Source organism: Mya arenaria, chromosome 12, assembly GCF_026914265.1.
Source record: "Mya arenaria isolate MELC-2E11 chromosome 12, ASM2691426v1".
Taxonomy (NCBI): domain Eukaryota; kingdom Metazoa; phylum Mollusca; class Bivalvia; order Myida; family Myidae; genus Mya; species Mya arenaria.
In genome coordinates this window covers 45749274-45821362 of record NC_069133.1, presented here as the reverse complement: position 1 = coordinate 45821362, position 72089 = coordinate 45749274, and the positions used below count along the sequence as shown (strand labels likewise).

At 33.4% G+C, this 72089-nt stretch overlaps 2 protein-coding genes and 1 pseudogene across 6 annotated transcripts; 2 read left to right on the top strand and 1 right to left on the bottom strand.

Annotated features, from left to right (window-relative positions):
• Positions 1-22854: 22854 nt before the first annotated feature.
• Positions 22855-49971, bottom strand: LOC128211149 (uncharacterized). Of its 5 annotated transcripts, none has more exons than XM_052915596.1 (14): positions 49845-49971; positions 46535-47137; positions 44551-44628; positions 41934-42059; positions 41598-41687; positions 41189-41413; positions 40244-40480; positions 39939-40005; positions 39601-39696; positions 32682-32765; positions 31209-31301; positions 30080-30154; positions 28205-28637; positions 22855-25202 (listed from the first exon to the last, which is right to left on the bottom strand). In XM_052915596.1, exons 2-14 carry the CDS (start codon positions 47121-47123, stop codon positions 24813-24815), a joined length of 2583 nt encoding a protein of 860 aa, XP_052771556.1. In that variant the 5' UTR covers positions 47124-47137; positions 49845-49971; the 3' UTR covers positions 22855-24812. The 5 variants fall into 5 exon arrangements, with proteins under 5 accessions (XP_052771556.1, XP_052771558.1, XP_052771559.1 ...); XM_052915598.1 differs by having other exon boundaries at positions 22855-25199; XM_052915599.1 differs by having other exon boundaries at positions 31209-31286.
• Positions 49972-53081: 3110 nt separating this feature from the next.
• On the top strand, positions 53082-54763 carry LOC128210734 (putative nuclease HARBI1; annotated as a pseudogene).
• Positions 54764-58679: 3916 nt separating this feature from the next.
• Positions 58680-59252, top strand: LOC128210732 (protein GVQW3-like). The gene has a single exon (XM_052915086.1). It carries the CDS (start codon positions 58680-58682, stop codon positions 59250-59252), a length of 573 nt encoding a protein of 190 aa, XP_052771046.1.
• Positions 59253-72089: the final 12837 nt, after the last annotated feature.

Sequence of the window (72089 nt, the reverse complement as noted above, 5' to 3'; positions counted from 1 at the left end):
TAGCGGATACCTCGAATATGCCGGCATGTTTGGGATCCTCGTGCACTATATCTTACTGTTGTTCGTATCGAAGTCCAAGGTAAGAACACCTTTTAAAGTATGGCATGTTTATTTTTAGTTTCTAACAAAAGCAAAATTGCGTGACGACCCCGAGTTTAAGCAAATTTAGCAAAGTCTTAGGACGACTAACTTGCTTAAATTTTAGTAAATACTTATATTTATCAATTAACATTGTGAACAACGTTTATAACTTCATATATAATGATTTTACACGAGCATTACTTTATTTTCTTATTTGATGCGGAAGAAGATATTCTTGTGCTCGAGAAATGCTATTTGTCTACACTGACAACTCGGAGCAAAATTACAAACATAAAACACCATGCACGTTAACTAATGATTGATATGCATCACACATGTCTTGAAATTTACACCATTGCCATTCATTTATGTTGTAGCATAGTTTCTTTCACACTGTATGTCCATCAGTATTTTTATCAAAAAATATTGTAATCTTACATTTTGTAATCTATTAGATTTACTTAGAAACTAGACGGACAACATGGGTTTCAAAAATCCACACCACCATACATATGTAGACTCTGTTTAGAATCTAATGATAAAATTATAGTATCTACATAAGTGTGTTTCAGGAATTAAAGTCACTGTGAAGATTTTGTTTTTCAACGAGTTTCCGTAGTTAAACATCGCTTTAATTACTGGTTTAGGATTTCCACATTAGTATCGTTCATTCCTTATGATAAAATGGCTTTTCAAAAAATCAAATACTTTTCCTTCCCGCTATCATTTAACTTCGAGGTAGCAAACTGCCTCATTTTATTCTCTCTTTATGACATCTACCATTAACACAGCATTGACTTGTAACTTTATATTATAAGTATTAGGATTTCAGTATCTCAAGTTCAAGTAATTCCAAAGACCAATCCTCGAACATGACAGCTCCACATTTTTTTTTTCTAGATCCATCAAAACGGTTCATAGGGCAGTCTTGAGTATTCTCTCATAACAGTTGCGTTGTCTTATGTATAATGTGTCAAGCTTTCTGATCACGAAATATTTCTTTACAGCCACGCCCAAGCACACTTAAAAGTTATACTCATATTAAAAATCAATACATACACATGTATAACAAACATAAACTTTCAGTGATAAACCTTTAACTACTTGCAAAATAATGCCTTTATGGAAAATATAAAATACTGATAACAAGACTGTAACCGTGTAATCAGCAACTCAAAACGCAAAATTATTAAATGACTGGTGGGTCCTAAAAGATTATACTAACGTCAGGTTAGGTAGAAATACCGTGTTTCTTTCAAATTAAACACGGTATCCTTCATTAGACCCATTTTTTTCGATATTTAATCATCCTTTTCGGTTAATAAAGTAAATTGTGTTAATTGTGGTAAATCTTATTTGGGAGAAACAGTGCATCTTTAACCTAGAGCGAACAACTCAAACAGAATGTGTCCTTTATACGCTTCAAGGTCGTTTAAATTCTTTTTAGGTCGTTTTTACAAACGTCTTCAGATCTTCATCTAGAAATGAAATGAATTCAATAGCTTACATGTTTTGCAATTGACACATGGGTACAACTGATACTGGTACGACACGGTGCGTTACAATGCTGATAAATTCAAATCACTTCGAAACATAATTAGAATCGCACACGTGTCATTTTCATGTTATGGTAAAACAACGCTAAAATAAAAATGAACCCATTACACATTCAGCGCAAATCATAGTTCCAACACGAATCACTTGTATAAAATTGTGCCATCTTCAATCAACCCAATTCTTGAATACAAAATTTTATTAAATAGGTATAAAGAACTCTTCTGTAAGTGTTTGTATAAAGACGTTTTATTACCAAGCATTTCTTTGTATCATTGGCTTTTCCAATTACAATTTAATATAGTTTCAATGTCCTTAATTTAGAAAGGAACGTTATCAGACATCTCCTAAACTACTGTTCTCATAACCTACCAGAATCGTTTCACATTACTTTTTTAATATAGAAAGTGGGAAAAAAATAATGGTTCTCTTTAAATATCACTACAGGAAAGCGAAAAATCGAAAAATAATAAAATTATGAGTGTTTTAAATTTTTAAGGTACTGGCCGGAAAAATTGCAAACTAGTGTTTACTAGTTTTACAATTATAGAATGGAAATTTCAAAAGACGAACAATCTACAATATCCTTGTTAAAAGTCATAAGATCAAGCACAAAATATACTTAATGACAGACACAGACCGTACAGAACATCACAGACAATGATGGGTTTTTTTCCTTGGAACTGTCAGTGGATATGTGTTGAAGCTAGTTTCAATCTGATTTCAAGCTAATGCTTTAAGATATTGAACATTTCTAAAACATATTTGACCAGACATATGTTGACGTGAAATAATGTTGATAGACATTCTAGCGAATGAGGGCAAGACTGATTCAATAGAAATGTCACAGACTAATAAGTCAGTCGTTAGATTCTAATGATAAAGTCGAGGAAAATAAATACACGAATAATTAGTCCGGAAAGTGAAAGTCGATTTGCTTTTGCTAGAATATGTCTTTAAACAGATGTGTGTGAATGTTAATTGTTCTTTAACCCAGCAATTTTTGTCTTGTAATTAACACTATTTACAGAGAATTTAATTAAGATGATCACCTTTCCGGAGCAGGGTTATTTTCATCTACAATATTCATGGAACTGACAGGGGGTGCCCCGTTATATATAACAAATGCTAAAAGTCCTTCGCAAAAGTCATTAAAGGGAATGTTTTTTCTTGTTTAAATATATTACGGGTTTCGTTTAAAACAATATTCACATGCGACAGTTTAATGAACTTTAATACATCTTTAGTCATCTTAAAAATAACAAGTCACATAGTCTAAGTAGCTATCTCAATGCGAAACAAGACCATTGCTATTGAACAAAATTCCAAAGGAATACATCTATTGTGTTACTGATAAAGGCTATCAAGATATCAGTATTGTTGATTCATTTTGTCTCGTTAATGAGTTTCCTGGAAACCGATTGAGAGTACATTTCTTCTCTTTCAGAGGAGCATAATGCCGCATTTAATATTCTCTATACGACATTTAACATAAACAAAGTCTTGGCTTCTGTTCTAAATAGAATAAGTATTCGGGGAATTTATATGAATATTAGTATGCAATATACCATTAAGATGCCAAGAAAAATATCATAAAATCCCGAAAATTGCATAATACGTTTTTAAATAATCTATTTATCACGACTTTGCAAATAGCATCATATTATTCATTGCAAATACTGTAACATATCCAAGAGGGTCTTTTGGCAGAAATAAATTCTTAACATTAGGGGCATGATTTTTAAGAAAAACAGATGGTAACTAGTGTAGTCAAGTAAAGTATTTTAGGTCTTGATAATATAGTTTAAGACACTTTTATTTGAACCTTTATCTAAAAATAATCCTTTGCAATCAAAAGACAACATATGCGAACATAATTTGATCCTTGCTGCAAAGACAATGAATACAAGGAAAACCTATTAAAACTAAGAAATTACTGATATAAAGAACAAAATATCTTGTATTTATAATGTTTTATTAAAAATACCTATTTTTAAATGATAGTGTTTCTCAATATGTTAATTTAAAAGAATTCACAATCCACCTTGCCATCCATACAAAGTTTGGCCGATGGGTTTGTTCCCTGTATTTTCCGTTGTACTACTAGAAAGGTTTGCCTCATGGTCAATACTTAGGGTAATTGAAGTCGTATTTGTACAGAAAAATATCAAACCTATCTCTGTTTTAAATCTAATAAACAAAGACTTCAAGTTAGATGCATTGCGTGTACATTCTACATGAATCAAGTTAATGAACAATCGCAATGTTTCCAATGAATAATACTTAAAACGTTAACGCGACTTATATTGAAAGCACTTTGATTAAACCCCTCTGTAAAATGTGTGCTAATAATTGTTTGTCTTCTGTACTATAGTGTTAATCTCTCAAACCAAAAATCTAGCTTCACATGTATTTTATTTGCAAATGAATTGTAGCCGTGTTTTCAACAAAATTCCCCTGGAAAATCCCCTTACTACCTTGAGTCATAATTAATGTTCTTGTAATTAATTTTCTGTTCAATAATTGGTCTAAACGATCCATAAGCCATTCTCTTCAATTGTTTCTTGTCTTGTGGCCCATACATCAAATATTCTTGTATCAATGTATCATGCCATAGGAACCATGAAACTGCGACCTCATGGGGATATGTAATTTGTTATTTCGTTCCTCCAAGGATTTTCTTAAAATGTGAACATACCTATAGTAATTCCGAAATCTGTGAAAACAAAAAAAAACACCCTTGATATGTTTTTAATAGCTCAGTTGGCAGTTCCTATGGCGATAATTTTCAATCTGACAGATACTTAAAAAGTTCACTTTTTCCTAAAGAAATTCATGAAAATAAAGTGAAATATAAAACTTAAGTTAAAGTGGGTTTTAATTTAAAATCGTGAATCATTTATTATGTGTTCGACTTGATTTATAATCGCAAGATTATTTTTCATACTTTCGTTTGCTAATCCAAAGTAAGACTGGCAGAAGAGACAAAGGGCCAAATGCGATTTCTTTTAATTTGACAAGCTTGGTCTGCCGATAAAATTACGATCAAATTTATTTGTTTCAATGATTGCCCCAATTCTCGTGAATATTATGTAATAGCTTAAATTTTAGATTTAATTTGTGTAGATTAATTACCAAGGCCAATCGTATGGTTTATGTATAATTGGGTATTGATTCTGTTTACTTACAAGAAGTAAAATATTGAGTTTCTTGTTTGTAATGCCAGGTTGTTTAATTCAAAAAGGGACCAAATAAGTACATATATTTTATTACACTTCTTATTATGAACATTTTTATGATATTCTATTTTTTTCATGGATCACTTTTGTTATAATTACATTACAAAGTTTTGATATTTCGTAACAGTGTAGAAAGTATTCATATATTAAGGACTATTATAGATACAGATTTTATCATGGTGGAAGAGTACTGTAGATGTTTCTCCAGCATATTTTGTGTGTTTAAGTGTAAAGTTTTGGCTACTGAGCTTGTTTCTGTAACTTTTCAAATAAATATTAATCTTATATATTAAGGGTATCATATTATACAGCATATTATTTTAAAGATTATTTACATTGACAGTTAACTTAAGTAAGCTGCTATGAATCATTACATATTAAAGGGGAAAGGGTCGCTATTTTGGCATCGAACGAAATGCGTAGTCTACATACTGCATACATGCATGTAGAAATATACTGATTCCTAACTAGTCTTCATGATTTAAAGAGCTGTTAAATAAATATTAAAGCTATTCATATTCTGCAGAGTATCCATTATTTTAATAACTTGATATATGCATAAACCCAAGCGAATTTTATACGTATTGCAACCAAAAGCTGCAAATCTATTTTGCATACTTTCTATTTTATATGATTTGTAGTCATTTGACAACATATGAGATAATGGTTCATAATGAATTTTAGGTTTTGTAAGATCCTGCTTTCTCATTACTTTTTGTTAACACATTCATAGCATATGTTCATATATGAATACAATTGCAAAGGACACATATTTAAGTACTTACGCATCTAGTGGAAGCCTCGTGTATTCCGCCATGTTTGACATCCTCGTTCACTTTATCTGCTTTTGGTATTGAAGTCCAAGGTTGAAGCACGTTTACATGTGCGGCACGTCTACGTTAAGTTTCTAAGAAAAGCTAAATCGCCTGATGATCCCGATTTTAAGCAAATTTAGCGCTGATTTTGGACATCTCATTTACGTTAAGTTTAGTTAATACTTATTTTAACAATTAACAATATCAATTAGGCAAATCTACATTACATGGAAAAACATTATAATCGCACAAATAACAATTACATGTCATGGTAATTCAACGCTAAAATAAAGATGAAATCATTGAATATTTAGCGCGTATCATAGTTCTATCACAAATTCCTTGTATAAAATTGTGTCTTCTTCAATCCACACATTTCTTGAATACATGCTTTCAGTAGATACGGAGCTTTTCTATGTATCATTGGCTTTTCCAATTACAATTTGAAATAGTTGCAATGTTTTCGGTGTAGTAATTAGCCCTATCAGACATCTCATAAACTACAGCTCTTATAACCACTCTGTTCATTGACATGTCTCGTGCTCAGGATAGTTCAAATACATTATAGCGAATGAGAGCAAGACTGATTCAATAGAATTGTCAGAGACTAAAATAATTCGGGTTTGTTTGGTTCAAATGACAAAGTCGAAATGAATAAATACACGAATAATAATCAGGGAAGCGAAAGTCGATTTGCTATTGCTAGAATATATCTATAAAACAGATGCTGGTGAAGGTTAGTGGTTCCCTAAACCAGCTATTTTCGTCTTGAAAGTAACACCATTTTCAGAGAATTTAATTAAGATGATCACCTTTCCGGAGCAGGGTTATGTTCATTTACAATATTCATGGAATTGACAGGAGCTGCCCCGTTTACATATAACAAATGCTACAAGTTCTTTGCCATAGTCATTCAAGTGAATGTTTTTCATGTTTTAACAAATAATTTAAACTCATGAGGTCTTCGTTTTTGAAAAAAGCACATCCAGAAATTGCCCAAAAGTAACCATCGGTCAAACATGACAATATAACTACAAGTTCTGTTGATTAACAGCTCTCAGATGAAACCAGAATATAGGAAACCAAGAATATTTAGTGGTGTTTAGGTTGTAGTCGAATCTTAACGTTTATTGAATAACCTGTTTCCTTTTGTCTGTATCAGAAACCTTGTCTTCTAAATAAATGTTACCTATTACCTACTTTCTAGAGCCGTGAAAACACATGTATCATTCTGCCTCTGCTCTTCTTTTTTTTAATATGTGATGCTGTTGTCATGCCTCAAAGTACAAAAATGAACTTCGCTTTATCATCTTAGTCCAAAACGGATTTATTCATGTTGATTAAAGAACAATAATAAAAACATAGTATAACAAAAACACTGGTTGGGGCCGGTATCAAAATGTCTTCCTTTTAGTTATAAATTACTTATAAAACACTGAGCTAATGCGGTTAATTGTATTTCAACCTTTCATGTCCAGAGAAAAAATATTGAAGGTACCGATTATGCACCGAAGATAAATATATTTAGTACACTGACCATGCAGTTATTTACATGCGACAGTTTTTAGAAAATAAACATTAATACATGTTCAGTCATTTTTGAAAGAACAAGTCACATATTCTAAGTAGTTCTCCCAATACCAAACATAGAAACTAGACCATTGTTATTGAACTAGATTCCAAAGGAAAACATGTATTGTGTTACTGATAAAGGTTTTTAAGATACCAGTATCGCTGATTCCTTATTGTCTCACAAAAGACTTTTCCTGAAACCGATTTAGAGTACATATCTTCTCTTTCAGTGAAGCATAATGCCGCATTTAATATTTCCTAGACGTCAATTAACAGAAACACAGTCTTAACTTATATTCTAAATAGTATAAGTATAAAGCGAATTTTAATTTGAATATAATAATGCTATATTATTTAGATGCCAAGAAAACGTCAGAACTTTTCGAGAATTGCATGATACGTTTTTAAATAATATACTTATATCTAAAACGAATTATTTCTTGGCGGATAGCATCATATTTTTCATTGCAAACACTTAAACATATCCGAGAGAGTCTTTTGGCAGAAATAGATTCATCACATTAGCAGCATGATTTGTAAAAGAACAAACCTTGAGAGAGGATAATTGGTGAAATCAAGCCAAATGTTTTAGGTTTTGGCAATTTAGTTTCCGACAATATCATTTAAACACTTATTTCAACATTATCACTTGCAAACAGAAAAGCACACATGTAAACATAACTTGCGAAGAAATTGAATAAAGCAAAAATCTATTAATTCTAAGAAATTATTTCTTTAAAGAACAAAATATCTTGCATTAATAATATGTTATTAAAAATACCTATTTTTAAATGATATTGTTTCTTAATATGTTCATTACAATGAATTCGTAATCAATCTTGTGATTCATACGAAGTTCGGCCCATGGGTTTGTTCCCTGTAGTTTTCATAGTACTATTAGAAAAGCTTGTCTCATTTACAATACTTTTATATTATAATTTAGTCGTATTTAGAACAGAATAAAATCAAACCAGTATCTATTTTAAATACTCTAATAGAAAAAGACTAAAAAATAGATGCATTGCGTGTAAATTCTACATGAATTTAATATCAATTTAATGAACATTCGCAATGTTTGAAATGAATAAGAATTTATAGGTTACCGCGATCTGTACTGATAGCACTTTGATTAAATCCTCTATATAGATATGGGGTAGTAATTGTTTACTTCTGTACTGTAGTGGTAACCTCTAAAACCAAGAATCCATTATTACTTGTATTTTATTTGCAAATGAATTGTAGCCGCGTTTTTGACATGATTTCCTCGGAAATTCCCATTACTAGCTTTTGTAATGACGGTCAAAATTCCCACGGAAAATCCCCTTATACGTTGTTGCATAGACGGACACAGTCTCCTCCACATGCTTTAAACCAATAGTTTATTTTAGTTGCGAGCTGAAGTGTTAAAATATGCGCTCAGATGTACTTCACAATGGCATTTGCCATAAAACAGTTGCAATGGTAGAATCTGATAATGTTTCATTTAGATGAAAATAAAACTCGATTTTAATCGTTAATGACTCAACTGGCATTCTGCAATAGGTAAACACAATATATATAGTTTTTATTTTTATTTATAGGCAATCCTTATAAGTGTCTGCCTGTATCTGCATGCTTTTAAGATTGATTCGAAGAATAATAATGTACAAAGGATAAATTTAAAAAGTAATACCCTTAAACAAAGATAAAACATCTTTGTTGACATAATTTGTTATTCTCAAATAGGATACTTTTGTTGATAATTGAATGATTTCTAAGTGATAAAAATGCATGTAAACCGTGATTGGTATATAAAGCTTCCTTTCGTTTTTTTTAAGATACAATAAATTAAATATATTTGTTAATATTACAAACATTAATTATTTACGTTCATATCAATCCAATTTCTTTTTGTTACTAGAAGAAAGAATCGAATATATTTTTATCATAAGATAAATATTTATCAATAACGTTTGAAATAATCCAAATAAATTCAGTTGCAGTTCAAAAATGATATCGAGGAAATGTTCTGAATGTTTTGCTAACATGAACAAGGCAATACTAGAGTCATAATTGATGTTCTTGTAATTAATTTTCTGTTCAACAATACCGGTGGTCTAAGATATATTAGCCCTTCTCTTCCATTATTTCTTGTGAACCATACATCAAATATTCTAAACAATCAATTTATCATGACAAAGGAACCATGAAACTGCCACTGCATTGGGAGATGTAATTTCTTATTTCGTTCCTCTACGGATTTTCTTAAACTGTGAACATAACCACAATAATTCCGCATTTGACAGACAAAGAGCCAAATGCGTTTTTAGAAATTTTAAAAGCTTGGTCTGCCAGTATAAATACGATCATATCTATTTGATTTAATGATTGCCCCAGTTCTCATGTGTGGAATTCTAAGTTTGGGTTTGTTTTTTAATTGAATATTATGTTATAGTTTTAAAGTTAAATTTAGATATTTGGTCTAGAATCATCAAGCCCAATCGTACGTTTTATGTAGCGTTGGTTAATGATTACATTTACTTACAAGTATAATATTGACAAAATAAGTGTTTATAATTTTACACTGCTAACTATGAACATTTTCATGATATTCTTATTTCTTCGCGGATCACTTTTGTTACAACTACATTACATACAATAACTAGATATACGCATAAACCCAGATTGAATTTCGTACGTATGACAACAGAAGCTTCAAATCTATATTGTATACTCTCTATTGACAAAAAATGAGATAATTGTTCATAATGAGTTTTAACTTTGTAAAGTATTGCTTTGATTGTCTGTTATATTACTTTTTAAACCTTTTGTTAGCACATGCATAGCACATGTTCTAATATAAATACAAGTTCGAAGGACAAATATCTAAGTACTTACGCATCTAGTGCAAGCCTCGAATATTTCGCCATGTTTGAGTTTGTTGGTATTGAAATCAAAGGTTGAAGCACGTTTATATGTGCGACACGTCTACATTAAGTTCCTTTCAAACGCCAAATCGAGTTATGATCCCGATTTTAAGTCAATTTAGCAATGTATTTGGACGTCTAATTTAGGTTGTTTTAGTAAATACTTATTTTAACAATTAACATTGTGAACATCGTTAATCACTCCACACAAAATGATTAAACACGAGCTTCATTTTATATTCGTATTTGTCGTAAGAGTAGAGGTTCTTGTGCATGAGAAAATTGGTAGTTGCCCACCTTTACAGATGAGTCGGGGCACAATTCAAACACCAAACAACATGCATGTAAACTAATGATTGATATACATCACATATGTCTTCAAATAAATACCGTTCCAATTAATTTCTTATGTAGCATAGTTTCTTTCACACTATATGTATACATCCGTTTTTTAACATACTTTGGTATTCTACTAGATTTACTCAAAAACTATTTACGGATCTACTGATTTAATACATTACACGGACACCATTGGTTTAAAAAAGTACGCACCACACGAAATATGTGCACTTCATTTAGAATCAAATGATACATTAATAAGACTCAAATTAAAGGTGAGTTTCCCGACGCCAAGTCATTGCAAACTAGGCGTTTGTTATTCAACGACTTTCCATAGTTAAACATCGCTCTTATTATTGGTATAGGTTTTCCACACAACTGTGCCGCCCTTTCCTTATGCACAGTGTTTTTTTCTAGAAATCTTATACATTTCTTTCCTGCTTTCATTTCAACTTCAGAAAAGGATGCCGCCTGATTTCATTCTCCCTATGCGATATTTACCATTAACACAGCATTTGCTTGAAACCTTATCACATAAGTATTAGGATTTAAGGGTAAAAATTTAAAAATGCAATATAATATCAGTAGACTAGAAAATGTCAGGATGTCCCAGGACAAAAAAATGGCAAATGGGTAATTAAGTTTTGCATATTGTATACATATATTTAAAATGACAATATTTATTTAAAGATAACATCATGCTATTAGTTGCAAATACTTGAACATACATACGACGAACGTTAAGCAGAGTTTAAATTCTTATCACAGGGGCATGATTTGAACAAACTTGGTAGATGCTACCTGGTAGTCAAGCCAAATAGTTGAGATTTGGGCCCGTTAGTTTCCGACATAAGAATTTGAACATTTAATTTAATAAATCGCTTCCATGCTAAAGAGACCTCAGTCCAACAAAACATAACCCATAGCGCAAAGAAAATGGTGGGAAAAAAACTTATGTTTTTTTTTTGTATTGAATGGTCATTGCAAATAATTAACAGTCGAACGCGTCATCCTTTAAAAGTTTGTTAATGGATTATTTCCAGATGTTTTCACTTAATTATTGAAAAGCATGCCTTATTTTCTATGTACTGCAGTTGTATTAAGTAAACACTAATTTGAAATGATATTTTTACGTACTTTACAAACCAGACCTTGAAATTTAAAGATGCAAAGCGTGCAAATCTAAATAAACATTCTATCAAGTTGAAGAATTTCCAAACGAAAATATCCACGAACATGATAGTTCCATAGATACATTATAAGTTTTAAAAGAAATGCGCATGCATGTGTGTATTGAAGGCTCTTTGCTTCAATCCGCATTAAAATATGTTCTACATATTGTCTTCTATACTGTCCTTACATCGTTAAAACCATATGTACACAATTTTACTTGTAAGGTTTTGGGTAACAATAATTCCCTATTTTCTCGGTTTTCCTTTAATTGTTGAAGTAAATGAATTAAAACTGAAAATGTATCGTTCTCCTTAGTTTCAAACTGAAAAAGGTAAATCAGACACTATTGTCTTAAACATTTACTTACGATTCGAGTACTTTCTCATACAAGTAGTGTTGTATTATGTCTTAAGTGTCAAGCTTTCTGACCACGAAACAGTTCTTTACGGCCGCGTTCATGCACATTTAAACAAAAGCGAACACCTCTAACAAAATGTGTTCAGGTATAAGCTTTAATCTCGTTTAAACTAATTTTTTTTGTTTATTGTTTATAATTGTTTATAAACATCTTCAGATCTTTATCTGCTTATGAAATTAAATCAGTAGCTAACAAGTTTAACAAATGAAACATGGGTACAATTAGTACTGCTACGTCACGGTTCGTTACAATGCTGGCAAATCTTAGTCACAATTGCAATTACAATTTGAAATAGTAACAATGTTTTCGGTGTAGGAATGAGCCGTATCAGACATCTCATAAAGTACAGTTCTTACAACCACTCTGTTCATTGACATGTCTTGTGTTCAGGATCTTTTTCAGATTACCTCTTGAATATAAAAAATATGAGGGAAAATGATGGGTTTCTCATTTTGTTATTTTATTTACTTTAACATATCAAATATGTCATAAATATATTTAACCATGCATGTGTTGACTTGAAATAAAGTTCAAAGACATTCTAGCATTGTCAGAATCTAAAATAATTCGGGTTTGTTTGGTTCAAACGGCAAAGTCGAAAACAATAAATACACGAATAATTAGTCAGGGAAGCGAAAGTCGATTTGCTATTAATAAAATATAGCTATAAAACAGAGGCTGATGAATGTTAATGGTTCCCTAAACCAGCTATTTTTGTCGTGAAAGTACACCATTTTTAGAGAATTTAATTAAGATGATCACCTTTTCGGAGCAGGGTTATTTTCATTTACAATATTCATGGAACTGACAGGAGCTGCCCCGTTTCCATATAACAAATGCTACAAGGCCTTTGCCAAAGTCATTCAAGGGAATGTTTTTTTCAAGTTTTAACAAATGATTGATACTCATTAGGGTTTCGTTTGAAAAAAGCAGACACATCCAGTAATTACCCAAAAATAACAATCGGTCAAACATGACAATACAACTACAAGTTATGTTGATTAACAGCTCTCAGATGAAACTAGAATATAAGAAAACAACAAAAGAAACATAATTACGCATATCACTGTTCAGTGATGTTTAGGTTGTAGTCGAATCTTAACGTTTATTGTATAACCTGCTTCCTTTTTTCTGTATCAGAAACATTGTCTTCTAAATAAATGTTATCTTTAACCTACTGTCTAGAGCCGTAAAAACACATGGTTCATTTTGCCTCGGCTCTTTTTTAATATGGGATGCTGTTGTCATGCCTTGAAGTTCAAAAATAAACTTCGCTTTATCATCTTAGTCATAAACGGATGTATTCATGTTGATTAATAAACAATAATACAAAAGAAGCGTATAACAAAAACACTGGTTGTGGCCGGTGTCAAATGGCTTCCTTTTAGTTATAAATTATTTATAAAACCACTGAGCTAGTGCGGAACTGTATGACACTGGTCTGCAAATTGTATTACAACCGTTCATGACCAGGGAAAAAATATTGAAGGTACCGATTATGCACCGAAGATAAATATATTTAGTGTACTAACCATGCAACTATTTACATGCGACAGTTTAAAGAAATTTAACATTAAAACATGTTTAGTTATTTTTGAAAGACCAAGTCACAGATTAGTAGTTCTCCCAATATCAAACATAGAAACTAGCCCATTGTTTTTTAACAAGATTCCAAAGGCAAACATGTATTGTGTTACTGATAAAGGTTTTTAAGATGCCTGTATCGCTGATTTCTTATTGTCTTGCTAATGACTTTTCCTGAAACCGATTTAGAGTACATATCTTCGCTTTCGGTGAAGCATAATGCCGCATTTAATATTTCCTAGACGTCAATTTACAGAAACAGAGTCCTAATTTCTATTCTAAATAGTATAAGTATTGACGGAATTTTAATTCGAATATGATTATGCTATATATTATCAATCTGCCAAGAAAACGTCAGAACTTTCCGAGGATTGCATAATATGTTTTTAAATAATATACTTATATCTAAAACGAATTATTACTTGGAGGATAACATCATATTCTTCATTGCAAACACTTGATATTATCCGAGAGAGTCTTCTGGCAGAAATAGATTCATAACATTAGGAGCATGATTTGTAAAAGAAAAAAATGGTAGAGGATAACTAGTTTAGTCAAGTCAAATGTCTAGTTTAGTCAAGTCAAATGTTTTAGGTTTTGGCAATTTAGTTTCCGACAATATTATTTGAACACTTATTTCAACATAATCACTTGCAAACAAAAGAGCATGAAACAACTTTAAAATTGATTTCTTCTGTGGCATAGTTTCTTTAACACTATTTATGTATATATCCGTTTTTAACATATCTAAATCGACTTGATTTACTCAGAAACTAGTTTCAAATTAAGTACTTAAATATTACACTGACACCATTGGTTTGAAAAATACACCACACACGAAATATATGCACTTCGTTATAATAAGACTCAAATTAAAAGTGAGTTTCCCGAAGCCAAGTCACTGTGAAGCTCAGCGTCTGTTATTCAACGAGTTTCCATAGTTAAACATCGCTTTTATTATTGGTACAAGTTTTCTACACAACTGTACCGCTCATTCCTTATGGCCAATGGATTTTCCAGATATCGAATGCATTTCTTTCTTGCTATCATTTCAACTTGAGAGAAGCATACATCCTCATTGCATTCTCCGTAGGCGACATTAACCATTTCCACAGCATTTGCTTGTAATCTAATAAGTATTAAGATTGAAGGGTTAAAAATTAAGTATGAAAAATAATATCAGTAGACTAGAAAATGTCAGGATATTTTAGGACAAGAAATGGCATATGAGTAATTAGCTTTTAGATATTGTACAGTCTCTAAGAAGGTCTTCCAATGCGAAAAGAAGAAACTAGACCATTGTTATTGAACAAGATTTCAAACGAAAACATCTATTGTGTTACTGATAAAGGATTTTGAGATACCAGAATCGCCTCGTTTCGTTAATGACTTTCCTGAAACCGATTGAGAGTACATTTCTTCTCTTTCAGAGTAGCATAATGACGCATTTAATATTCCCTAGATGACATTTAACATAAACACAGTCTTGTCTTCTATTCTAAATAGTATAAGTATTGGGGGAAGTACTTTGAAAACAAGTATGCAATAAAGATGCCAAGAAAACGTCAGATATTTCCTAGAATTGCATAAAACATTTTTAAATAACATTTTATATCAAATGTCATTATTGGATAAAGCACAGTATCATTGTTTTTCATTGCAAATACCTGAACACATCCGAGACGGTTTCTCGGAAAAAATAATTTAGATGGACAAAATTACTCCGAAAATCCCCTTTTCATCTTTTACATAGAATGACAAAATTACCCCGAAAATCTCTTAACCAGCTTTTACAAAGACGGACAAAATTACCCCGAAAATCCCCTTAACAGCTTTTACATAGACAGACAAAATTACCCCGAAAATCCCCTTACCAGCTTTTACATAGACGGACAAAATTACCCCGAAAATCCCCATACCAGCAGTGCGTTCAGTCAGGCGAGCGTTTACAAAACGCTCGCAAACGTTTTGTTTTGTATCTCTGTTGCAACTCAGCGCATACACGTTAAGCGGGAAACCAAATAGCGAACGTTCGCCGCAAACATCTTTACTGAACGCGCTGCAGCTTTTACATAGACGGACAAAATTACCCCGAAATCCCCTTACCAGCTTTTACATTGACGGACAAAATTCTCCTGGAAAATCCCTTAACCAGCTTTTACATTGACGGACAAAATCACCTCTACATGCTTTAAAGCAAACGTTTATAATGTTTGTGAGCTAATGTGTTATAAGCTGTAAGTATTTTACAACTTTCACCACTTCTATCGTAAATATCTTTCGAAAATACCATGAACTAGTCACTTGCAAACAAAAGGGCACACATGCGAACATAACTTGACCCTTGGTGCAAAGCAAATAAATACAGCTAAAACATATTAATGCTAAGAGTTAGTTCTATAAAGAAAACACAATATCACGCATTATAATATGATATTTATTATATTAAATGACATTGTTTCGCAACATCAATCTTCTCAAACATACAATGTTTGGCCGATGAGTTTGTTCCCTGTAGTTTCCATTGAAGTATTGGAAAAGCTGTCCTCATTTACTATACTTAGGAATTTTAAAATCGTATTTACTTAAGAAAGAGTTCAAACCAATATCTGTTTAAACACGACTTCGAAATAGATGCATTGCGTGCAAATTCTACATGAATTTGATCTCAAGTTAATGAACATTCGAATTGTTTCGCATGAATGAGACTTAATAGTTAACGTTAACGCTATCTGAATTAAACGAAGTTTGATTTAATCTCTCTATGAAAATATGTGATAATAATAATCTGTCTTCTGTATTGCAGTGTTAACACCGAAACCCAACATCCAATTTAAATTTTCTTTTTTTGGCAAATGGTTTGTTCCCCGGAAAATCCAATTCCAGCTTTTGCATAGTTTATGTTGTATGTGAGATGCACTTTTGTAAGCTGTATTAAATGAAAAAGTTCACACCTTTCACCTCATCTACCGTTTATAACTTTCGAAAATACCAAGAACAGTTGAATATCATGTATGGGAAGGTATTGCCCTGGGGTAATGTCATTGAGATATTTTTCGTCTCCCTTTCACTTACTGTGTAATCAAACTATTCGCTCAGATTTACCTCACGACGACATTTGTCATAAAACAGTTTCCTTTGTATAATCCGATAATGTTCTATTTAGATGGAATTGAAACTAGAATTAAGTTGCAATGTCTCAACTGGAATTCTACTATACACGTAGTTAATCGAATTATGAATGATTTTGCTTTTTCTTTATCAGTAATCCTAGAAAAGGTCTGCCAGTATCTATTTGCTATAGGATGAATAATAATGTACAAAGGACCTGTTTAATTGTGTTACGCCTTAAACATAGATAAAAACATCTTTATTGACACATTGTGCAATACTCTTAAAAGATATATACTAATTGGTGATCTTTAATTTAAAATTGGTAAAAAATATAGATATTTCACAATTGACTTAATATGCATACCTAAAAAGGGATCTATAGGCAAACTATTCTACTCCCCTGGTCAAATAGAGTGTTCGCAAATAGATGTCATATGCCGTATGCCAGTTTTTTTATTCATGAGGGATATTCTTTTTTAATGTTAATAATTTCTAAATGACAAAGATACGTGTAAATTGTCAGTGGTTAGCAGTTAAAGAACATACGGAAACAGTTTTATTTCGTTCCTTGAAAATACAATAATTCAGACATATCTGTTCATATCATAAACATTTATTAATTACGTGGAATTATTTTGCGGTTCAAAAAATATTATCGAGGACATTTTCTGCGTGTTTGCTATCAGGAACAAGAAACAAGGGAAATCATAATTGGAGATCTTGCAATTTTCCAGTCATTAATACTTTTGGTATAATATATATTAACCCTTTTGTTACATTGTGTCTTGTGGTCCATACATCAAATTTTCCTAGCAATCAATGGACCAGGCCATAGATACCATGGAACAACCACCTCATGCGAAAAAGCTATTGTTGCTTCATTTCTCAAGGGAATTTCTTAAACTGTGAACATAACCATATTTTGCAATTAGAGGAAACAATGGTTGTTTTTAGCCCGATTGGCAGCTCCTTTGGGGCCCAGGAGATACTCTATTTTTTAATTGCTGAAATCCTCACTCGTACAAAAGGAACTCCATCGATATAAAGTAAAGAAAAACTGCATTCGAGCGCCGATTTGCTAAATAATGAACAGATAGTGTTTGATATTAACGTCCACTCTTGCACGTGCACTAGTATTGGAACACCGTTGATTGAACCTTGAACTACTGTCCATAAACATTAAAGCTACGTCAGAAGTGACGATTACCCACCGGAAGGGTTGAATGACGACTTAAGGAATCAATACCATGACCATGTGCGTTATAAATCTCAACAATATTATGCCATTGATGTTAGACTTACAATTTTCCACACCATATTTCAACCAAGTAAATTACTTTTGTTAGAACTAGTGAAATGTCACACAAATAGAAGTTGCACAATTTTCCAAGCTGTCCAACATCCGGACGAAGTGGCATGAATTGATGTGCAATTCGTTTGGAGATAATGGTACATACTATTTTTCAGATCATTTCAGACCACGACTAGATTCTCCCAGACGCCTACCGGAACTGCACCTCGCATCAACTAGCGCTGGGCCGAGGCTGGACTATTCATATCGTCATGGAATATGAATGACTCGACTGGAAATAAATTGAATGATATTGATTTAGTTGACAAAATTTGTGAACATGACATAATATTTCTCTTTGAATCCTAAGGGAACAAACATTCTAAGTTTGAGTTAAATGGTTATAAAAGTTACAATTTGTTTTGGAAATTTCAAAATCGCCCTGCAAAAAGAAATAGCGGGAGAGTTGTTGTTTATATTCACAATGCCATATCAAAAAGGCGTCACATTTTAAAAAAAAATCATTTCGATACAGTTGTTTGGTAAAAATAAGAAAATCGAATTCGAATTCCTTTTACTAAATCGCGACATTCGTCTCAGTAACGTATTGAAACAGGGCTTTATGGCAACAATAGAATTGCTCATAATCAACGCTATTGCACCATATGTAATAGTGGTGATATTGATGGTGAGTTTTACACTGTTTGTGTTGGTAAGGTATTTATGATTTACGTAGAATATATTCAAAAAGAAAATACTTTGTTAGGCCTAGCTTGATGTAATTCTTTAACCTTATGCAGGATAAGAACTATACCATTCAACTGAATTTGTGCAAATTTATTTCTAAAGGATTCGAACGTCTTCATTACATTGTTAATATTGTTTCGTAACCAATTTCATTTAGATAAGGCTTACGTTTAGAATTTACTCTATTTTATTTCTTTTATTTATATATATATATATAATCTTTCTTCATGCATAGTAATTGTTTTACGTGGTATATGTTTGTCATATGATATGTCTCTATTCGTGACAAATAGAACATAAATCTTTTGCTGAACGCTTGTTTGTCCATCCTCAATGTCAAATTAAACAAACATGATTAAATACAAATTTAATGTGTAAAATACTGGTTATTAATAGTGATCATATTATAGCTGTCGTGTCTCACACTCAAACTTTTTGTGTAATCGTTGTATGTGTGTATAATTTAATTAGCAATAACATTAACTAAGGTAATACCTCTATAGTTCGAGGGATTTTGACGGTCGCCTTTTTGTGTATTACAGCGATTGAACCTTTAAACTAAACATCGGGGTAAATGTTATAATCATAAATAAAATCTGGGTAAGATATGGCGCAATAAAATCTCTCGTGTCAATAAAAAAGGCTGCGACATTACCGGAGATGTCGTAAGGCTTAAAATGGTTTTACATATTTCATATTACATCAATTCCAATGTCATTAGAGTTAGTTCCATTTTGTAGATCCTTTAAATTTGATAATGTATTTCAAGAACTTTCAAGAGTTTGTTCTACTTAAAGAAGTAAGAGTAAACTTCTCCTTAATACAATTAAGCCGTTTGGCTCTTGTCATAGCGGAGGAAAAATCTTTTATAGCACTTATAGCAAAAATATGCTATTTAAATCACTAGGGCTATTTTTAAGTAAGCGTTTCGATTGACAAAAAACGTCTTTGCACTGTTTACATTATTAATCAAACCATGGTGACTTTTTAACTTTATGCGTCCTTTTCCTATCATTTTTACAATGCACAGTTTTACCATATAAATCAAAAGAAATATCATAAACAGGTGTAGTTCTAGCCTTAAAACGCCAGTTAGCAATACGTCACCAAGCTGGCTGTATTGTCATATAGTATCAGACAAATGCTCTTAACATCAAATTCATATAATTTAGAATAACTATTTATATATACATTTGATCCTTCTGGTGCAATATAACATAAACTAACATAAATATCAATATCGGTACCAAAATAGTTTTTGTCTAATTTAAACCAGATTAAACCTTTGCTATTAATAGAAACTGGTTTTATTTTATCCACATATTTATCTTTGAAATATAAAATCACACCGACACTGTGACGTTTCGTTTTTTATTATATTGCGGTCTATGACAAGAAATAATTACATAGTTCTCAATATTAACATTTGAAGCTTTAGAATGCCATGTTTTAGTTAAAATCAAAATGTCAGAATAATTTAAAAAGTTCATAAAATCTGAATCGTTGAGCTTTGACGAGAGACTATGTACATTCCAAGAGACGATTCGCAGCTGCTTCTGTTCGCATTCCTATTGATGGTCCGACTGCTGGCCAGAGTGTCTCCCAGGTGGGGGTCTCGGACGCCGGGGTGGGAGATCGGGGACGAGGCCCGGAGGAAGGTGGTCGCACGTGTATCGCACTCTATCAATATATTGAGATTTATAGGCAAGGGAGGCCTCTTTACCGGAATTCCTAGCCTGCACAAGATAGGGAATCAATTTCCGGTGTCGCTGTTGTATTTCCTTTGGGAGTTGATCGCTATAAATGATGGTTTATTTCCGAAGGGTGAGGATTTCTTGTTTTAAGGGTGTTACTTATACACATTATTATTTCATAACCTGACAAGAGAACAAGCGGGCTACTGCATTGGAAGAATGAAGCCATTTGCGGACAGAGCCGGCCGGGTCATACCACATGCCTATGACTACGCCGATTATTCATCATTGATGTTTATCAATTACGCAAAGGAGAGGCTATTCTATGCTACTGGTGTTTGTTGTATTTTTCACGCCAAATGTATTCTACAGTTCAAGCTCTACTGACTGAAGGCCAGAAGCTAGATATCCATAAGAGCTCGCTTCCTTCCTTTCTTGAGCCAGCCATATATGTCCGTCGATAAAGATTTCCTTGGTCTAGAATTCTAACCCTTTGTATGTAGGTTGAAATATGTTGACAATGACTAATATATGAGCCCTATTGAATTTGAGGTCAAGTAGCTTTTTACACAACATTTATTAATTTATCTGTTTTAAACATATCCTAACCAATAACTAGTTGATTCTGAAATCAACATGCCATATAGTTACATTTCAGTGTTAGGTAATTTGCTACAACATAATTGACCAACAATCCAGAGACCTGAATAAGTTTTCCGGCTGCGCGAGACGGACTTTTCATGTTCAACGAAATGACTTTAGCATTTGCATTTCTTTTTAATGTCGCGTAATGCGACTAAAATGTTGAGTATACTATAAATGGTTAAAGCAACAGAGTCTCTTTTAAAGTATAGAGATTAATTTGTTTCATTAAACTAACATAAATTTAACAATACATATATTCAATGTAACATTTAATGGTCACATTAGTACCGATGTTAATTCAGAACTAATGGGTAATAAACTACTAATAAGCGCACAAATCGGGCATATAAATTGTCAACAGTATTTGGTAGTCTAATGGAATGTGACCATTCAAAACAATTATTAAAAAGTAAAATGTTAGAGTATAGGACTTTTGACAGTTCATTGTAAACATGTGTAAACGGAATATGTCGTTTAGTAGCTATAAAAGCTTTAATAAACGTATTTATACTCATTCGTTTTGTATATTAGGAGTCGGGACTCGGCAGTCGAGTGTCCGGGGGGAGTCCGGGCAGTCCGGAATAGTTAGGTTTAAGTAGAGACATAGAGAACGTGTATTATATATATATATATATATATTGTTTGTTTCAGTGTAAGATCGTATAATATTACCTGGTTTGCATGTAAATTCCGACTCGCTAGTACTTGCATTTTCGGTATGCAAGTATATGACGGAAAACTCAATCCCGCGGATATTTCCTTAAACAGTGCTGTAATCAATGCCGTTACGTATATTGTGTGATTTTGATAAAAAGTATGCGTTCAAACTCTTTAAAAAATATACACATGGTGCGGTATACAACTTGTAAGTACCCAAATCATTGTTTATTTCAATGTTAATATGGTTTATAATATATATTTCATATTATTTTACCTCAATGATAATAAATCAAAGTCAATTATTTGTGTTTGCATTCAACTTGTTTTGTATGACATTGCCGGAGCATTTAAACAAGCTAATTATCAACCTCCTGGGCTGCAAATATAAAACGTGCTTATTATTAACCTCGTGTGTGTGTTTGAGCATCGCCACTTGATTTTGTTTCTTTGAACAAATATTTAATGGTTTTTAAATTAAACACCGTGACTATGTAACTATAAGTTTGCAAATAAAACACTTAATTGACATTCAATGACTCAACTTTTTTATATACTTGATGTGGAGCATCTTTATTTGTGACCGTTTAATTGGGATTGGCGCTTGGTGAATTTGCAATCTATCTTGAATCGCAATTTTGATTAGTTATTTTTAAAAAAATTGAAAATCCACGAATTTAGGTACCAACGAAATTGTCCTTTTTCGAAAAACCAAGAAAATTCAAGCCCACGAATATGAATGAATATAAACTCACTTGCTCGTCAATGAGATCACTTTATAGGAGATTACAACTTTTTTCGAATGACCTAGCTGTATAGAGGGATTCAGATTCCCTCAACTGACTTGACAAGGAATATTCATTAACATAAGGATGTACTTTAACCATAACTGCCTTTTAATTCTAACTCTTAATTTTAATACTGACAATATAATTCATTGGAAACAGCGGTGTCGGAACGCATACCTCAGTGTTGCTGCAAAATCAAGACGCAAAGAAACACTCACTTATGGAGCATACTTCAGACTTTATCAGACAAACACAGTATGCATGCATACCTTAACATACACACATATACATTATCATACAACATTATACAGATGCACATTATCATACAGCTTTATACAGATGTTCATTATCATAAAACATTATACAGATGGACATTATCATACAACAGTATACAGATGTTCATTATCATACAGCATTATACAGATGCACATTATCATACAGCAATATACAGATGGACATTATCATACAGCATTATACAGATGGACACTATCATACAACAGTATACAGATGTGCATTATCATACAGCATTATACCGATGCACATTATCATACAGCAATATACAAATGGACATTATCATACAACATTATACAGATGTTCTTTGTCATACAACATTATACAGATGTTCATTATCATACAAAATTATACAGATGTACATTATCATAAAACATTATACAGATGGACATTACCATACAACAGTATACAGATGTTCATTATCATACAGCATTATACAGATGTGTATTGCGATACAACATTATACAGATGTTCATTATCATACAACATTATATAGATGTGTATTGTCATACAACATTATATAGATGTACGCTATTATACATCATTGTTAAAATGCAGATAAACATACAACATTATGAAGATTAACATTATCATACAACATTATACAGAAGTATAGTAATATACAACATCACAGAGAAGTGTATTATCATACAAGAGTATACAGATGCACATAATCATACAACATTATTCAGAGGAACATTATCATACAACATTATGAAGATGGACATTATCATACAGCATTATACAGATGGACATTATCATACAGCATTATACAGAGGGACATTATCATACAACATTATGAAGATGGACATTATCATACAGCATTATACAGATGTACATTATCATACAGCATTATACGGATGTACATTTTTATACAGACATCATAAAGAACTACCAAACAACATGGTAGAGAAATATATAAACACCATCATGGAAAAGTATATAATCATTCAAAAGTATACAAAAGTACAAAGTCATTCTACATTATACAAAGAGTTTATCATCATTCAAAATTATACGGAAGTATATAATCATACTAAATTATACAGAAGTAAATTATCTTTCAAAATGTACAGATGTACATTATCATTATCAAAGATTCATCAAAAAAAGCGTAAAACCAAAAATGGCGCACATAACATGTATTGTGGATATATAACATACACGCATTCATTTGCATCTATACAGAAGTGTAGCAGAATATTGTTCATAAGATGAAATGCTAGCGAATACCAACGCTCCTCTGTGCTTCTCAATTTACCAAGGAGCAAAACTTAATGTAACCAGATTGAGCCTTTATGCAAATGTGTGAATTGAAATAAAAAGCAAGTAAAAGTACCTAATACTTCAATGGCTTCTGAGCAATTGCCAAAAAATAGAGACGACTGTAAAATCGACGTCTCTACCAAAGCTATGACAATCTTTTTTAAGAGTCGAGCGGAACACTATATATAAAAAAGCAAATTTTAAAGGAGCTTATTAAAATATGCATATACATATTATTATTCTGAATAAACCACTATACTGTAAAAAAGCACACACAAACGTTTGGCCAATATTTAGATGCATAAGTGTTAAAAGAACAACATTTGTGTTCATAATACAAAAACACATTTTATTTTGACTTAAACACGCAACATACAATGATATACATTCTTTTATAGAAGTGTTTTTGTTTACTCACAAAGTGCTTCTTTCATGCGTCATTGCACTCGAATTGTTTTTTAAAGAAATATTAAATGAAATAAAGGTTTAAATTTTTGCATATGATACAACGAGCAATAGTCATTTATACATTACTACTTATTACTTCTTATTGATTTCTTCCTTGTATTTTAAACCAGAAACATTTCGTGCAACGTTTGAGACTCATATTACCTCACATTTTCTTACCACACCGTAGTCTATTTTGGCATTTTAAACACTTTTATCGCCTCGCTGCATGACCCCACGTACAGACGTTGTGTTTTATCACAGACTGCCACGCAGCGCGGATACCTTATACCGCCCTTAGTCCCAAGCAGCGGGGTGACGGTGCCTGTCTTAAGAGACATCAGACAAACAGTGCCGTATCCACACAAGTAGACTCGACCTGCAGAGTCCACAGTAATACCTGTTAAGGAAGGTAAATCCTCCTTTACATTCACACCATCGACAAAATAGCCATCCTTGGTGATAGCAATCACCGTGTGTTTTACCCTGTCAGTGATGTATATGGTGCTTTGGTCAGGGCTTACTGCCAGGTTGGTAGGCCATTTTAACAGTTCCTCATCGTCATCGTTTATCTCAAACTTCTGTAATTATACATCTACACATAATATATCTTCATTAGTAATAATTTTCTGCCAAAATTAATGTTTTCGACCTCCTTGGACCGTACATGCTTTTAAAGGGACTCGCTTATTTTAATTTGGCAACACTCTTTCCAACTAGGTTTTTAATCAGTTTTATTTCATTGTATTTATAAAAAACACAAAGCAACAACTGCCAGTTACGCATTCGAGCAAAAGTTCAAAAATCCAAACCAATGTGTTATCAATAGTACAATGAGAAAGACAGGGACAAGCCCAGTAGGCAAACACTCAAAAAAAACTCCTGTTCAGAGCCTAAATGACGTAAAACCAGATACACAAACGTACAAACACACCATACAAATATCGAAATATCAGTAAACAATACTGTCGCTTTCTGGAATAACAAAATTTATTGCAACATTTTAGAAAATATAACCTACGGAAGATTTTGATTTTTTAAGGTTATTTTTTCGATGTATTACGCTGTAAATTTTAACGGAGCTTCTTTAGAACAAAATCGTTCACATAATGCAAATCGCAATATTTTGTAACAAAGGCCCATTTCAATAAATATCTTTGTCGACTTAAGTCGTCAATTGAATCTTTTTTAGTGTATTTCCGTTATTGTGCTTCATATTTTTATAACTTGAACTTTAGCAAGTTTAAATAATAACACAAATTTGCGGAAATGGAAAAAGTAACTAATGTGCTTCTGTTTTAATGGTATATTATAGTGTACATACATGCACATATTAACACATAAATAACACACACCACAACCATGCATTCATCTAGCGCTCCCTTAAATTGCAAAAGATAGGAAATCACTGTTTGTGCTTTTATGTATGCTGTGGTAAAATATAAGCATTATACTCGTACAAGACAAATGTATACACAATTTAATCAATTTCACCAAATATGTTGCAAGTTCTTGATTCAAAAATTGTTGACAGTGTAAAAGCTGCACTCTCACAGCTTGACCGTTTTGACGACTTTATTTTTTGTCTTGGATTAAGTCAATTGTTTCGTAAATGTCTTGACACCAGTGATATAAGACTGCTGACAAAAACAATCAGATCGCAGTTTTTCATATTTTCGGTCTAAAATTGATGTTTAGTAATTTTAAAAGAAAAATGTATATCTATATATATTGATAGAATATGAAATTAAGGACCTTTAAACACTGTACACTCTCTTGTCGTCTGTACGATTTATAAAGGTGATCTATGTTCTGAAATGTTAAGAATTTGATGTTTATTTAATGCTAAAGTTGTCACTGAAAACATAAATAATACAATTAACTTATTGCACTATTTTATTTCCGATATATTTGAAATATATAATCCCGTTAACACATGCTGATATAATACGAATTATTCGTCGTAAGTAGAGTTAAACAAAACGCATCTGTATCAAACATGAATACTCCTATCATGACCCAAATGCATGAGACTGACTTAGTATTATGAGTGATTACGTTAAGATATTTCAAATGTCCATGACCTTTACAGACACATGTCGTAAATGGTGAAATATGCATTAGACGTTAACTTGAAAGTGCAACCGTAGTTGTTGAAATATTGCTTGCTTTGACTTGATTGCCCTGGGTCTTTATTTAGACGAGACGTAATTCGTCAATCATGTGTATATAAAACGAACATGGTAAGGCGCACAGTATGTTTGTTCAATTTTAATGCATTTACATGTTTAACTCTTTTGACTCTAATAAACAACAAATGAAAGCATAAGATTTATATGATGTTGGTACATATAAAACATATTATCCGTTATAAATGGTTTATTTGAATTAATTGCTACGTGGCCACACATTCCCGAGCTAAAAGGCGCCAAAGTATACCTATTATATTTTCATCTGTACCCTAAATCATATGGGGTTTTGAGTTGAGTCAAATGACTTAAACCTGATAATGAGATAAAACAAAACTCATCATTTTTACATTAACCTATATTGTGCGCCTTAAAATTCAACTGAAAATGATTTTTGCTTGATATTTAAGGTTATATCACTTCGTGTTAGTATAAAAATGTTATGGGCACTATCATTTCTATTATATGTTTTCTGACGTCCTGTATCACAACGAGTTTGGCATCTAAACTCATACCCGTTGGAAGAGCGTTGTGTTTGTTATTCACCGTACTAGACGTTATAAAAATCGCCAGAAAGAAGCCTATCAAGACATTCTTTTCATACTATGACTCCTTTGATTAATTCCATGTTTTAACGCACTTTTTGTTGCTTTAACTAACGGTTTTTACACCTTTTTTCTTAAAAAGAAACAGTACAATTTTTAATACAAATCGGTTTTTGATTCGTTTGATAATATTGTAATAACTTTGTTAAACACTGGTCAGTGTGTTCAAGGTAGCGCTCAACACACACGACACTAAGAAAACGACAATACGTGATAATTATGGGGTGCTGTAATATTCACTGTTGGATATGCACAGGGATATAATAATGAGATTCATTTTGAGGAATATTTCTGAGAAAAATAGTCACAGTGAGGCCTTGTGAAAATGTCTGTTGAAATTTACCAGGTAAGAGTTTTAGATATTGAAAAACTTTACATTTTATTTTTGCCAGTTCTTGCAACAAACAAGTTATGTAGTGATATTAGCTTATGAGTATATTAATTTCTGTTTTTTCTTTGTTCCTAAATAAGTAATGTTATTCAAATTAGCTATGTCGGATTTAATAGTTCTCACCTTTTCTGCATCGTTTTAATTTCATTTAACGATGAATGTTTTTCGTACTCGTAATGGTGTGCATATGAAAACTCTTTTTACAATCAATGAGTGTACGTCTATTGTTTTAGCATAACACTGATTTTGATAAATAATTTATATTGCACATTTGTATAATCTAATTTAAAATATTTTATCTTTTTTGTAAATCAATCATTTTATATATTTTGAAACTCGAAGGAGGGTAATCGAAGTTCAGAAATATAACAGTAAAAGTGTGAAGAAGAATCGTTTACCTTTATTAACTTTTCCTTCATATCCAGTAATTGTACTCCATGATGCGGATCTTCGTAACAAAAAATCAAGTTGTCACCACTGGATGCTATTCCATAGCAATTTTTGTGAACATCTATTTTATTTTCAAACAAGAAGTCTCCCTTTTTAGTCACACGTAGAAACCATACTTCATCAGCAGAAGTCACCGCAACACGATTCCCACGTATTGTCGTTATATCCCAAGGAAGAATTTCACTATCATACCGCCCCACTTGTTGTGTCCCACTATCCATATCAAAACATCGCAAACACCTTTTCTCAGTATCTGCGGCCACCAGGAACCTGTCCTCTACAACAGCCATCCCGGATATGTAACCTCCCTCCCCGTGTCCGTCTTTTCCCAGCAGTTTCATTTCACCTAGGTACTTGAGGGTCAGAGCATCAGAGCGCTGGCTAATAATAATAACAATATAATAAATTGGAATTTTTACTCAGATTATTTTAAAATTTTAAAACAATAAAGATATAATATAACTTTATTTATCACATGCCTTCTTTCCTGTTCGATATAACCATCACGTATTTTCTGTATTGAACATATACAATAAAACAAAATCACTCCGCATGTGTATTTACAATTGATTTGTAAACAGTAATTGCTTAATTGGAAATATTCGTGCAAGTCAAACGTTTATTTTTAAATTTGGTTTATGTTTATGAATTATTTTGAATAAAGTTGTTAACTTTGCATTTCTATCATACGCGATAAAGAAAACATGATATTTCCTTTTGATTTCATTAAAAACTGTATTTAAACAAAAATTGGCGTCATGAACATATTACATATTTGCAACGCAATCATACCTGGTGTTACGGGACAAATATATTTTAAAACAATAGAGTTTATGTTATGTTCCCTTCTTGATATCATCTCATAGTATATCCAATTTATAAACGGAGTTAATATATATTATTTTGTTATTATTCACAGAATGCCATTTCTGCAATGCATGTAGCGCGACGGATAGCATTGATTTGTTGTATTCGGCTCATCATAAACGCAAGTGGGATATATAGGTCTTTTTGTTATTTTTCACTGGAAATAGGCATGTGATAAAACAAAATCTGGCACTCGTCATAATATAATTCACAAATTCGTCCAACCCGTCCAGGAAAAATGTAAGAAAGCTCGCTAATGGCTCGCTTGCTCACACATTTTCTGAAATCGGTTTATAAAACTGCGTTTAATATGTCGACACATGACTTCTATTTACAGAATGGGCGAGAAAGGATTACTGTTAGGTTTTCTTAAATGAAATTTAAGGAATTTAAGTATTTTAATTAAAATAAAGTATTTTTTTAACAATTTTTGAATGATATTATGAACTATTGGTGTAAATATAAGGAATGAATTGCGGGATTGATGTCATTATCGGGGATATGAACACAATCGGGCTGGCCAAAGTACGCTTGGAGTCCAAAGGGACTCCACACACTTTAACCAGTCCAATTGGGTTCATACCCCGATAGTGACTCCAATCCCGCAATTCATTCCTTAACTTGGAAACGCGTAATTGTGTTTTTATTTCTATAATAAAACATGAATCATGCAAATCAAATACTATTGTCGCAATCGTTTTATTACTAAGTGTGTCCGTCGCAGCAGGGGATGTGGGTCCGAGTCCAGGTCGGGTCATTTCTAGATATATAATGGAGAACTGTTTCGTATGTTGCTTTCCTATTTTGTTGAGCGCAATTCTTATTGAATCGAATATGCATGCATTTGATTGTCCATAATTATCATGTAGGTTCAACAGTAAAAACTATTTACAGCAAGTCAGCCATTTTTTCTTTGAAAACCATGTCAATCAAATTTAAACACAACGTCTACAAACCTCGCTATTAAAGCCTTCTTAGCGGTTGCCCGTTTGCGTATGACAGGAGTCGCAAGGCGTTTGGTCATCTGAGACCTGCAGGTAAAATGTTAAATGAAAACGTTTTAAAAGTCCTCGATTGATGATCTCACCTTATAAAAAATGATGAGTTTTGTTTTATCTCATTATCGAAAAAAGCAAGTGGTGAACGCTTAACCACTTGAGTCATTGACGAAATATAATCATCATTTTTCTAAAATATAGGTATTTCATCAAACAAACTTTATTGATTAAATCTACACAGTAATACATACATACCCCTGAGATCTCTCTCTGTGCATTATAAGGTATGTTTGTATATACGATACAAAGTGTTTAATCATTCTGTAGTTGTAAAGCGACAAGGAGACTTTTATTAGTCATCCAAAATACATTTGAAATTGCACAGAAATACTTATTACCATTAAACCAGTCCATATGCATTGCCATCCTATGTTCAGTAATAGTAACAGGCCTTTCCCTTTAATAATCTTTATGTCATTGTTATAGAAGACCCTTTTTGCTCGTCATGGAAAAAAGTTGTGGCCTTGATAAGGAAACTCTTTTAACTGGCCACGTTTTATTGTTTGGATATTGATAATAAGCATAAAGAATCGCGGTAGTGGTACATAATTTGTTATAGATTCGCCAATTCAAATCGTTTTGTCGAGCAACCAAATCACCAATTATTAGTTTTAATGTGTTGATTAAGGATTCATGTGTACAATTATGTGCACTGTGAATGCTTGTTGGCCCCATATTAGCCTGGTGTCATGTGTACAGTTCGAGCGAGCGTTGGGAGGGAGAGCAAATACGATTGGAATCTTGTTAAAATCGAGCGTTTCTGTTTAAAGTTTGCTTATGCAAAATAAAAGAAATATATCATAAGACATGTTTATAAAACAGAAAGTACATGTATCTGCTGCGCATTCCTGGCCTTACTTTTAGTGTTTTATCATAATGGCGAAGTCTCAAAGCCGAATACCTTAAAGATAGTAAATAAATATATTCGTTAGTGCTAGCCAACAGTAACTTACTTTTATAACTGCAAATAATTTGCAATACATGTTTTCGGACCAGGAAAGTAGCAACCATATTGCTAAAACCATACCTTATTCTGAAGTTCTCCATTTCCTGGTTAGCGTCGGTAAAGCTGGGAAACTGTAAATCTTTCGAGGAGGACCTTGCCCTATAATCCCAATCACTAAGGAGATAAATATTTTTATATTACATGTACAATTTAAAAGGTTTATTATTATTATTATTATTATTATTATTATTATTATTATTATTATTATTATTATTATTATTATTCACGTTCGTCCTCCCTAATAATTGTTTCATTGTGTTGATTAATATACCTAGTTTTTATAAAGTATATATGCACGGTGTTGTTTGTGGAGTTTTGTACTGTTGTTCCATGTTTCTTGTTGGTGATTTTTTTTTGTGTAATATGTGTTTGGCGTTTACCTGTGCCATTAAACGGGGTTTATGTTTAATATTTTGGCTACTGAGCTTGTTTCTGAAGTGTTTTAATATGCATATCTACATTGAGAGGGGCTGCTGTAGGAACATATCAAGGTTTAAAATATGTAATGCCCTCATTAATTCAATTATTAATTATGGTTAAAAGTTTGGGAACTCATAACTCGACCGATATGTTGAATTCATTCATTATAGTTCATTGCTTTTATTCAATGTATAGGTCCCTTTTTTACCACGCAATCTGACCCCTGTATTTCAACGTTCTGACATCCAATTAAGACCAGTATTGTTGATGAAACACACAACTGTTCATGAAATACACACTCAGAACATCTTAAACGAGCATAATTATTTGAACTAGAAAAAACTCGTACAAAGACACTCAAGTCTCGGAAATGACAAATGAAATACGAAAGTTTCATTTATTGAAATTTTTAATGTAAGCTAAAAATGTATTTCACAGAGTGACCACAAAAACAAATATTATTGATATACAATTTTTGTAATCGTAACATTTTTTCTAACTTCTTGTTACACGAACAAATGTTATACAATATATATATATATTGTGGAGTTGTAACGCAATAAGGAGAACATTATGAGCATAAAAGATCGCGATATTGGTACGTAATTTCATAACTATTTGCCAGTTCAAATCGTTTTGTCGATCAACCAAATCACCAATTATTAGTTTTAATGTGTTGATTAAGGATTCATGTGTAAGATTATGTGCACTGTGAATGCTTGTTGGCCCCATGTTAGCCTGGTGTCATTTGATACAGTTCGAGCGAGCGTTGGGAGGGAAAGCAAATACGATTGTTAAAATCAAGCGTTTCTGTTCAAAGTTTGCTAATGCAAAATAAAAGAAATATATCATAAGACATGTTTATAAACAGAAGGTACATGTATCTGCTGCGCATTCCTGGCCTTACTTTTTTGTTATGATCATCATGACGAAATCTCAAAGCCGAGTACTTTAAAGACAAAATCTTAACATGTATTCGTTAGTGCTAGCTAACAGTAACTTTTACAACTGCAAACAATTTGCAATACATGTGTCCGGACCAGGCAAGTAGAAACCATATTGCTCAAACCATACCTTGTGAAGTTCTTTCTCATGTCATCGTCGGTATTGCTGGAAAACTGTGAATCTTGCGGGGAAGAGTTTGCGCCACATTCCAAACTAAACAGATAAATATTTTCATAATACATGTATTATTTAAAGGTTTTATTATTTCAATGCCCTCATTAATGTAATTATTAATTATGGTTAACGGTTTGGGAACTCATAACTCGACCGATATTTGATTTCGTTCACTGTAGTCCATTGCTTTCTTAGATACAATCTAGACCAGTATTGTTTTATATTGTAGAAACAGAGAACTGATCATAAAATACACACAGGAAACATCTTAAGCATGCATACAATATACAATACTTGTTTGAACTAGAAAACTCGTACAAAGTCACAAAAATGACAAATGAAAGTTTTATTTTTTGGCGAATTTTGATGTAAGCTCAAAATGTATTTTCTTACTGAGTGACCATATTTTTTTTAATTTAGATGATTTTCTGAAATCGTTTCTTTTTCCCAACTTTTTGTTTCACGAACAAATGTTTCAAACAAAATATATTTAACTATAAATAAAGGACATTAATTCTTGACAACAAAGTCGGACGGCCAAAGAGATAAAATTAGTGCTCAAATTATCGACAAAAGCAATTGGTGATTGTTTGTGAGTCAATTACGAGATATAATCATTATTTTTCTAAGATATAGGTATTTTATAAAAACAAACGTTATTGATTGAACCCACCCAGTTATACATACCTGTCTCTGAGAACGGCATCACTCTCTGGGCATTAGAGGCAATGTTATGTTTATGTTTGTAAATACATTGTATAGATGTATCGCGACAAGTAGACATTTGTCTATAAGTCTTTTTTACGCGTCATCCAAAGTACATTTGACATTTCACAGAAATGTTAATGACATTGATTGAATTCATAACCATTGAACCAGACCATGTGCATCGCAATTCTATGTTCAGTAATAGAAAAAATGCCTTTCCCGGTCTTATTCTATTTGTCTTTATTATAGAAGACCTAGTTTTGATTTTAGGGTAAAAAGTGACCTCGATCGGATAGCTCTGCTTTATTCTCACATTTTATTGTTTGTATGTTGAAAGTGAGCACATTAGAAAGACGAAGCAATGCATAATATTTTACATATTTGCAAATTCAAGACGTTTTATCTAACAAGCAAAATCATTATGTAATAGATTCTAGTATAACATAGTAATTAAGATATCCGGTGTACAATTTTGTGACCTTGGGATGCCTGGTGATCTTATATTAATGTTGTATCATTTGAAAACGTTTAATGAGTAGAATGGGAATAGGTAAAATTACTGGAACAAAGATAGAAAACGCGATTTTTCGGCCTTGGGAGATTGCAATACAGACTATTTCACGTCGGATTTTAGTTGAAATTAACAAAAAATCAAACTTCAGTTTATAATATATTTACAGCTATTTCGTTCACATATATATGTTATCAGTATACAATTCCCTTTTAAATAAAACCAACGATATATTGGGCCAACGACCATTTAATTCAATATAATTACCGATGACTCAATACAATGAAAAGCTTAATTGTACATAATAGGAAACCTTAATAAGCAAAATCTAATGGTAGTAACGTATTGTGTAAAATTCTAAAAGAAAAGAGCGAGCGAGCACTTCTCAGTCATTGAACTTTAAACAAACCGTTTCAACTGACTCAGATCAAGACATGTTTTCAGAAGTCGGGAAACAAATAACGACGTCCACGTGTGTTAAGGTGTAAGATTCAATACATTGAGCGTGGTACTAAATGAAGACCAAAGGGCGATATCATTGGTTGGAAATGAAGGCTACAATCCTATATCTATAAAACCCTAATTATGGAGAAGAGTCGAGTGAGTAAACAGATTAAACAAAAATACAGCCAAATGTTGTTTTGTCCCAATCTGTTTGGTATTTTTACCAAAAAATATCATTAATTTTTAGATGGTCGGCCGATTTTGTTCGGATCGGTTCTCGTATAGGGGACATTTGATATGTTATTATAGGCGTAACACAGAATGTTTTATTTTAAAATATTAGTTTAAATTAATTGTATTGTATTGTAAAAGTAAGAAAATCAAATCATCAAGCAAACCAACCGAATAAATATATAAACAATATAGAAAACGGCATACTTGTTTTTCAGACAGAACTGAAAATAAGTGTCTCGCTTCTATATAATATCTCGTTTCTGATGCTTTATCGGTCGGATTACTATTGCCCTCGAGAATAAACTGTTTTGTTGAGTTAAATATATATTAAATCTTTTTAAACCAGCATTCAGTTGTTCAGGGTTATCATCTGATTTTTTTCCTCTTATTGGTTTAACAGTTATGAATATTTATAGCAGGGGTTCGTCCACTTTTACTTTGAAAACCTTGCCAATCATATTGAAGCACAATCATATTGAAAAATATACAAAATTACAAAACCTTGCTTTTTTAATTCTTAGGAAGTTTATTTACCGGTTAATTTTGGTGTATGATAATAAAAGATTTCACCGAGTGATCCCAGAAATCCCAAACATAATGTTCTGTGAGTCAAGTCCAAAAAAGTAATTAAATGCCACTGGCCTAAAATACGCGACATACTAATATGCGAATTGGGTCAAGATAATAAATATATTCACAATCTAAGGCAGAATCACTATCATAACAAAGCATATATCTTTTGGTAGGTTAAGATATCGACCTGTTTCTTTTCTCAATTCGTGGTTCGAACAAAGATTTTTTATGTTTATATGGTAAAGGTATCGTTCAACGTTTAACAATGTTTCAAGTTTTTTTAATGATGTAATGAGAACAACGACTAGAATAGTTAACAGATGCAAATCAGTTTTTTTATGGAGTTTTGTGCTGTTGTTCCATGTTTCTTGTTTGTGATGTTTGGTTTTTGTGTTCTATGTCCATGGCGTTTACCATGTGCCATTAAACGGGGTTAATGTGTAAACGTTTGACTACTGAGCTTGTTTCTGTAGTTTTTCACATAAATATTGATAAAACAATCAATAATTCTCCGTTTGAAGAGACGTAAATATAAATTTTTCCAACGTCTTGAGTTATCCAAATATATCCATCTCTATTTGTTAACAGCATGTTAAGGATAATTTGTTGCCCATCAAGTTCGTCCAACTTCCTCAAGAGATTAAGCATTAAATAGCATTGTATCGGATATATGATATTGGTCATTCTTAATAACTTACAAAAATATATTATACAGAAAAATATAATATACATAAGGCCACAACAAATTGATCATATGTTCGTCGGATTTGCCGCACCTAAAATTCGAAAAACGAAAAAAAAAATAAAAAAAAACTTTTTTTTTGCGCCCGCACATATTATTTGGCCGCGCGGATTATTTTTGTATACTTCTGAATTTCCACTATTTTCTTAATTTGATTTACTTAAAATTTAAACCTGTAACGTCGACTTCGTCTATTTTTGAAGGTATTTCCATGCTTTACATTCTTCGCGAGCAAACTTTCCTCGTGTCAGGACAAAATCAGGTCCGGGTAACCGCAAAACAGCCGATATTTGTTGACAGTCTTTTTTGTCGGGAATATTTTGCAGGACGCACCGTTGTTATTTATTTCCGGTATTCATTTTCAGTTTACTAAATCAGTTTTCGTAATGTAAAATACACGTTTTAAGTAAAAATCAGTGTCATAGTCAATGGATTATAGCCTTCAGTAAACAACAGCAGTTTCACAGCGTCGAAGGCATTAATTATCTATGTGTGTTTTAAGTAATTCATTGTTTTGTACTCAAAATTTAGTGCTGAATAATGACTAAATCAGATTTTGAGTGCAAAACTTCTATTCAAATACACGCCGGACACACGACTTACAACCATTGAACATGCTTTCGTGAGTTATTTTTTTTAAATTCTAAAATGCATTTCTCAGTATTCATATACTGTACTCATAAGTGTTATAAACAGAAAAAATTAGGACTTGTAAATGTTTTAGAAACAATCTGTATTTACACATACAGTATTAAAATGCACCAGTCTATTGTAACCACGGCTTCCCCCGGTGCGGGGGTATACCGGGAATAGCCGGGGAAATGGGCCGTGTTTTTACCTTTCAGGTGGCCCCGAAGTGCCGGGTGAATGCGGTGGGTTTTTTCGCGCAAAATATAGCAGGAAATGTGCCTTCCCTGGGGTGCGTGGGCATTTGGCGGGGATTTAACCATCAGTTCGTTCCCACAGGGCGGAGATTTTACCTGGGTTTGGCTGGACCAGAAGTCAAAGTCCACGTTATTGCCCAGACCTTGGGGGCGTGGTTACAATTGACTGGTGCATAATAACATCAGTAAAATCAGAAATTTGAATTTTCTAAATTCTTTGTTCTTATCGCACTTATTTTCTTTGATCAATTAGTGATAAAGTGGCCTGTTTCTTACAGGCATTGAAGTTATGGAGGCTGTCATGTTATTCTTTTTCAAGGCACAGACCTTTAAACCATAGGTTCGTGGTAAAGGTGAGGTCTTGAAACGGAAACATCTTTATTCCACCACCTGCTCTAATATAATGACCAGGCCACATTTGCAGATTTGTTTGACACTGCTTCAATTTTCATTGTATTTTTTCAGAAATGTTCTCTGTGTTATATACATTTTTATATTCTGCCATGTCAATGTCACTATAATTTTATCGAGTAATTCAGGATGTTCAAATTTAGACCTGACCCAATATTTAGAAATGCTCAAATGATGAATTACTCTTACTTGTCTAAAATGTTTTTTTGTGATAGTAAGTTAGATTAGTACGGAATGAATGAAATAGTTGTTCTTTTTGGTCTTCGAATAATTGCACGTTACTGTGAGGAATGCTGTCTTTACAATAATATCCACAATTAAATTGCTGATGCAATGAAAGTTAATAGTAAAGCACTGGATCTTATTGCCATTTGTTAAATATTGAGACAGATTTTCATGTGATGCTTTCAAAACCTTTTCATTTATAACTGAGAACCTTTTTTTGCAATTAAAAAGCATTTCTTGGCATAGTTGTATGATAAATTTGGTAAGAAATATACATTTTTCTTTAATTTTCGCTCTTCGCTCGCCTCTGATTTGCCATAAATTAAAAAAAAAAGTAGTTTTTTTTTCGCTCGCTCGCTCCTACTTTTTTTTGGCAAAATCCGTAGAACAAATGATCAATTTGTTGTGGCCTAATGGTAATCTTCTACACACTGTAAGAACCATGCACGTGTTTCTTGTTTTATTGACACAAAGGTGCTGCCTGCAAAAATCATTATGTTTGATTCAATATCTTGACTTAACTCATCACATATATAAAAAAACGAAAGAAGTTTTAACGTTAAGTCAGAAAATTATCAGTTTTGGACTCCGTATGGGTCCATCATTTTAAAATATACTAGCATCTGTTTTCTCAAGGTTTATCTCTATACCGGAATCAAAACAAAATTCATCTATTGTTTTCAGTTGCTGCTGTAATTTGTTGTTTCTGCCGAATTTGCAATATCATCAGCGTTATATTTGTTCAACTTCGAACAATTGTTACAAAATATTTGTGTTTAGTGATTTTACCTCAAAACTAAATAATATGAAATAGACATTGAAATCTAGAACTACATTTTAGGGTGTATTAGGGTGTATTATGCACAAACTTTTGGTCCTGCATTCGCACTACAGTCTTTTCGCTCGCTCGCTTCCTCGTCATTGGTTCAGAGAATTAAATGTAGTCATACAATTTCTTGCTAAAGATAATGTTATAAAATAAAAAAAATCTTGCTTGCGACTAATGACAGTTTCAAGACCCGGAAATATTTTACTTTGTGTTTTAATTATGCCGGAAAATATTATTTCGGGCATTCTTGAATAAAAGCAAGTCCGGACAACTCCCATGCCGGTGCTACACATTTATATCCTTCTCGCTATGCGAGTTAAAATTGATGAATGTAAGGAAAATTCAAGATATAAAAACGGAAGCAGTATTGTTGTTGTTTTTATTCAATATTGATATTAACATATACTCCAGTTTTAAGCTCACAAATAAACGGTATTCCGATCCAAAAGTAACCGGTATTCGGATTCACAATAGGGAACAGAAGATACCCTCTATTCAGACATGCGAAGCATGAACTGACAACAGCATAACTTCAAAGTTTACTCCGCTATGTGTGAAACTTTTGAATTACTGCTATTAAGTTGAAGGTATTTTTGTTTAAAGATGTTATGGCAGAAATGGTGATGTTTTAAGTGTTAATACCAATACTTTTAATAGTCTGCAGTCATTCGGCATTCATTGAAGATGTTGATTTTAACCTTAAATGGTTCAACATTTGAAATGTTTTTACTAAGTAATATTTTCTCATAGATAAATTAAAATTGATGTATAATTTTGGTAAAAGAGTTGTTTTGAAGCAAAACATGTACTTGAGTATTTGTTAGCGTACTCAACTGTTTTTGGCATAGTCCTTGGCCTAATAAAAGATGTAAACGTACACAATTTGGTTTAAAGATCAAGCTATAAAAAGTAATGAAAATGTAAAACAACCAGAAATTGTTTCCATTCATTTACAATTTACACACGACTAAAATAGTGTTCTCAGTTGAGTCAAAACTTGAGAATGTTCGAGAAAACTTGGGACAGGGTTTTCTGCAGAGAATAATAGCTTAGGCTCACTCACATAATATTCATAAAAGTTCATATTTTGAACGGTTTAAAAACCTACTAAACGATGGTTATAAAATTAAACAGTGTTGAACATGTATTCTTAAGTGTAAACTGTAACATGAATTGAAGTGGCCTAAAATATCGATTATTCAAGTTCACATTTCAGCCTTTCATTGTAACAAACACAGTTGTCTCTTTTACGCAACCTGTATTTCGTAGATAAGAAATAGCATCTCTCATTTATATCAGCTTTTATACATTACCTCAAACTGTCAACATCGAATTCACCGGTAAAGTCATATCCAAATGCTTTCCAAAGCGGTAAAACTTTAAGTCTCCACAGCGCCCATTCCGGCCATCTAGTGAATAATACAATATCAATACAATACCAAAGCCATTCAGAAAAAATAACAATATGTAACCTGTTCTTTTAAATTCATTACAATAAGAATATCCTATTTAAATGAAAAAAAACACGTATTATACGGACATATTGTTATGTTTTAAATATATATTATACTTTTCAAGTAAATGTAGTCAACTATATTGGAAGTCAAGCAAAACAGCAGCGTCCCAAAAATAAATCAAAAACGATACTTACGTCATTAAACTCTTTTGAAAGAGGGTTTCATCAACTGACGAAACAACACTTTTTGGACAACTGATATCTGTAAAGAAAAAAATGGAAATGCATTAAATCGTCACATTTTAATTTTAAATGAAGACTTTTACCCAAGTTTAATATACTGATAAACAAGCATCATATAGCCCATTTGATTTACCCGAAGCAAGTATGTAATTCGCTTTTTTCACTTTATACCATTTTATAGCATGATTCAGAGTCCATAATTTATTTTATTGGTCAATAGATACACAACAGTCAACACATCAATGAATCAGTTTTACCCTCTATGAAAACTTTCATCTCTAGTTGAGGAATTTCCAGTACTCGACGAATCTCGTCCACAGTTGTTTGATATAATTTGCTCTTTCCCTTTGACATCAGATTATTTATTACTTGTCCCCTTTCAATGTAACTGGAGGGATGATAAATACACCTGACCGCATCAGTAGATTCGTCATCTTGTTTCACGGACAGAGTCATTTCCTGACTCAAACTTCTTGAACTCGTGATTTGTGAAGCTAAAAAGGGTTGGAGAATAGTATACTAAATAGATTCATTTCAATTGACAAACGAATATAACTTTGTTTAAAAGGACGAATATTCAATTTAGTTGAATAGTATGATGCTTCATACGTACATGTATATGTACATATACATGTAAAAGATAATAACAAATTATGATTTGAAACTAAATCAAAAGGTGAACTATCTTTCCCTCCTGTAATGTCGCTATTGTTGAAAGCAATTTGGCACATATTTCAGATTTTTTGTCATGATGATCTGTCAAATTTGTACACTTAATTTCATCTTGAACACATTTTGTTTTGAAAATGGTTTTCCATGAGCAACCCTCATTATTGGTGCCTAAGTCCACTTTCCCAGTTGCTTGTTTCACAAAGAAACTTAAATCCTATATAAATAAGAGATATTTGGCTATCAAAAGACTTAATAGTTAATACTGTTTTATCGGATAAACTTCGAGTTGTAAGTGAAAATGGTCCTCTACCAGTAATCATTCCATATATATTCTCATATACCAAATTTAGAATGGCATAAGAGTGTGTAATGGCGAATCTCGACATGTGCTTGTATGGCAGTAAAATAAACAAAGATATTAAAATATTCTTCCTGTTTATGAATTTCAAGCTATATCAATACTTAACTCAATACTTGTCTCATAGTTGTTTCCTACTTTTTATTGAATCTTGTCATTATGATAATCTTACCAATCTCATTCAGAAATGTATAGCTTGTTTTCCTTTCCATTGTCACATAAATGTCAAACAACTCGTGTCCTTCCAGAGTCCTCATCATTTCCTCTAGGGGTGCAAATAATGAAAACATCTTTCCAGATATTATGTCTTCCATGAGAGCTATTGCAGATCCAATATCAGGTACTTGAAGTCCAAGAGTGACACAACTTTGCTTGACATAAGCCACTCTTCTTTTTTCTAAAATGAAAGCGTCTTTTAAATGTCAATTAAGTCAAAGTCAAGTTATAATAGCTTGCAACAGTTAGATAGCCAGTAGGTTTAAATAAGTTAAATATAAGTGGTCAATTGTGACAGTTCTTTCACCAACGTAGCTACTCAAAATGTGCATTGTCCGGAGAAAATAACCTCACAAGTTACATACCTCTGAACAGTTCTTTAAGTATATGTACGACCTTATCGTCCACATTTCTATCTGTGTTTTCTTGCTCATCACGCTCAAGTCGGTCTGGATCTGCAACAACTTGTGAAACTTAACACACTCCGATGTATATTATTTGGCTTGCAATATTTGTACAAACTATCAAAAAACATCATTCAAATTAAATGCAACTTTTGTTAACTTGCAAACATGACACGCAATAGGGTTTTTCAGTGTATGATACAAATATATTTTTACTTAAACGAACATATACCTATGCTTTGAAAGAAGTATACACTATGGTTTTGGCTTTTAATAGTTTTAATATAAAATACAAACCTTCCAAAGCTCCTTCTTGTAAAGAACTTTGGTGAATTGCAGTGAGAAACGTTTGTCTTATATATTTCGAAACCTTTTCCTCATCGTCATGGTTGTAATGTCTAAATAACAGCAACACGTCGATCACTGAAAAGCGAATCCTTTTATGTTAATATATCTTTTAAGTGACTATTCTTACCTTTCTCTAAGAATAGTATGCAAGTACGACTATCTGCCGTGAGTATTGCTGTTGCGACCAGATATCGCGAGCAGCGTGGACGGCTCTCTCGAAAACATCGCGGCAACGTTTTTCCGAAATTATTCTCTTTTTAAGTTTTGATTTGGAGTTCTCATTGTTGCAAATCTATCTTCAACAAACCTTGAGTTGATTTTTTAAGAACGGTTTAATCTCATTTGCCATTAAGATATTGTAACGACCTACACAGTCGAGGCAAAACATCCTTAAAAGTCAGGGAACAACAACACCGAGTTGAACGTTTAACGGTTTATAGTGTATTCTTATAACTTCAAATCATTGACATCAAACACATGTATAGTCATCAGATAACAGTTTAAGTTGCATGGGCTCTCACGTTTTCTATATTTGGTAACAATTAACTATCTTTTGTTAAAACAACTTGTTATTAATGTAAGGTCAAACTACTACACATTATCGAATTTACGTACGGTCAAACTACTAGTCCAATAGATCAGATTAAACGAGCTATTCGACATCAAAAGTCCAGCTCAAACATACGGGTGTAACCTAACCCAAACGAGCTATCCGAACTCGGAATTCAAGCTCAAACATACGGGTGGCCCTTACCCAAACGAGCTATCCGAACTCGGAATTCAAGCTCAAACATACGGGTGGCCCTTACCCAAACGAGCTATCCGAACTCGGAATTCAAGCTGGTGATCCCGAAAGGAACGCTGTTTATATAGAGAACAGGAGATGCCCACGTGATCAAAACTGACCAATGGCGGCCGGACCGGTCAAACGTCCAACCAATCAACGGAGGACCGGTGAAATGCTGACCAATCACCGAAGGACCGGAGGACCGCTCTGACAGAACAGAAGGACCGGTAGGGCGGTACTCACAGTGCCCACCGGGCGGCCCAGCAGCCATGACATTTTGTTTACAATATTGAAATACAACTTCAAGACATAAAATCAAGCAGTAACGAAGTGGCTCAAAATATAAATGATTATTATATGACAACAATTAATAAATAATGTTAATCTAATTGCGAAGATGATTAAACGGTTATACTTATCAGTTCAAATACATTCAACACGTATATGTAAGGTGAGTGGAGAACCCACCTTGTATGTACATAGCAACAGTAATAAAATGATTGGATGGAATTTAAACAGGAATGACCTAAGGTAAGTACAAATTTATAAAACATATCATAGTCTTTAAATATATCTCAGTATTGTATATACGTTCCACAGAAAGATGGCAAGTAAATGTCCAGGTGAGTAACCTGCATAGTGACAGGGTAATTACAATATTCATATAGGTTTTGGTGATGCACTATAAACAGACGATATAAGTTTTGTGTCGCAAGTGCCATGTGAAACAGAGCTTTCCACTACTTCAATGATACAGACGTGTTTGCTAATGGCATTTAAATAGCTATAATTCATGACATATCATGAACCTTTAATTTACCTTGCAAAACAAAAAAGTAACGCTATAACGGATAGCAAATTCTAGCATTAAACATATCAGAAAGAAAACAAAATTGTAAACCGTCCACAGGAAGCAAAACAAACAGGAACCAAGTCGTTACTGTAATAAGCAATTAGGCGACTTCTACCATGCCATTGTTATGTTTTAAAGCGATTTGAGCGTTGTGTTAAAACAGAGAGGGTATAAAATCGATTTCCGATTACACAATGTCACAATTATCCGATCATTTTAAACAAAATAAAACAGTCACAAATTGGACCAATGAAAACGAAACTAAATAAAGCTCTATTCTTAACATAATGCTCTTCTTGTTCAAAGTGTTTCAGTTTTCTCCAGAATTGAAGCTATATTGTAGCAAATATATTGTAATATTTTTTTAAACTTTTATACAAGTTTAAAAATCTTTTATGATATGCCCTTGTCGTTAATCGTTTTGATGTACACTGATACAATGAAAAACACAGGAACAAGCCCAGTAGTCGAAAATTCAAAAATAATCATTGTTAAGGGGCACAAGACAAATGCCCAAACGACAATTAACAAAATAAGTCTATGATGATTACATAAGTATTTAGTTCTATGTGCATCTTTGATGCGTCCTTAATAACTTCATGTAGTCGACTCATGTATATTACACTTATACCAAAATACGTAATATTGCTCTTAGCAGTAATAAACTCAACTTGTAGTAGTTGATACACAATTAACGAAACATTCAGTGCATTCAAAAAGGATAATAAAGTTGCAATGCACAACGGTATTATAAATTCCAGAAAAGTAACATGTCACGTTTTTTTGTCTTTCTTACAGTATAAGATGAAATAATATTAATAAGTAACTAATTAATATATATATGATTTATAAAATTAATTGAAATATTACTTAATGTTAACTGCAATAAAGCCTCCTAAAAATCAGACAAATACCAACAACCTCACCTGGAATTTCAATCTGGATTTCAGTATCATTAATAAGTTGTTGTATTTGCTCCAAAGCCCCTGCTATGGCTAGGTCGTCTGAAAATGGAATACTTCCAAAATCAGTTAAAGATAATAATATGATGTTAACAATACACATCACAATAAACAAAATTGCTGAATGTTCTTCCACAGTTCAAACGTTGTTTTCGAAGACCAAAACATAAAATGTTTTAACAGTTCTTTATTAAATTCCGAGATTCAAAACTTAGCAAAAGCATAATACATGCAGTACCTCTGACAAGTATATGAAGTTCAGCAAAGTTTACAAAGTAATATTTTATCAGATTTTGACTCGAAAAGCTTTTGCATTTTTTAGGAAAAGAGTTTTTACCAAATTAATATGTTTCTGTGTAAAAATATTTATAAAATCAAAGAAATTTGCGTTAATGTAACAAACAAAGGAATTTATTTAACCTTTTTCCTTATTTAATTGAACAACTTTCTCATTTGAAAATACCATCACGAAACCACAATACATTTTTGCTTGAGTAATCTGTAGAATTTTAATACAAACACATCTTTCTATTGTCGACAAACTTTTCCGAAAAATGTAAAAGCTTTTTGGGCTTAAATCGGATAAAATTTCCTTTCGTAAAATTTGCCCGACTTCTTTCTACAACAGAACAGAAGGAAAAGGATGTATGAAAATTGTTGTTCCTTAAAACTGAATAAACAAGAATTATAAAGATATTTTAATTAAGTCTTCCCCACACACTTTTGCAATGTGGACGAACCTTACGTTTCTAGATTCTAGAAACAGACAATACTCTATATCTTTATCTTCTTGCATGCTGAGTATTCTTGGTCAGTCTGTTGATTAATATTGCTTTATATAGTGTAGTTCATAATAATTAGTAAGAGCACACTTGTGTTTCTTTTTTATTATATCACAATAGTGAACATTGAACACACGCGTAAGCAACAAGGAAAACAAAACACCTTAAGGTGTCAGCATTGCTATGTTCGCATACTCATTTGTACGGGGGTAATTTACGTTTTTGCTAGAGAAACATTTTCAGGTCAAAGCAAATGCGTTCATAGAATAAACGATTTCAATAAATTCTTATGTTTCATAAGAGTGTATTTCTTGAATGGAGCGCAATGCACTATCAAGATGACGCTTAATTGATAAAGTTAACTGTGCTAAATAATTTACAACTTATATAAGAAACTAAGTGTTTCGATTGGCCTGTACATTTAGTCGATCAATAGGCTGTAGTGAGTCACATATCTTAGGAGAAGGATAATATAGATATTGAATACTGGTCCTGTTTGCAAAATATCAAGAAAAGAATGTAAAGTGTTAGGTTTGAGTCTGTACAAAACTATATGTTCTGTGTATTTTGGTTCAAAAGGGAAGTAAACATAATTTGGCCACACAATTAAACAAAAATCAGATTTTAATAAATCTAAAAATTATCCTACATCTTTTGACAAAAAACATATAGTCTAAAGTACATACCGTTATGAAAATCTGACATGTTGAATTTACACAAACTACCAAAACATTGTTAAATCGCTAAAATTATATAAATACACTTTTCTACAATCCCAACTCGATGTGCAATATCTGAACATCTTTTATTTTCACTTAAATATCTTCTCATGTCAACATATTTTGATGAACAACGTCATTCGATCTTCATATTTACCAGTTGTAATTTGACTGAATTGACAATGCCATTCATTGTTTCAAATTAAGATAAAGTGCTTATTTAATAACACAATCCTAATATTTGCTTGTGCATATGAGATTTACTTTATCAAATTTAAATATCCTCTTCATTACTACATCAATATCTACAATTGACTTGACCAATATGTTTGAATATGACTGAACTTAATCATTAAATATCATGATTTGTAGTACTCTCGTAGACGGGCAACATTATTCAGAAAAGGGATTACGTTATTAATCTATGTGCCGTATTCATTAACTTACCTTCAGAAACAGTGTCAATGTTTTTCACATATTCGTTCAACACGCCATTTGGATATGCATGTTTCAAACTCTCGTACTTATCTAATGTTTTGTTGACGAATTCTGTTAAAGTTTGATTGCACAAAAACTCACATATTCGGTTGATTGAACCACGAATGCGCCCGACGTACGCATTATAAACTATAGCCGATAATCTGTGATCTGGTTTATGACACAGCTTATTTCTAAGGTTTCCTAAGTTTGCAATGTCGTGACGTAATCTTCTATGTTCACTTGTCGTATAACATACTCTAAGGGTAACAGCGATATACAGTGACATATCCCATTCGTTTAGATCAGTGTCTCGTCTGTAGGGATACAATATGTTTTCCTTATGTTTGTCAAGTGAACCCAAAATGCGTCTCTTGTTCTCGTGCAAAAACTCATCTACAGTCCAGTATTTATTTGGGAGGTCTGGTGGGGACTGGGCACGAACTCCCTGTAAAAACAGCTCCTTAAGCACAGCAATGCCACAGTCCGAGAGAGCGATTTGTATTCGTGTGAAATGTTCTTGTTCTTCTTCTATCGATGACCCACCTCCTGTCGCCATGATCGTTTACTTGTCTGAAATTAATACTTTTAAACAATAAAATCCAACGGCCTTTGCCTAGTGATTTTACCAAAATGTTTTCAAAATCACGGTGTATATAGATTTAATAACAGCAAATAATCTGCCAAAATTGTGAACATTGTCGTGAACATAGGCAAGGCTTTTCTAGTAATTGGCCATTCGTGATCTAGGTATTAGTTTGATAACTGGTATAACTATTTATGCCTAAATAATGACAACATCGATTTCCTAACCAAATCTTGTATGGTGAGATACAAGTTTACTATCTTCCAAAACTGTATGACGGCTTCTCCAATCAAGAATATTTACCTAGAACATAATTGAACTAAGAAAAAAACATTCTAGAAAAGGCTTTTTAAAAAAGAAATAAAAAGAATATGCTTATCTTGCCTTCAATTGTTAGTTAGGAAGAGAAAACATTTCTCCAATCGTAAGGAAATGCTTTCGTGCCTAATCTACATCTAAAGCATTTAATGAGCGGTTATTATAATTATTCAGTACCAAGAGCTTTACTCGCTAGACACCATTTGTTTTGCCTGGTGTGACGTAGTTATCCGTTTTCCGCGTCTTTTTACGTTGTTAGTTTCGCTCAAATCAAAGTTTTAGTAAGACTATTGGGTCTTTCATTTAAATTTACGTTTGTTTTGTAGAAAGTAGTTTTTGTGAAAATATAAGCACATTTAGTGAAAATGTACAAAATAGTAAATTAAATACTTGCAATACATTGAATGTGATTTTGAGTTTGAACAAATTTACACGCACGCACGTGAATATTTAAATGTACAACTTTTATGTGTTCGTTCGTGAAACTGGCACATTTCGTACAAATAATGTTTCGCACCATGATATATTCTCCATACCATTGACACATTTCTATTTGCCAGGCAACATGCTTATTGTGATTTTGCAAACCGTCGTAAAAATGCATAATTATATCTATACCTTAAACAACAGTTCTGTATTGTATTCCTTGTTGATGCAATAACAAGTTTTGCACTTGCCATGTACATACACTTGTCATAAATGGTAAAACTGTATAAGGTTAGACGGTGAACTCATGTACATGTCTTTATAAACGTGTCTTCTGTTAGGTTTCTTAGAAACGCTTCTGTCCTATTGTGGAGAACAAAACGTCCGTCGTCCTGTCATTGCTACATGTAAATATATTATTTTTTTCAAAACATGTTGTTTATACAGAGTTTCTGAGAATAATACGATATATGGATAAATTGATCTGTTTATTCCACTTTTTTGTCAATATCAGTTATTGCACTTGAAAGGTAGGTTAAAAGAATGTTGTCATAACTATATTGCTTCCATAAATTTGATGTAATTCATAATCTGCCGACATAAAAGTTAAACAACAAAACTTTCAAAACAGTATATGGGCATTGAAATGACCATATTAGACCTTATATTGTGTTTATATATAAGACCTTTCAAAAAGGAACTGTCACCGTTTAAAGCATTTGTTTACATGAATTTGAATCGAGTGTAAACGTCAACTAAACCGAATACAATAACTGCTATGATATTTTTAAACCACTACATACAATATGATACGATTCATTTGTTCACTATCGACTTTTTGATAATTATCCAGTTATACATGTCAGTGTATTACGAATAGAAAATGATCTTAGTAAACTTGAAAAATTAACCGGTAATTAATACATTCGATTTATGAAAATGGCTTAAATAGCTTTAGAGGCACGATCATCAGCCTAGGCGACTGTTACGAAAGGCAAACGTACAAACAAAACCTCAGAGACACGCTCTCTCTCTAACATAAAACATTTCCTGAAGCCATTTCGCGGCAAAAAGCAGACCTCCACGAGGCAATCTTTTCGAACCTAGAAACACGTTCATGCGTTCACAGACAATGTTTCTTAGGCGTACTCAATCACCAGCTCTTTCAGAAGCAGATAACCGCCTATTTTTCCTCAAAAATATGATCGACAACAATTGGCCGATAAATGAGAAAAAAATGTGGCAGACACTGAACTTAATGATTATTTATTCGACCTTCACCAGAAAATCAATTGTACGGAAATCTACTTTCATACTACAATCTGGCAATGGCCACCAAGAAATCAGTACTTAACGAAAATGACAAAAATAACACATTTGGTGCGGAATAACAGCAGACATGGTCATTCTCATTCCTGAAACTTTAGTACCAAGGACACTCATTATGTTGACCCGTGTGGCCAGTGGTACTTCGGTCAAAAACATTTCGAACAAATTCGTATAACAAGCGAGCTAGCATAGCAGGCAGCATTAGAAGAAACGGGCAGACGAATTTTCTCAGAAAGGAGAAGTCGAAAACCCTTCGAGATTGGACGCAGAGAGCTCCAAGTCAGTAAATGTCGATGACGTGAGCACAACCTATTGCAATCTTCGCTGTATAAGCGCAGACGGGAGTTGTTTTCAGTGTTGTTATACATGCTGAGCTGGTAAGTTGGGATGTACTCAATGTTCGGTAGCTATATGTGACTGCATTTTATATTCATATTTATTCTACGCGAATAACCATGCTATAACGATGAAAGTGTAACGAACGATATTAACTCAACATTTTGTGAAGGCGCATAAGGAAACCTTTTTATTTGTAGGGTTTTAAAGCACATGTTAACTAAAAAAACTAAACGAGAAGGAGAACACCGTATATTTAAGGATTTCAAAGTAACATATACATACCGTGGTATTGATTACAGAGTGAAGATATCCACACACATTTCATTAAATAGCTAACACATTCTAAAATTTACGTTGTGAAAATTTGACTGGATAAACCTACATTACTTCAAACGACAGGAGGAGGTTTATGTTATGTTTTGCAATAATCTACCATTCAAGTTATTGATCGCCTTATGAACAAAAGGTCTTTGAAATATAAAAGCATGCCATTCAACTAATATTGAACGTTTTTTGACTCATCTGAAGTCAACCATAGCTAGTGCAACATGACACATTGTTATAAGTTTTTGCTTTATGTAAACCATATTTATTTCATTAAAAAGGTAAATCAAGACCTACAAACAAATTGATTTATCTTGTTAATAATACGTGAATAATAGACAAGTTATATATGCACAAAACAAATTAAACGCATCATGTTTGAGAAGGAAGCTATGCAGCTCATACTATGTCTTGCTTCTGTCACTCTTTCAAGATGTTATACTGGTGCAAAGGCTGTTATGATTTGTAGAATACATTTACTTATTGTAATCTGATCTGTACGTTTGAAGGTTTATGGCAGATTTTTGAAGATTTAAAGGGTACCATTCGTTTGAAGCACGGAAGAAGAGAGAGAAAAAACGGGGTGTTGGGTCTGATACCTGGCTTCTTTTCATTCAAACAGTAGATTGTTTAAGTGACAAAGGCCTGATAGCAGATAACTACTGGTCGAAACTGTGAAGTTTCTAAGCAAGATATAATGGACAGATAAACAGGAAAAAGGTGGGGGTGTCCTCACTTTCTCAACATTGGAAATTGGCGTTATTGGCAATATTTAAATGAACAAATGTTCAGACAAAGATTACTATAGTTCAACCGCACCATTGCATGATTTACTGTCAATCAGCTTTCACTCTTCTAGGGAAAATGTTGACTTGATGTTTTATTCATTTTTCAGATTTTACTTGAAGGAGGGAAAGTAAATAAATATAGAGCAAAACGTATTTATAATTGATTAACATATACAATGATATTACATAATATATGTGGTATAGTACATGTTTGAGCTGTTTAATAATTATATATGCAATATATATGCAATGTGGTTGATAATTATGAACTTCAAGACAATTAATAATAAAAAATACAGTTATCCATAATTAATATGAGATATGGTACAGCACATACTAGTTTACATGCATACGAGAAGTACATTCATATAAGGCGCTATATTAAAGCATAACATCTAGCACATGCAACTATTACATCATAATTATGTAAGCAATCGTAACGAATCAACACTTAACAAATACTGATATTGGTCAGCATAGGGCATTGACATAAATGAGCTAAACTTGCGAATACCATACGCTTTAATGATAGAGTTCCATAATTCGTTTTGCCATTTGTTTCTCATATGACAAAAACAAAGAACACGTTCAGTCGTGTTTTCAGTCAATACATTGCACAAATAACATCGCTGTAGATATGGACTTGAAACAACGTTTCCGATTGCATTTAGGATTTTTACACATAATGGACGAACTTTTGGACAGTTTCTGGCGGGCGAATCTCCAAAGAGGGGAGCATGAATATTAAAGATTCTTATCGGTAGTACTTTCCATCAGGATATGGAAGATGGTAGGGAGGACATTGACAACAGATGATTTAAGATGAAATATTACGAACGTTAATATGAGGTACGAGATTATATGCAATGAAAGCAGTACGGCTGGTGTAAGATAATACAACATTTAGAAAAGCATAAGTATTTAAGGATGCGTTCTTTTCTTTAGAGATTCGGGTCTTGTTTCGAAATACAGATTGGAAATAAAAGCAAGTCGTGTTGTTCCGGAGATAATTAGCACTGCCCCATTTTATAGATCCTTTTTGTCTGCTTGCGTAACATGGCCCAAACCACTTTTGATCATTCTAACAGAGGCCGAATAAATGAGGAAAATACGTTGCCAGACAAACTTCCAGGAGCAAACGCTAGAAATAGTGCCACCCAGATGCTTATGAGTTGTAACTTCCACTATTTGAACGTTATACATAAAGAAAGATGTATATGTCTGGCTGCTAGTCTTTTAATAGATGATACTTAATTTGATTTTCGCTGGATTGAATGATACAAGCCACACATATGGATCTTTTCCATGTCACGATTTAGTTGCTGAGCAGCAATTATAGGGTCATTGACAATGCTGTAAAGGGTAGTTTCATCTGCCAAAAGACGTATTGTTGATCCTATTTCCCATACAATGCCATTATTATTGACTTGGAAGTGTAAGAATTATACCTTGAGAGATTCCAGCAGATATTGAAGCCGTATCAGACATATAACAATACAAGACAATGCACAGTTTTTTTCCACTGAGATGGTATTAGTTGCCATAAAAATAGGGAACCAAAATGCCATTTCTCCGAATCATGAAAAGAAGACCTGCAGTACTGATCAACATGCACGAGTGTAAGTCATACATACGCTGCGATGCATACGCTATTTTTCAGACCATTTTTACTAAGTAAAAGTCCGAGTGAAATGTGACAAAAATAAGACATACACAACGTGCTTACTTACATATCTATGAATGTTCGTGTGTGTATTTCGCCGATTTTAACCTTTGGGAAGCAGTGACTACCTCTCTAGGTATCTCATCGTCATTTCAGTCAAACCACTCTTTTCTCGAAAAATATCAACTAACATATTTTCATATTGTTTTTTGTACATTAATTTTATTAGTGTCCTAACAAATTTATTACAATACAATGAGCATATTCCAAGCTTACCATTCACAGCTGCAGTGCGTTTAGTAGGGCGAGCGTTTTCAGCGAACAGGTGCCTTGTTGAACGATTTCGCCTTGTTGAACGACCGTTTTCAAAATGACGGATCTGTTTACTGCTTTATTGATTGAAGAGCTGTCAGACGCTGATGACATGCAGACAATCAACAATGACACTTTCCACAGGTTGGGAAATGAAATGGATGTTTAAGCATCATTTACAATTTAAATATAGGACTTTTAATAATTTATTTTTAGTTCACACAACAAATTCTGTTGCACTCGCAGCATACAGGTAAATTTAATCTAGGTGAAATTATGGGACTTGTCAAATAATTCTATTTTCATACATTATATTATCATGTGTCTGTAAATATACTTCTGTAAAACCCTATGGCATGGGTAAATAAGCTTACCCCCCACCCCCTATCATATTTATCATCAACAACTGTTATCAACACCCAGTGTCATGTAAGAATCTTACCTACCGGTGCTGCATTGGTGCCTAATGATAATAGTGATCCTGTTTGGGTGGGAAAATATGTGAAGGAGGTTGTCCCATTGTATTCCGATGGGACGTGTAAGTCACATTTCCGGATGCAGAGATCCACTTTTGAGGTTAATTTCATTTTTGAATGTTTTTATTACGACATATTTTACTTGTAGTAAGATAAATGGACAACAATAGTTTGTTTTTCTTGTTGGAAATAGTATCTACCTTTTTGCAATACAACTTTCTTTGCTCAATTTTGATAGAATTGAAAATGTAGTGTCTAAGTTGATGGCATCGGGGTCAATAATTACTTTGAATGCTCACTCAGGGAAATATATTGGTATCTTTAAATGGATGAGCGAAGGTAGTTGCATCGGTGCTCGTTAATAAATGATCTCCTTCATGTTATATTTTTTCAGGACCTGTGTAAAACTGTATGGCCACTGATGGTCAAAAATAGATCTATTACTGTGCAGAAGAGGCTACTGGCAACGTTGTGGCTCCTCAATAATCAGGAGTCCCACAGGGGTGTAGCAGACAGATTTGGTATGAGTTAAGGTATTTGAAATTCAGATTAAACTTAATGATAATGATTCTGTTTGAATTAAGAAAATGTAATGCATATTTTTCTGTCAATGCTCATGTTTGACGAGAATTCTACAAATAGAATAAATGCTTTGTCTGAAAAAAACGTTAAAGAAATTAAACTTTTAATCTTTTTTAGTCATACAATGATAATAATAATAAAGGTTGTCAGTGTGAGATATTTCTATTTTAACCTTCAGTGCATAAAATATATGCAACTTGTACATGAAATGTACCTTTTAGTGATCATTTGAAGAACAAAATTACGCTCTTACAATTAAACATATGCTATAAATAGTTCAATACACTAAGCTTCAATAACATTTTCACACAATATTTTCTATCTTTATTAAGGGGCGCTGCACTTGACGGTCATGGAAACTTGCCAAGTTCTGTTTATGTTGATGTCGGACCTCATTCAGTTTCCTAGGACCATACATTACATGAAGGATGCGACAGAGGGATTCATGGCTAGGTGTGGTTTTCCTGGTGGTGTTGGTGCAATTGATGGGACCCATATCCCAATACCTACACCCACCATAGAGCACAGGGCATCCTTCATCAACCGAAAAGAGTTTGCTAGCATGATCCTTCAAGTGGTGTGTGACAGCAACCTTGAGTTTCTGGATGTCTACACTGGATGCCCAGGGTCTGTTCATGATGCACGAGTTTTCAGAAACAGATACATACTCTTCCTGAGGAGTTTCAAGTTTTAGGGGACTCAGCTTATCCTCTCTCAAAATATGTTCTCTTTCTTTACAGAGACAATGGCCACCTCGACAACACTGAGAAGAAATTTAACAAGTGCCACACTTCAACTCGGGTTGATGTTGAAAGATTTATAGGTCTGTTAAAGCGAAAATTCCGCCGGATAAAATATATGAACATGCAATAGGCAGAAGAACTCCAAGTTGTAATTTCTTCCTGTTGTGTCCTTTACAATTTAATTTCTAACCATGAAAATGATTCCAACATTGATGCAGATCCAGTAGATGATGGTGTTGAGGAGCAGGCTTACAACGGGCAGGTGTCATTGGTTGGTGTGGGAAAACGAATGGAGATTGCTGATGGACTGTGATGTTGATGGTCTTATGTACGTATAAGCTTTTAACCATCCTCTGATGCATGCCTACATCACTATGGACGGAGAAAGTGCTATCGACCGTTTACGCTATTAGCAAGGCAACCTAAGTACAGAAGGAGCTTGAGGTTTAGGTAGATGATTATCAACATTGCGTGGTTTTGGATTGCAAAGATCAGCATCTACGTAGATTTTAACCTTCCTCTGATGTATCCTAACCTGCTTGTAACATCAGGATGGACGGTGAATTTGATGTATACCGTTTAAACTATAAGCAAGGCAGCCTTAGTAAAAATGGACCTTGGGGTTTAGGTTAGGATAGCATTTTTCGCATACAATGCTCAAAAAGTATATTTCTAAATACCAGAGACCTTTACAGTCATATTTCACTATGAAGCATGTATGAACTTAATTTTAGTCTAAGGAAATGCTTTGACAGATAAACAAAGATTAAACTGTTATACAGGTGACAGACATTTCGTTTGCATACAAATATTTTATTTCACAACAACTTAAAAGAAAACAACATTTTAAAACTGGTACAAAAGCGAAATGTCTACGAGAACACAAGGTGGTATAACAATGAACATTTGATCTTGCTGTGATGAATCAATATAGATAAGTTATGTTAGGAAAATAGGCACAACATATATACATATTTTTTGTAAATCAAAACTAATGATATGCTTTTTTATATGCTTTCCTGTGATTTATAAAAGCGTATCAGCGAAATAAAAATGAGATTTCACTGTTTCATTTACAAATCGTAATGAATTATACAAAAATTCAATGATGATACAATGATTTTTGGTGCAGTTTACTGCCCTCTAAAGGTTTTTCCCCTTGTGAAAAATTAATGAATCAAAAAGCAATAAATTTCTTGCCAAATAAACAAAATCTTGATAAGACTAAGTCTTTCACAGCATAATGTATGGACAAACAAGAGAAAACATGTATATTTGTAATTATATTACCTACTTTGGCCTGGTTTTGTACTTTCCTCAAGTCTACTTTTTCCCAATTTGAAGGGCACAAGCGGTTCAAATAATTTCAAAAAAACATTGCATTAACATGTAGAGCACGACCATATCGAAATGTAACATGTATTGAGGGCATGTATCATTTAAAGCACATCAATATCATGTGTGGAATGACTTCCCTTTGAACATAAATCTGAATACTGTCATGAATAGGTCCAAAAAATGCTGAAACATGTATTTTTTTCATGCATATGTAGCAATGACCAGGACTTTGAAATACAGCATAACTTCAAACACGCAACACTGACCAATGGAATTTATTACTAGAGGTTCTAAATCTAGCCAACAATTTTCGTACAGGAAACGGTAAACTCATATTAAGGTATCTTTCAACATTCAATAAAGGCATTTGTAAGTATCACAACGTGTGGAATTATCTACATCATCAAGCCATGTTTGTCTACAGCAATCAGCAATTCTTGTTTTAAAATGATACATACATATATTTATATCCTCAACATCCTGGGTAATCCATACCCATATGTAACGTTATTTCTTTGATAAAAGTTGCCCATGTACGCCTACCTTGCAAAATGATCCAAAACTTGCTGGGAAGTGTCAAACATGGTTAAGGCAATAAAGATTTTTTTATTGTTAAAAAATGTTGTCATTGAATATGACAATTTTGTACAATGAAAAGCAACGTTTAGTATTAATGAAATGTATTATTGTTGCAGGGTCGAGTAATTTATCAATTGAACGTATTTTTAGCATCGCATCAGTCTACTTAAAATGTCATTTCTCTTCTCTGCTGTCTCAACCATGCGTGTTGAGAGCTTTCATACTCTTCCACTGACACTTTTGTTCCTCAGCAAAGCGTTGGAACCATGCAGGTGGTTGACTTAGTTTTTTGCTCTCTTATTTCAAGGTTCTTTTCCCTCACTGTTTATGGTTCTTGTAGGCACTTGACTTGATGTTGCTGCTGAAGTTGAATTTTTCATCCTAGCTGTCTAGTTTCTATATATATATATATATATATAAACCTAAGACAAAACAGCTACGTTACATCATAAGTTACAAACTTATGTAAGTATACAATACATCCAACAATTTGTCAAAGTCGGTTTCAATTACGTCAATGGATATACATTTAACCGTATTCAAGGTCAGAAAATAGACGGAACAAAGTAAATAACTAACCGGCCTTGTAGTCAGTTAATGTTATGCAACAAACCACGCATTACAGCCAATGCTTATTTAGTACTTCTTACGAATATAAATGTTCAGTCATAAATACAGTACTGCAAGAATATCAAAGACAGAGCATGCAATTTAAAAACATCTTGGATAAATTGAGAGACATTAAAATTACTCATCCAAGTACAAATTTGTCATTTGAAACTTCCAGTAATTACACATTACGATGTTGCATTTGATGTTACAATTAAAACATTTTCTACTTTAAACAAAAAATATTTTTTTACATTAACACTATGCCTCAATACCTTTCTTGGAGCGTATTACTAGCCTTGGATGGACAGCCGGGTCCTTACACAGGAGACATTCCATCTGCTCCGTATACTCCCACCTACTCTGTCCTCTACCATAGCCTTTTACAAAATTGACATTGCAAACATATTGCCTTCACATGTATTGATAGTTCTCTTTGATAAATTGGTGCTGTAAGCAATTACATATGGGAAAGCACTTTTTAGTCGGATTCAATACCTGTATTTTATGGATCTGAACTTCTTATCGCAACCTTCGAAGCCATGTCATCTGAAATTCTCTTCCACACAGCCTTGGATTTAAATGCGCTGTTGTTGAACAGATCCTTATGCTCCTCATAGGCAGACAGCAGCATCAATATGTCTTCAAGTGTCCATGCGATGTCTACAAATGAAAGAATTGCATAGGTTTTTGTTTGTTTCAGTGTAAGATAATAATACACTTCACAGAGTGATCAATAAAGTTCAATTTGATAAGTGGCGCCCAAGAGAGCATATAAAAAACATTAAAATAAAAATGAAGCAGTCATCTGTAAAATATTTAACAACTACAACACACAATGTTAAATGCAAATGAGCAGGAACAATTTCATGGTTTCCAGTAGCATTCAAACTACTAAATTCATAGTAAAAAGGATTACAAGTGTGCATGCTGCATTCGCATTTTTTTCCTCAAATAAAACGATTAAAATGAAAAGTTACTGTCTTTTTCCTCAGCAGATGGTACAAAGTGGTCAGTTCTGGGCTGTTGGTGTGTCTGGTCTGGTATATTTGAAGTAAAATAACAAAAGCACATGAAAACGAAAGCCTTTCATATAGTTTCAAGACATGCTGGTATAAGTAAAGTTTAACAGTCGGCTGTTACATATCTTAATTATTGTGTAACCAGACTTACCAGACATACATGTATATTTGATAATAAAGGTCATCTAAGATATTTCCTCCTTGTTTGTACTTATAACGGTGCATTGAAGTATCTTGTGTACAGTTCAAATTTAATCAGATATGAATATATCCTTGAAATCTCTTCCAGCATGGAACTTGCTGCACACAAGTGTTTCCTGCATATATATATATACTTGAGGGCATAGCCAGAAGTTCGTGGAAAAGCTTGATAAAATGAAAACAATATGCAGCATATCTTAAAAACTTTCATACAATAATCAGGTAATTTGAAATTAAGAGTGCGAGGTTCACTGTATAGCATGTTATTACGACAACGTAGTGATCACTATGGAAACAGGTGGTCGCGCATTCCTTCGCAGTTGCTAAAATAACCCATGACAATCTCTTGTTTTGTTGACCACTCACATTGAAACCAATAAAACGGCGCGAAAGTTTGCACATTTGACGTGACGTAAATAACGTGTGATGAAGTTTTAAGACTAAACGCTAAGAAAAACTCCATCGCAAACACTTAAACTGATGAATGAAGCATCGAGTGAAACACCAGTGAAGCGAACGCTCGTGTACAAGTGGCACAAGCGGTTCAGTGAGGGGCGGGGCAGCATTTGTGGCGACGTGAGATCCGGGCGACCGGTTTCACAAACTACGGAGAGTGACGTCAAGGCCGTGAAAAACATCGTTGACGCTGATCGTCGAGTCACTCTTCATGAAATATGCAAGATGTTGGACATGAGTAATGGGTCGGTACGGAGGATAATGAAAGACAGTTTGAAAATGAGTCGAGCGAGTGCGCGTTGGGTTCGACGGTTGTTGACAGAAGATGAGATGAGCAAAAGATTACTTGAATCACGCCGATTCTTAGTTCGGTACGAAAAGAAAGGAAACCGTTTTCTAGAGAAGATAGTCACTTGCGATGAAACCTGGCTGTTTTATTACGACCCTAAAACAAAACAGCAAAGCAGTCAATGGAAGACTACCGGTTCCCCGCCTCTGAAGAAGGCACGATCATCCAACTCGATAGGAAAGCATATGTTTATTGTCTTCTTTGATGTGCACGGTGTTATTCTACTACATGCAATTCCGCAGGGTTAATCTGTGACGGGTGCTAACTATTCTATGGTAAAGTGATATATAACAAAATTCATTTTTATCAATATTTAGTTCTTGATTAAATCTGTATAAAACAATGTTTAAAAAAGTTTATGAATAAAAATATGGGATTGAATAAGTGTTAGTTTTAATTATGATATTTGAGTACGCAAAACGCGACAAATGCATTATGTTATAAGCCTCAGTTATGTTCTCCATTCAAGGTTTTAAGGCGTGACTTGTACAGGGCGATGGCATTAAAGAAACCACAGGCGTTACATGATGGGTGGATTCTTCACCATGATAATGCACCAGCGCATAGATCGGAGGAGGCCCAGACTACCGCGACAATCCAGCTTGAAGCGGCGATCATTCCCCCCCCCCTTATTCGCCGGACCTAGCACCATGCGATTGTGCCCTATTTCCGAAACTTAAATGTGAACTGAAAGGTAAATGCTTCAATGACTTTCAGGAACTACAGAGTGAAGCTCAGACACGCCTGTATTCTTACAAGTCAGAGTGGTTCAGTGACATTTACCGGCAGTGGGTAGCGAGACATCGACGTTGTATTGCGGCGAACGGCTCTTACTTTGAGAAGTTATGACGTTGACGTCAGATTCTAACGTTTGAACTGCGGGGGCTATACTGACCTCATGTTAATGAAAAAGCTGTAGTTTCCTTTATATTGTATGTATCAGTTTGGATCAGTTTGAAATTCTATATGTCATTTACAGCTGAAATAGATTTTATAGCGAGCTGACGTTCTTTGAAAAATGTTAAAATGTGTTGATTTTATAAAGTTATTCCACGAACTTCTGGCTATACCCTCGTTGGTAGGGGTTTTGTGGTGGTTCTCCCCTAGGAAAATTTAAACGAATTCTAGTCCGAAATGAGTACTTTTGTTCTCTGATATTGACATAAATAGTAAACTTGGTCGATTTTAGGGCGGGCGCACTACGCTTAATCCGCAAGCTGAACGTAATCAAAGTATTTGTACTCCAAATAAGAATTTTGTTGGTGAATTGGGAATACAACGCATAATAAAATGTTATGACTCCAATGAGTGTCCAACGTGACAAAACCTCAATTGGTGTTGCCTAGTCGGCATTTAACACAGCACAGAATCGGCTTGTATTCGAAATAAAATAAGTTTTGGGCTTAAACGGTAACTTATTGAATATGCGATATAATATCAAAAAGAAAACGTTGCAAATTTCCCTTGAAACAAAAATGCACTGAGATTATACGCTTCAGAATAGATATACAATACCTGGATGACATTTTTGTTGTTTCTTTAAATATTGTATGATAAACTATCTAAAGAATCATTTGCAAACAAAAGATCCCATAGACAGCCGAACATAATTTGAACCTGGTTAGAGTAAATGAATTCACCAAAAAAACCTTCTTATTAATTTTATAAATTAAAAAATGTAGAATTGGTAACATGTTATTGAATAATAACATATGTTATAGTTGAAGACATTGTATCTTAACCTGCTAATAGCAGATAATTAAAAGTCAAGCCTGTTATCCTTAAAATGGTTGGCTAAATGAGGGATCGCTCACTATATTTCCTTTGTAATATTTAATAAACCAGTGAGTCGGCTCATTTATTTTTCCTCAATAATCAAATAGATAAGTTGTATGGATTTAGTTAAAATTCTTCTCAAAACAATTTTATATGTTTTAAGTACGCTAACAAACAAGAACATGAAAGTTAAAGATTCATTGCGTGCATGATCTACATAAATTTACGCACAAGTTAATTAATATCCAGAAATAGTTTTTTCCTCAAAATTGACAGCTCCATATTCATTATCGATTTATTATCAGACTTAAAACATTACAGCTAATATATTTGTATTGTAATCACTCGATGTGCCAACAATACTTTATCCTCTTTTATATTGTTTTTTTCCCTAGATCATGCACTCATCTTTACTTGTCATTGCAAATGGTTATTGGGACAAAGTTCACCAAAACAATCCTCCTATCCCTATGCTCTTAAAATATAGTTCATGTTGTTTGTGAGTTGAAGTGTTGTATATAACATAGTGTTTATATATTTATATACTAAAATATTTCAAGACTATCGTAATAATGGAAAATTTGGATATCATGTAAGGCGGAATATTTTCCGGGGGTGTTTTGTCCAGGAATTTTGTCAGGGAGATGTTGTCCGTCTTTATAGACATTGGGATTTTTCGACCTCTTTTAAGCTGCACTTCATTGCTTGCACAGGGTATTTTGTCTAATATATTTGGAGTGTTATCACTCGATATTACAATATGTGCCAACAATACTTTATCCTATTTAATATTGTTTTCTCAACTTCTCACATTATGGACACACTAAAGTCATTATTCTTGTGGTATAGGTGTCTGCCTCTCACTCAAAAGGTTGTCGGTTCGATCAGCACCTGGCGTCTTTTTAATGATCACTCAAAAAGGACCATCACGGTACTTTCTTCCGTTACAGTTGATACATACCATGGGACAATTGACTGACAAAATTTCGTTGTAATTAATATGCAGGAGGCTGGGGAGATAACTCTTCTTCCAATGAAATCACATGTTTCACTCAAATATTGTTCAATATTTTGTTTTAATGGTGTTATTGTTTTTTCGTTAAATATTATGAACGATAGGAGAAAGGTCCACTACCTTCCTACCCACCCGTCGTATGTCCACTTTATAAAGTATAAAGTATTCTTGAATGTATGGGTTGAAAGACTGTATATGTGTCATTTTAATAATCAGTGAAACAAAAGATTTAAGGCGGTTTTGACGGTGTTGTCCCCCCCCCCCCTTCTAATTAAATGTCTGGTCAATAATACTGTTGGATCATCTTTCGTGGTTTCTTGTGGCCCATACATTCTTCTTATCATGCAATCGATCTACCATGTCATAGGAACCATGAAAATGCCACCTCGTGTGGAGAGGTAATTTGTTATTTCATTTCTCCAAGGAATTACTTAAACTGTGAACATAACCATATTTTGCAATTGGAGGAAACAAGAACCCTCTTGAGACGGTTGTTTATAGCTCGATTGGCAGTTCCTGTTGAGATATTTTGCATTTTGCTTGCTAAGATACGCACTTGATCAGAAATAATTCCATTATAATGCGATAAAAATGCATTCGAGTGCCGATATGCCAAATAATAAACCGTTCGTGTCCAATTGCAAAGTTCCCCTAAGCTTTGACCTTGACCTACTGACAGTTAACATAAGAGCTATCACAGAAGAGACGATTACCCGCAGACGCCGCCTGTACAAAAGATTGGTTAAATGTCGAGTTTTGAAATTAACATTATGAGCATTCCTTTAACACTTTATAAGTGTAGCTGCATTACTTTAGGCCTACATGAGACACAATATTTTTCAGACCATCCCTTTACTAACTCATCTGCCATAACTATTGGTAGACAAACTGAAATTTTACACGCATCGCATTTGTACAATCCTCCTTGCTGACCAACATTTTTCGAAGCTACATTGAACACATCTTTTTTTCATATCATTATTTTTTTACAAAGTCAACCCCATTCTGATAAATATATCTAGGAAGTTGCATGAGTGTAGGTTTTTTGTATGACCAAATAGGTTTTCAGATCATTATTTTTTACTAATTCAATTTGCAATTGATAAAACAATTGTTCAGTAGAGTGAAATGTCAAGTAAATCGTAAGCGCAAAACTAACCATTCTGGCCAACATCCCTTTAATAAGTGTAGGTGCAATTATTTTAGAGGTACGTCAGACCATATGTTATTAAGTCAAAGGCCATAACTTTTGTTAGACAGAATAAACTGTCAAGTAAACTGCAGGTGCTAATCTGCTCAAGCTGACCAATATTTGTATACAGTTCAACGAATGTATGTGAACATGAAACAACAGTTGTTTCAGGGAGGGACGTGATGCTACGTAACGCGAAGGTTTGCACTCCTATAAAAACCGCGTTTAAGTCTGAGAGTACAACTAGAGCTATCAATGGAAGTGACACCTACCCCATCCCAACTCACTGTCCGAGTATTATATTTTTAGAAGTAATTGAATGTTAAGATATGTTTTATATTACTGATACTGTTACGAAAAATGCCTTCACGAGTATACAAAATTATTGGTAACATTTTAGGCTGAAGTCTAAACTATATAAGTATGTAGTTTTACTATATAGGTATCAATCCGATTTTTTAATACTGCTAACAAAACAAGTCATAGGATATTTTTTGAAATCGATAGCCCCGATCATTTGTCCATATTTCTTGGTCAAACTGTGGTACCTTTGTTTTGCAAGAGTTTAAACCATTTTAACAGTGACCTTGATCTTTGACCAACTGAACCAAAAACAAAAGGTAACAAGGGCAACCTACAAGTAAAGTTTCATCATTCTACTAGATGAAACTGGTGTCAAGTTATTAAGCTGACATGGCATGGTCTACCAACAATGTGAACAATTAATCTTTTAAAATCTGTTAGTATAGTATAATATTCCACAACTTTGTCCATATATATCGTATATAAATTTCAAATAAGGCAATGAAAAAATATTCTTACACTCCGAACAAGCAATTCAGTGAATTTGGCAATGCTGGAAAATTCCATCTGGCACTAGAGCAACGCGCAGCAAGGCGCCACTTTTGATATATTATGTACATTATGAAAACGGAATTCTGACATCTTTATGCGTTTTTATGGCAAGTCCTATCAACGGCCCCTCAAGTGGCTTCGAGTATTTATCTTTTTGTTTTTATTCGGACCGGTGACACATTCGGGAGATTTTTCCAGGAATAAAGTCAGGGTGGTCTCTTTCATCCTACTTTTAAGCAAAACTTTATTTATTGCACAGGATTGTTTTTTCAATCGGTTTTAAAGTAAAAGTAACTTGGTCATCAAATTATGAGGTAAGATTTACTTTATGAATTTAGCTAAAATATCTAGTGATCGACGTTGCTCTTCAAATTAAGCGAGTTTATAAATCAAATTATAAAAGGGATAGCAATGTAACGGATATGGCACGACTCAGGGAAATGACTGTCAAATTTTCAGTTAGAATTGTACACATGTTCGCGTAATTGCTCGTCATGTTCTAAGTTGAGCACAAACGAACTCCGGAAATTAAATTTCTCCTTCCATCCACACAATTCTTGAATAACAAGGTCCATCCAAATTGGAAAACAATCCTCTGTGATCCTCTGTGATAACATATATAGGTTTTCCAGATCCCAGCAAGAATTTGTATCCTGGGCTTTTCCAATCAACTAGCAAGACTCTGAGATATAGTTTCAATGTATTTAGGTTAGAAACGAGGTTTATCAGACATCTCCTAAATAACAATTGTCATCAAACTATTTCTATCGGAGAATCTGATACATATTCGATTCAGAACTTACCCTATATGACTCAAATGGCATTCTTCATGTTTTGAGAGGCAATCAAATATGGATATTTTTTTTTTTTAAAGAATCCCAGCAAGTGCTTGGACTTTATCTAAATAATATAGAAATTGCAATTCAAATAAAACGCAAACTTGTTACTCACCTTTTCAAACCGTGTTATTGAACATGTATGTGACTTTTTACATGTAACTTGTTTCCCCTACTTGTTTTACTCATGTTGTTATTGGTCTAGTGGTATAGAAGTCTACCTTTCGACCAAAGGGTTGTGGGTTCGATCGACGCCAGGGAGTTCATGGTCTCACTAGTACTAGTTTTAACCCAGAACACAGACTCGAGAGTGATTCATATCAGCTTTCAACCGTTTCCACAATAGAATGAATTAAAAAAGCAAAGCATACAATCAAGTCATTGAACATAATTTTATTGGTTTTCCTGTGTGAAACGTTTTATCCACAATTTGTTTTGTCCGCGATATATGGGATTCACAAGTGATATATGAATCAAGATGATGTCATAGAGAACTAACCATACCAGACATAGTGTGTTTATAAAAAATATTTTTTCTCGACTTATGTTACAATAAACGATAAACGATTCCGCAAAGATCCATTTCCAATGGAAACATTAACTTATAAATGTAAAATGCACGAATACCATAAATAACAGGTTAGGCACAATGCAGTGTGATTCAGAAGATTTTACATGAGTTCTGACCGATTTCAAATAAATGTTGTCCAAGATTTTGTTACAAAACATTGTACGGTAACATCAGGGTTTTTTTAACTATATAAAGAGACAATTGACGTTATTTGAGTGCCTGTTTGCGTTTCTGCAGCATAAACACGCACACAAAAGTACGGTCCTTAAACAAAAGTAATTTCCTTTCTGGCCAATAATACCGTTGGTTTAAAGTATATAAGCCCTTCTTTTCCATTGTTTCTTCTGAACCTAATTCAATTCTTCCAAACAAGCAATGTATCATGCCATAGGAACCATGAAACTGCCACCTCATGGGGAGAGTAATTTGTTATTTTTCATTTCTCCGAGGAATTTCTTAAACTGTTAACATTACCATATTTCGCAATTTGAGGAAACAAACACAGTATTAAGATCAGTTCCTATGGAGATAAATTACATTTATTTTGACAGATTATTGAAATAAACACTCCATCCCAAAGAATTTCATCAACATAAAGTGATAAAAAAATAAAAAAAAGTCATTTTATCCCACAATAAAACTATAAGTGAAATATCTGTATTTGCATAACATACATCAAGTATTTGTGTATTAGACTTATTTTATAATCACAAGATGATTTTGCATACATTGGTTGCATCGGTAACTTTACCTATCCAAAGCCAGGCTGATAGAACGGACGAAGAGCCATTTGTTGTTATTGTCTTTAATTCAGAAAGCTCGGTCTCCCAGTAAAATTACAATCACATTTCTTTGATTCAATGTTTTTTTTTAAATTTTCTCGTATGGGAGTGAAGTATGTTAGTTTGAAAATTTGAATATTATTTAACAGTTTCAATTGAGATTGTGTAAACTAATCCTTGGTATAAAATCATCAATCCGTAATTGGACTGTTGTAGCATTTGGTATTAATCCAGCAATCTTACTAGTAATATCTAGAGTTGCTTTGTTTTTGGATCAAGTTGTTCAATTCAAACATTGCCAAAACTTGTAATATCTTTTATAATACCGCCTTGTCTAAACATAATGATGATATACGAATTTCGTCATGAATCACATTTGTTAAAAATACATAAGACAGTTCAGATATTTCTTAAGATTTATTAGCAGTGTTTACAGTATAAATAATTTTAAGGCTATTGTGAAGATCAAAATGCTCAAGAGTGGATGAGCACTGCGGGGGTTACTCTAATAAACATTTATTGTATGTCTTATATATAACAGATTATTGTTTTGAAGAGTATTTTTTATTATGATTTCTTAAGTAAATTGGTCTGTTGAGTTGGTTTTATGAATCATTACATATAATTGAAAAAGATGGTCAGTTTGGTATCGATAATTAAAAAAGATGGCCATTTTGGTATCGAACGCGTTCAAAATCTTCGTACTGTTGGTGAATTGGGAATACAACGGAAGACGCGTTTGGGTATTTTCAACGCATGGCTCCAATAACTGCCCAGTGTGACAATGCCTCATTTGATATTGACTAGGCGACATTTAACACAGCACAGAATTGGCTTGTATTTGAAATAAATTAAGTATTGGGCTTCAACGATAACTTATTGAGTATGCGATATAATATCACGAAGAACGTTGCACATTTCCGTTAAACACAAACAATGCACCAAGATACCACGCTTCAAAAGTAGATATATCAATATCTGGATGACGCTTTGAAGCTGGTTAGAGCAAATGAGTGCAACGAAAACCTCTGATATTTGTTCAATAACATACAAAACCTGTGGACGTGATGAAATGGTATTAAAACATATATTTTTGTTAAAGTTAAAGACATTGTTCCTTAACCTTTGCAGAGAATTAACACTCAAGCTTGCCATCCTTTAAAATGTTTGGTTATATGGGATTGACCCCTATAACACCACAGTTTCATTTAAAAAAAAACAATGAGTGGCCTCATTTATTTTCTTAAGTTATTATTTAGATAGGTTGTATAGATTCAGTGAAAACACTTCAACACAATATTATCAGTTTTAAGTATGCTACCAAACAAGACCATGCAAGTTAATTCATTGCGTGCAAGCTCTACATAAATTTACTTTCAAGTTAATTATTATCCAGATTTCTCAAGATTGACAGGTCCACATTCATTATCGATTTATTATAAGATTTAAAACCTTAAAGCTCAAGTCATTGGTAGGACAATGTATTCTGTCAATGAGGTTTGAAATGTACTTCGTTGAGTAAAACCGGTTGGTTTGTGACGTCACATTTGTGTTAACTCTGTTAACAATAATACAATGAGACTTACATGGGCAAACCCAAAAGTCGAAAATTGAAACAAACTGTTTAGAGACACAAAGTTAGGGTCAAAACGGCAATGAAATAGTAACAAACGTATAAACAACTCTTGCACAAATCAAACACCTCAAACAGACCATAACAATCAGAACCCAATAATCGTATTTGGTCATCGGTAAAATCAATCGTTACATTATTTAAGAAAGCTAATTTAAACTATTCTTCTTAGTAACAAATAAGATAAAACTACATTAAGCACCATTTTCTGTGACATTAACTAACTGTAGTAAGATAAAAACGAGCCAAGAAAATCTCGGGAATTCTGCCAGTTTAGGTCTTTCTTTGTTGCTTACTTTCAGACCACCAACGTTATCTAAAATGCGTCTTTCAAGCAGGTTAAGTTTACTTGAAAGAATTTCTGCAGCAAAACGTTTTCGATATTTTATATTTAGATAATAGTTTTCCCACGAGTGGAAACAGTTTAAATCGTTTATAAACAACCTCTTTGCGATAACACAATGCAGATTCACATCTGGAAACGTTGCAATAAAAATCAAATCTATAGCTAGCATTTTTTTATCAATTTAACAGGGATAAAAGTAATACGGGTACGTCACGGCTAATTTTAATGCCAGTCTAATTACCTAGATATAACTTGTGTTAGAATTGTACACAATTTCGCGCAAAATGTTTTAGTAGAACAAGGCTGTCCTTGCATATAAGCCCGTAGAATAGATTTATCTAATGAAATCATTCTATGCTGAGGAAAAACGAACTCCTCTCATTATGGACACACTAAATGCATTGGTCTAGCGGTATATGTCTCCGCCTCTAATCCAGAAGGTTGTAGTTTGGATCAGCACCTGGGGTAAAAAAAAATCAAAACCCCTCAAATAGGACATACTAGTATTGGTGTCTATTGCAATAGAAACATATGTTTGTAACATGTTCAGGACTCTTTTAAATATATTGAATAAATAGCATAATCCATAAAGATTATAATCAATTGTAGTCAATGTATGTTAAAGGATAATGAAAGAGAGCCGACAGTAACACCTTTGATGGTTCTAATATTTCGTCGTGTTTAAAAGAAAACTAAATTTACAGAAAACAACGGGTCGATCGTGTGCCCTCCTACCTTCATACAGCATGAACATATGCAGAACGGCGATCAATCCTTAAATAAGATTAAAAAACTGAAAGTGTTGAAAGGCTGTAGGCTCGACAAGCGTGATTTTACTTTTTTACAATTCTGTTCACAAGCAATTGAAATCGAGTCAAAAAAATATTTTGAGTGGCCCCAAACTGTAACCGGTAAGATAGTGTCAATACCTAAAAATGATTGATTTTTAATACAAGTAGCTTGTCTCATGAGAGTAACTGATAAACCTATATGTACTAGGATATATGAATATTGACTTCATCTCGCAAGTCTTTTGCTTTTGTAAAATTTATCAAATGAAACGCAATATTAGCTGAGGACGTCTGAATATTTGTAAAAAATAAAGTAAGGCACTGTCTTTTAGTCAACACATTTCCATTTTCTACGGGTTCCTCGCCGGTTTATTTAAGATTCTTCGGTTTGCTTTCAAATTCACATTGACGTTGCAATACTATGAGCGTATTTAAAAAAGAAATTGTATTTTAGTTCGCACTTCTTTACATTCCATAACACCATACGGCCCTTTGTTTAACCATGGCACATTTTTTCTTTAACTTGTCATGTCAAAAAGATGAGTCCTACAGCTTTATCATTGAAATAATTTTCTAGATTCGGCCAGGCAAGAGAAATTCCACACCGTTCATGAACATTGATATTATGCCAGTGCATAGCATTAAGAATTAACACGCTGATATATTTGTATACACATGCAGGGTGGTTTTTCACTAGCATGGACAACTTAAGGACAGACGTCAGTCTATCACGGACGATGAACGTTGTTGCTGTTATCCAAATGTGAGATCAACGTTGGTGACATAATTCACGAAGATATGCGTTTCACTGATAGAATATAAGCACGTGAGCTTCGAATTTCAAAGGATTCTGTTCATAAAATGTTGAAAGGGGATCTTCACATGAATAAAGTGAGTGCAAGATGCCAAGGCAACTGTTTAAGGAACATAAATCATAAGTGTGTTCCAGAGAGTTCTTAGAACGATAATGCTGTGAAAGAATTCCTGGATGGCATCATAACGCAAGTCGAGACCTGGTTATGGCATTATTGCCCCGATTCCAAACAGCAGTCTTTCGTGTGTAAGACACCCAATACTCCACCGCCGAAGAAAAACGAGGGTCATGAAACCGGTTTTTTATGGATATGCGAGGGATGATCCTAATTCACAAGGTGCCCGATGGACAGACCATCAATGTCGCAAACTATTCCAAAGTATTTTAATTAGAATTTATCAAAATCGGCAAAATAAAAACACCTGTTCAGGTACAGCTTTATTAAATGTTATTAATGTGGACAATTGCTTTTTCATTTGTATTAGAGACTTACTGTGCGTAATAATTTGAGCCATCATTTAAAGAATATTTTATCATTGTTTTTTATGGTTTTGCGGAGGGACTTGATGCTTGCTCTACGGGAGAAAAGGCCGTATTCCTGTGATCGTATTCTCCACCAAAACAATGCACCTGCTCACACAGCTACATCAACACAGCTTGAGATCGATGTTCTCGGATTCCAGAGGCTGAGCCAACAACCATACAGTCCAGACTTCCGTGATTCCTTTGAGTTGAAAGCTCAACTACGCGGTAAACACTTTCAGGCCGTCTGCAAGTTGAAGGTAGAAACGCAGGGGATTGTTCCTCAATTCGACAATGAATGGTACAGAGATACCTCAAGTAAGTGTACACTTGTATCTCGCGCCACACAGTGTGTACAACTTGCTGGTGATTATATCGAGAAAAATTGCCGCATGATTAATTTACGTCAAACGTAACGTAGGATAATGTAGCGGGCGCCGGGTCGCCGTTAGTGCCTTTGTTTCGATCAATGCAAAATAATACTTGTTCGTTATATTTTAGAACTTTTTAGATTATGAAAATAGATATTAAATTTTGCTGCGGTATAAAAATTTTTTCGTTTTACATTATGAACGTTAGAAGAAAAGGCAACGAACGTCCGAGATACTTCTTGTATGTCCACTGCATAAGATGTGTAAAGTGTTCTTAAATGTAGTATAGATATGAAATGCATCAACGATTTTATACGTGGCATTTCAATTATCAGTGAAATAAAAGTTTTGAGAGGGTTCGACGTTTGCCCCCAAACCCTGTTATTAATTGACCGTGAAAACTACTGGTGGATCTTCTATCGTGGTTTCTTGTGGCCCATACATCAAATATTCAATCAATGTATCATGCCATATGAACCATGAAACTGCCACCTCATGGGAAGACGTAATTTGTTACCTTATTTCTCCTATGAATGTCTTAAACTGTGAACATAACCATTTTTCGCAATTCGAGCAGACAAGAACCCTCTTGAGACGGTTGTTTATAGCTCGATTGGCAGCTCCTATGGAGATAATTTACATTTTGCTTTATGAGATAAGAACTTGATCAGAAATATTTCCATGGTCTAAAATGATAAAAAAAAACTACATTCAAGCGCCGATATGCCAAATAAACAGAAACAGTTCGTGTCCAATTGTAACGTTGCTCTATTAAGCTTTGACCTACATAGTGACAATATACACTGGAGCTATCACTGAAGTGACGATTACCCCCAGACGCCGCCTAGGCACAGGAATAGTTAAATGCCGTGGTTTGGAATTAACAACATGAGAATGTGCGTTATAAAATTCAACAATATTGTGCCAATCATGCTATGCTAGCCTATTTTCTATCCCGTTATTTACGAGTAAAGGGCCGTAACTTTTGTTAGATCTAGTGACATGTCACACAAATCACAGGAGTAGCCAACATTCCTTTAACATGTTCAAAGTGTAGCTGCAATACTTCTGGACCTACATGGGACAAAATATTTTTCAACCGTATCTTTACTTAGTCAACGGCCATAACTTCACACGCACCGCAGGTGTACATCTCCCCAGGCTGATCAACATTCCTATGGCGTTTTATGACTGAATAGTTTGAAGTTACATTGAACATATCATTTTTCAGATCGTTATTTTTATTATGTCAACTATTGCTTAACGATTAAAATGTCAACTATAACATAGGTGCAAACCTACCCATTCTGATTAACATTTACCTAGGAATCAGGAGTGCTGGTTTTGGGAGGTATGTATGACCCAATGTTTTCAGATCAGTTTTTAGTTTAGTTTTTTTTACTAAGTCGATGGTCATAATTAAAGTGGAGTGTCAAATTAATCATAGGTGCAAAATTGCCCATTCTAACCAACATTCCTAGGAATGTTCACGAGTGTAGATTTTTGGAGGTACGTATGACCCGATCGGTTTTCAGACCATTACATTTTATTATGACCGTAACTATTGTTTAACTGAGTGAA

Excerpts from the sequence above, each read along its gene's own strand:
- LOC128211149 (XM_052915596.1), bottom strand. The coding sequence starts at position 47,123 with ATGGCGACAGGAGGTGGGTCATCGATAGAAGAAGAACAAGAACATTTC. Across the intron at positions 42,060-44,550 it reads AATCCAGATTGAAATTCCAG|TGATCGACGTGTTGCTGTTA; the intron begins GTGAGGTTGTTG and ends TTCGCTTTTCAG. Across the intron at positions 39,697-39,938 it reads TTTCAAAAGAGTTTAATGAC|ATGGCCGGAATGGGCGCTGT; the intron begins GTAAGTATCGTT and ends ATTATTCACTAG.
- LOC128210732 (XM_052915086.1), top strand. The coding sequence starts at position 58,680 with ATGAATGAAGCATCGAGTGAAACACCAGTGAAGCGAACGCTCGTGTAC.